The 60,948-nt window shown below is 45.2% G+C and overlaps 1 protein-coding gene across 1 annotated transcript; it reads left to right on the plus strand.

Annotated features, from left to right (window-relative positions):
• Positions 1–6,960: 6,960 nt before the first annotated feature.
• Positions 6,961–59,272, plus strand: EVA1A (eva-1 homolog A, regulator of programmed cell death). Its single transcript, XM_053447876.1, is given in 3 exon segments — positions 6,961–7,148; positions 7,372–7,605; positions 57,985–59,272. Coding segments are annotated over 3 exon segments (762 nt in total). The 5' UTR covers positions 6,961–6,994; the 3' UTR covers positions 58,359–59,272.
• Positions 59,273–60,948: the final 1,676 nt, after the last annotated feature.

Raw genomic sequence — 60,948 nt, forward strand, 5'->3', positions numbered from 1 at the left:
ACAAACGAGCAGGGGAGGGAGAGGGAGAGAGAGACTCAAGCCGACTCCAAGCTGGCCGCAGAGCGTTTTGTCGGGTTCGATCCCATGACCCTGAGACCATGACCTGAGAGGAAACCAAGAGTCCAACACATAACTGACTGAGCCACCCAGGTGCCCCTTTAATCTAAACTTTATACTTTATTCGGGACTCTAGTGTTTCTTATTCCTCTAAAAATGTGACTTTTTATTTGCCACAACTGAAGTATAATTTTTTAATAGGTCATGAAATTAAAATTATAGTAAGATGTCTCCATCACATAATAAGTCCGTGGTATTTTCAATAGAAAAGTAGAAAGATATTTATTTTCTAGATAACTTTTTAGGGTCAAATATAGTGTGGCCAAAAGATCTAACTTGCCTTGTCTTCGAGATTAACTATTAGCAATTTCATTTAGGCATGCTTCATAGTTCCATCTTTTCACATTTTTATAATCAAAACCTCTCACTTTTATAGTGGCTTCCTATTGGTTAGAGAGAGAGAAAGAGTTGGTACAGATGATTTATTAAAGTTCTGTTCATGTTTATTTGACCCTGTTGGCCGAGATGAAGAATGGAAAGGACGTGTCAGCCTGTGCATGAGAATCTCCCTATGGAAAACGGAGGGAGGAAAAAGATGCAAAATTTATACTAGCTAGGTTTATGGTTTAACTGGTGGATATGTTTTGATTCAAGACCCATCATTTATCAGAGGTAAGATTGTATTGGGCAGCAACCACTGGCTAGAGAAATATTTTGATTTCTACTCCAATACTCTGAATAAGATATAGTGGTTGAGCCAAGAGTATTTAGCCTTCAAATCTTCTGACTGGGGCCCAGGAGGAAATAATTCAATGGGAGATAAGCCTCCACTTTGAAACAGAATAGAGACCATGCTTCACTGATGCTCGTTTCTCATCCTCTCATCCCTTCTGAGCACAAAGCACTTGAAGAAAGGTGATCAGCACACTGTGGGCAGGAGTGAGGGGGACCCATGTGTACGGTTTATATTCCCTGGGGTTTTTTTCGTTCTATTAAAATTTCTTTGAAACCATGACTGGTGGGCCCATCATATCCTCATATGCCTGTGTACAGGTCAAACTTCACTTGGGGAAAAGGAAGAGGAAGGCCAGTTATGTGGATTTTTTTTTAAAGATTTTATTTATTTATTTGACAGATAGAGATCACAAGTAGGCAGAGAGGCAGGCAAAGAGAGAGAAGGAAGCAGGCTCCCTGCTGAGAAAGGAGCCCGATGCGGGGCTCGATCCCAGGACCCTGGGATCATGACCTGAGCCGAAGGCAGAGGCTTTAACCCACTGAGCCACCCAGGTGCCCGGGACTGTGGATATTATAATTTAGTTGTCTGCATCTGGAAACTAGAATTTCAGAGGGAACATGACCGTCAACATTGACTGATTTGGTGATTAAAGGCATCCATCAGACCTTGTACAAAGTTGGTGAAAGTTTGGCCTGGGCGTGTTCGGTGTTGCATTCTCCGACATTCGGTGTCTGGGAGGTGTTAGTAGCTAATACTATCAAGGGAGTGGTTTCATCTCGACAGGCTGTTGTGGAATGGAATGAATGAATTGAAATGCCATCTGGTAAAATGACTATCCATGGGCCTGCTCAGATATCCCATTACTTTGTCAGGGAATGTAATGGCAAAAGTGAGACAGTAGGTTCAAAAAAAAAAAAAAAAAAAGAAGAAGAAAGAAAGAAAGAAGAAGAAATCATCCTGCTTCTCCAAACTATTATTTTAAACAAGTACACATTTTCTTTTCATGCTCACTTTTGTAAGACGAGTAAACGTGAAATGACCATAGGGCAGAGCATTAAAAAAAAAAAAGAATCTCGGCCTCCCGATTTTCCCAGAGTGACATCATTAATGGTGACACATTGGTGTCTCTGTCTGCACATCCATTAGCCTCTCATTGGGCCATGAGGCAATTTCCTTTGTCTTTCATTGTTAGGTTTACATGACTGCCTTGCTCTGACGCTCCTGGAGAACATTTACTACTTCTGGAATTCATAAGTGCTGGGCTTCTGAAGGCTTCTTGTAAATAGCAGTGCCACAGGAGAAGGGGCAAGGATTCTGGTTTCAATCATTTGTACTTTCTTGGGACAGAACCAGATTTCCTGCCCTTGACCATGTGGGGATGACCTCACTCACTCAAGGCTGAGATAAATCTAGGGATTTTTGTCAGTTTGGCATTGTCTTAACATGCTTCAGACAAGGGAGTGATTTCAATATTTTCCTTTTCCTGATGACTTTTGGAAACCATCCACTACTCAACTGAGTTTCTTACTGTTTTGTAAACTTCTCATCTGTGAGGACCTAGATTTTGTCTCTGCATTTCCTACAAAAGTGGTTCTTAAAACTGACCGCATATTTTACTTACCCGTAGAAGTTAAAGAAAAAATAAAAACGTCCACCTCTCGAGATTCTGATTCAATTGGTCTGGTCTGAAGTCCAGCTTGTTATTTAAAAAAAAATTTTCTTTTTAAAGATTTTATTTATTTATTTGACAGACAGAGATCACAAGTAAGCAGAGAGGCAGGCAGAGAGAGAGGAGGAAGCAGTCTCCCTGCTGAGCAGAGAGCCCGATGTGTGGCTCGATCCCAGCACCCTGGGATCATGACCTGAGCCGAAGGCAGAGGCTTTAACCCACTGAGCCACCCAGGCACCCCAGCTTGTTATTTTAAAACACTTGCCAAGTGAGTTCTGAGTGTCAAGTGTAGGTTGTCTACAGTGTCTGGGCAATTTCCTGTGAAGGGCCGGTGGTCTCCAGGAACTTGAGTTAACTGAGCTCATGGATAGTAAATGGGCTAGTAAATTTACCATGGATGGCAAATGGGCTACATGGGGACACCGGTTTGGGGTGAGGACATATCTGGACATACCTCATTGCAGCTTGTTTTCAGGTAGAACCATAAGAGCCTGAGGGTCTCACCAGGTCAGCTGGTAGCTCAGCTTCATTAGGTGTCTGCCTTTAGGTGTTGGGCCTCAGTTTCCTTATCAATAAAATGAGGATAATCAAAGTCTGAGGTTGTATTTTTGTTTGAGGCAACACCAGTGGTAAAAATTTGTCACAGTGAACTTTGTGTAAAACGGTCATATTGCTGTTATAGAAACACAGATGGGAGTCTGGGAAGGGGCAGCAGCAGGAATGTGTCTGGACACCTGGCCAAACAGAAAGGAATGAATGGGGCTCAGCGAGGACAGAGACATAGGGATCCTCCTACCCAATCCTGGCATCATGATGTTGTCAAAGGAATGCCACAGCCCCCCTCACTGATGGATGAAATGACCACATCCCCTCTGGGTTAACAGAAGGGACCTGGTCCTGAGTGGGGTGAGCTGTAGCCCACAGCATCAGGGTGTGGGGTGGTGGAGCCCCGCTATGAGCCCAGTGCCTTGGGGGCTGGGGTGTCAGTCAGCCCAGTGCCAGTGTCTCCAGGGAGGACAGGCCTGCTGGCAGCCACACCAGTGAGGCTGCTCACACTGGAGCCCAGCTCACAGCCCAGGGCTGGACCATGCCATGGTTACTTTGGGTTCTGGTTTCCCGGGATGAACCTTTTTCTTTTCCTAACTCCCCACTACTGACTGGAACTAGAGCTGACGCTGTACGTGTGCACGACACCCTCCTGTCTCAGCCTCTGCCCAGCCAGTCCTCTGGATCTCAACCCTGTCTTCTGCTCTCATCCGCTTCCACCCTTCAGGCCAGTCCAGGACTCCTGGACTGCAAGCAGGGCCTCCTGGACTGAAGCAGCTCTGCAAGGCGGCCACTGAGCGTCTGCCCTGGCCTAGCATGGGGGCTTCAGGTCCTTTCCTCATGTCTGACCTAAAGGCTGAAATGCTGCCTAATGCTATTCTCTTCCTCTTCCTCTTCTTCTCTCTCTTTCTCTTTTAAATATTTATTTATTTGGGAGAGAGGGAGAAAGCAGGGGGGAGAGGCAGAGAGAGTTGAAGCAGGTTGCCGAGCAATGCAGGTCTCGATCCCAGGACCCTGGGATCATGACTGAACTGAGGGCTGATGCTTTACCCACCGAGCCCCCCAGGCGCCCGGGTGTAATGCTATTCTTTCATTATGTCCTTCTAGAGATGGAAAATAGATCTCCTCCTTTATGATAGTCGTGCTGTTACTGAAGTTCTGGATCTTCTCATCTTGGGACAGAAGCCCCACTTACTTTCAATTTCTCTTAGTCTACAGGTTATGTCCCCGCACCTGCCCTCAGGCTGTGGGATGTCAAGCCACACACAGGACCTTACTAAAAAGGCAATCACGGACAACTATTTTATAGGTGGGGAAATGAGGCATAGAGGGTTTTGATGATGTGTCACCATACAAATGAATGGGACTTGAAGGACTCTCTTTTCCCTGGGGCAGAGTGGGGGGGATGGCAGGGGTGGTGGGGGATGGGGACAGCAGTAGCGGCAGCAATTGGGGAGCTGCGGGGACCAAAAGAGCTTCCCTTCATGATGCCTCAGTATTCTCGTTTATAAAATAAGAAAACAGGAGCATTTCATCTGTCAAGACGCTGTGAGGATGAAAGGAAATACAGGTGAAGAGGCCGGGTGCGGGGTCTGGCTGCTGAGACACTAGTCCGTGGAAAACGCACGCACACGCAAAGGCGTGAGTGCGGCCATGAAGCCAGCAACTTCCAGAAGTCTCAGGCCTAGCCCGCGGGCTGCCTGGGGTAGCTTCTGGGTGCAACTACTTCTGTAGGACCCTGGGCCAGTCACTCCGAAGCCATTCCTTCAAAGCTTCCCTCTCCGTAAGGACGTATGTTCTGGGAAATCACCCATGGAAGACGCTCAAGAGGGCTCTGGAACCTCCTCTGTTGAGCTGCACAACCGGAGGCGGGGGGTGCCTCGGACAGCAGCTCTCGTCCCTCTATGTCTGTGGTGCCTACGACCAGCTGGGGTGCAGGGGCTCCCCAGTACCTTCCTCATTATCATGAAATGAGGTGATCCCCAAGCAGGGTATTTAGCCCAAGGCCTGGTGTGCACGAAGTAGTCAGCAAATGTTAGCAGTTCTTCATAGCCGTAGTTTTAAATCCAAAGCTAGGTTCATGGGTCTGAGTATTTCCAAAGGTTCTTCCTCCAGTTTAGGGAGACAAATGAATTAGGGACAAATGGATTAGGGCCAAATACGGTAAGTCTATACCATATCTTGGCATCAGTGCACTTATTCATTTAATCGTATATATATATTTGGCACAGGTTACCAATTATGTGTGTGGCCCTGCGCGCAGCACACAGTCCTCGGATCCCTCGTGTTCATGCATGGCTGTGCACGGGGCCGGTGTACATGAGATGAAAACCACGAAAACCCACTTGTCAACATCGCCTTCCATTTGCCTGCTGATAAAGCTGGAGAGTGAGGAGAAGCTCTGATTTGGCCCAGCGCAAGCAGGGGATGGGGCGGGGGTGGAATCTTGAGTTAGTCAAGTGTTTCTTTTACAGATAGGGAGACTGAGGCCTGAGCGGGAGGACACGCCCAAGTACAGAGAGTAATTTAGGGACCATCTGAGGCTAGAATCTGCTTTCCTGATTAAGTTTAGGGAACAAGGGCCCTTTCTAGCACACCAGTCGCCTCTGTGTGAGAGTGAGATAACTAGTCTTATATTTTCTTTTCTTTTCTTTTTTTTAAAACATTTTATTTTATTTATTTGACAGAGATCACAGGTAGGCAGAGAGAGAGAGAGAGGAGGAAGCAGGCTCCCCGCGGAGCAGAGAGCCTGATGCGGGGCTCCATCCCAGGAACCTGAAATCATGACCCGAGCCAAAGGCAGAGGCTATAACCCACTGAGCCACCCAAGCACCCCTTATATTTTCATTTATACATGGGTGTTCTTTTCCTTTCTGAAGAGGTGCATTTCAAGGTTAAATGAAGTAGCTCTTGAATGAGTCTAGAACAGTGGTTCTCAACTCTGACTGTATTAGATCATCTGGGAAAGCATTCCAGAAATATTGATGTTGGAGCCGCACCCCGAACCAGTTAAATAAACATTTGTGGGGGTGCAACAGGGGTCTCATACTGGTTTTTAAAGCTTTGCAGTCTAATATACAGTCATTCCAGTATATGGCCACTGGTATAGAGAGAGGTGCTTCCAAAATTCTGGTGCATATTTGAATCTCTGGAGATCTTGTGAAAATGCAGATTCTGATTCAGTAGGTCAAATGAGACGGGCAAGTTCTGATTTCTAATAAGCTCCCAATCGGTGTTAATACTGCCAGTCTCGGGGACACCCTTGGGTAGTAGCTCCAGAGGGCATCCTGGATTCTGTTCATCCTGGATTCTGGTCATTGTTTACTCCAGCCTGAGGTCTGGAAGTTACCTCTTCCCTTCATCTTCTCCTCATTTGCCCCTGCCAGCTCTTGTCACCAGGTCCTGGCAGTTCCACCCCAGTGCTCCCTGCGGCTCTTACCCAGTCTTGATGGACTGATTCAACATTCTCTTTCCTGCTTCCTCACCACCGCTCCCGCTTTGGCCAAACTCTCTGCCGTACGGCCTCCTCATAGGGCTTTCTCATTCCTTCTTTGCTCTGCCCATGTTGTTTTTATTCCTCAGAACACTCTTTCTGTCCCTGACCTCTCTCGTAAGAGACCACGGCATCCCTGGACCTCGTCTGTGCTTCTACTCGTCACCAACGACGACTGTCTAGGAACAACCTGCCCTTCTGGTTCAATTCTGCGTTTCCAGCGCCCAGCTCAATGTCGATCAGGCTCTCAGTAAATACTTGCTGAATTTAACAAACAAAACCTCAACTTTGAATGAGCAAGGCCAAACAAAGACCTCCGCAGCTTTCCTGATCAAAATGAACATTCCTTTTAGATTATGCATCAGGTTTAAATACCCCACTGGAAAACAAAACAAAACAACAAAAAAAGTCGATCAAATTTAACAAAGTAAGTACTTATATCCTGTCTGGGTTGGGTGGTTTAATAGGGCTCAAAGCAGGCGACGGGACAGGAATGAGAGGATGGATGCTGGCAAGAGCTCGGAGATCTGCTTTCAAATCTGGACTCGTCCCAGCAGGGGGAAAGGCTAGAGCTCCGGGACAGGGTGGAGACGGCCGGCCGACCCGGAACCTTCCGAGGCCCTGAAGAGGGTCTGAAGCGCGCGGAGGCAGGCATGAGTTGAGGAGCATAAACTAACTTGGCGTGGAGGGAGGCGCCGCACGCCGCCGCCGTTCAGGTTTCGCGTCTTTCCAGCGCCCACATGGGCCGCGCGGGCTTGGGGAAGGGGGCGGGGGAGAGGGAGGGCAGGTCCGGAGCCGAGGGGGTGGAGGAGGGGGGAGACCGAAGGAAATGAGACAACCTTTTCCTCCCACTGACTCGCGCTGCTCCACCGTCTGCGGGGCTCGGTGCGACCGCCCGTGAGCGCCGAGGCCAGGACCCCGCGCCCCGCGCCAGCCCAAGCGGCTCCTCCACTGGGATTTCTCTCCGAGGCGTCAGTGCCGGCCCAAGTCCGGGACGCCTCTTTGCTGCTTCCTCCCCTCGGCGATCGGCTCCGGGTCTCCCGGCTTGGCCCGGCGCGCCCCGAGCGCAGCCCCCGGAAGTGCGCGCCGGCGGCCCCGGCGAAGGTAAGCAGCGCGCGAGAGCGCGCCCAGGGCGCAGGGGACTCCAGGCATCCCCAGCCGACCTGGGTTTCCCGGGAGCGCCCCCTCTTCGGAAACACCCAGAGCACTTCTGACCTGAAGCCGCTGCTTTGTTCCTGAGCCCCCAGCCCAGGTGTTGTAGGCTGGGTCCCCCAGGGAACTCTGCTTCCCAGCGCTTTCTTTTTTGCCTCCTCTTCATCCTGTTTTCCTGTTGCTTCTCCACGCTCACCCCCCACCCCCCACCCCCGGGTTTCTTTTTCTCGATCCGCAAACTCTCAGCTCTCTGCCTTTGCAGCCTGGCTTCGGAGAGCGGGTCCTGCGCAAATCTCGGCGCTTCTCTCCTCCCCCGCCGCGGGAGCCTGGGCTAAGCGGGTCGGCCCGTGGCAGTAACTGCCTTTGAGCCCAGGCCTGCCAGGTGCGGACCTGCCCCAAATTTCTGTGGCGCGCGTTTAAATTCACGGATCTCGCTCCTTTTGGAGGCACCCAGCTCCCCGTGCGCTTTTGGCGACCCCCAGGACCCCGAAATCAGAGCGCACTGGGGAGTGGAAAGGCTGTTGGCGCCCCCTAAAGCCTCAGTGGGACGCTCAGCTGTTGGAGAGGGACGCAATCAGCTCCTTGCCGCTCTCTCCCTGTTCCCCAGGATTGGAAAGAGTTGGGGGAGCACTCGATCCCGGGCACGAGTGAGGCCGGGAGGTAATGATGATGCCTCCCTGATAATGGGAGAGGAGGGCCAACCGCGTCGTGCCAGCTTGCCATCTTGCTCTTATTATACCACCTGAGTTCTCACATCTAGCCTCTGAGTAGGGACCCCTCCTGTTCTACAGGGGGGCAAAATGAGACGCAGAGAGGGTAAGTAATGCGTCCAGGGCCACACAGTTGGGAAGGGGCCCAGCCGGGATCTGGGTACCAGCTGGTTTATACCACCCATCCCATGTCCAGCCGTATAGAGGGTTTTCTCTATCCAGAGTGAACAGGAACCGGTCATCTCCCGCTGGCTCGTACCATGGAGAAGCAGGCTTTTTCTTTTTTGAGCAAATGCATCTCTAGCCTATTCGCACCCAGATGATATATTTAGTACCTACTGTCTTCACAGTTCAGCGGCAAGCACCGAGTTTTCACCTTTGAACCTCACTCTTTTATCCTCTTCTCATCAGCCAGTCTCTCAAAAAATACACAATTCTGCCCCAGAATTATTTCCAGACAGGGAGTTCAGCTCAGCGGCTAAAGCCCAGGCCACCAGCCTGGGAGTCTGGCTGAGGCCCTCCTGTACCTTTCTTTCTGCAGCCGGAGTTCCTCATCTGTAAAGTGGGGATGGGAGGATTTAAAGCAGTTGTTCTCAACCAGGGTTTCCATTTTTGCCTCCCAAGTGACATCTGGCAATGTCTGGAAGTATTTTTGGCTGTTGGCATGTAAGTGGGGGAGAATGCTGTTCATCTGGTGGGCAGAGGCCAAGGATGCTGCTGAGTAGCCTATAATGCACGGGACAGCCCCCCACGTTGTCAGTAGTGCTGAGGTGGAGAAACCCTGGTGTCATGTCTCGGTTCGTGAGGGGTGCTCTTGTGCCCAGCTCTCAGCCTCTTCTCTGCTCCAGTTTGGTTGATTATACCAGCCCCGTCCCCAAATCTCCTCTCAGTCCACTGCCAGAATTCTGTTGCTCAAACCACAGCAGGCCCTGCGACTACATTGTCTTAATACTGTTGTTGGCCCCCTGGGGCTAACAGAAGGGATGGGAAGCTGTGCATGTTTTGCAAGCACCAAAGTCAGCTCTCGTAAACACCCAGGCTTGAGAATCTCTGTCTTGCAGGGTCACATCTGACCTGCGACATTGGCTCACACGGCTGTTCATGGTAAGGCCTCACCTTACCTTCCCAGCCTTGCCTTAGTTCACATCTGGGGGTGCCTGCCATACTACCCAACTTAGGATTTTGGTATTCTGGGTCCTGACTTTCTTGAATTCCCTTCCTCCTCCTTGGCAAATTCCTCATCGTTCTTTGAGGCTAGAGCTCCAGTCTCCTCCGAGAGCAGCGTTCTCGCTCCCTGCTGCCCCAGCGCAGGCCCTCCTCTGCCTTTATCTTTCAGTATTTCTTCCCTGTAGGGGTGACTGTATAGGGATCCCTTGCTCATCCCCATACTGGTCTCTGGGTGCCTCGAACCTAGTACAGGGCTGGACTTGCGGTGGTGGTTAAGCTTGTGGGCTGCCAGCGTTCAAATCCCAGCTCTGCCCCTTATTAATTCTGTGACCTTGAGCAAGCTGATTCAGTCTCTCAAAGCCTTCTTTGGTAAAATAGGAAGAAATCATCTGTCACCCCTGCAGACTGGTGTGACGAACTAATGAGATAATACTGACTGCCGCTCCATGTCAGGACAGGGTTCGAGTTTAGCATTTTATGTTTTTACTCATTCAGTCCTCCCAGTGAGCCTTTGAAGTTCGAACTGGTATTGCCCTGTTTTCCCATCAAAGAAACAGAGGCAGAGAGAGGCTCAGCAGTTGACACAAAGTCACACAGCTAATGAGTGGTAGGGCCAGGACTCACACAGACGTGAGGACTGTGGCACACAACACACTTCACGCTCTGTAGGTAGAGGCCTTAGCTTGGTCCTCCCCATAGAGTAAGTGCTCAATAAAGATGGGCTGGGTTTGTGGTGCGTGTTAATTAAGAGCCGAAGTCTGTCAGATTTCCCACCCTTACCATACCTGTGATCTACGACTGCTCCTGTTCTTTTCCTCTCCTGTTCACGGCTCCTGTTCTTTTCCTCTCCTCCTTGCCTGGAGCCCAGCCTCAGAGAGACAGCACATTGGGGTCAGTCCTCTGTCACAGTGCCGGGTTATCACCAATGAACTTGATGCTAAATGCAGCCATAAGTGAGCCGTAGGTTAGGGTCGGAAGAGTACGAAGTCTTGGGGGAGGAGGGTGTGGAGTTCACCTGCCAGGGGGAGAGAGAGATTTAGACTTGGGGTCAGGAACTGACTCCAGCTTTGCCCTTCCCAAGACCGGACCCCTAGCGGTGTGCAGCAAGTACATAAGTACTGGTGAAATCCATCAACGAATGTGTGCATGGGTGGGTCAATGGCGCCCTCTGGGTTCCCCACCTTATCCTGATCAGATGTGGAGTGCGCTTTCTCTCCAAGTTTTATAAGGATCGTTTATATAATAAAGGCAAAACCTGCTAAGAGAATGTAATGCCCCATACGGGGTTTTGGGGAACAGGCTTTGGAACTGGTCACTGACCTCCTATCTGCACGGTGTGTGATACTGGATACCAGGTTTACAGGTGGTCGCTCCACCAACTTGGAATCTTTTATTTCCGTGAATGCAGCACTGCCTTTGAAAGCTGAGCCCCTTCCTCACTGTTCCCTTAGACACTTGCTCTGTGGGCCAGACGGCCTTGCACAGATACCCGCATGTTTGTGTATTCTGGCTTCTTCCACAGTTGACCCATATAGCTACGGCCCCCTGAGTTTGCTTGTTTTGGCAGGTTGCCCCCCAGACTTCAGTGGGATGAGGTTACCTGGTATGTGCAAGGCCTTGCGTTTTGTTAGGGGTCACAGAAATACTCTGATAAAGTTGCTTTTGAGGATAGAGCAGGCTGAGAAGCTTCCTGTCCATCAACCCATTAGAGACCCCTCAGATTCTCCATAGCACTGCCTCCCCTCTTTCAGATACCACACTCTTACTGCCTCCTGGCATTAGCACCTCTCTTGGGCCAGCAGCTGGCTGATCTGAGAAACAGATTCCCCTGGGTGCTAAGGACTGCGGTAAGGTCAGACTCAATATCTTTGGGGCATCCCCTGCATTTTCACTGAGGCCCAGAACACCGCACCTTGGCTGCCGTCTTGAGTAGCCCTTTGTCACTGACCAGCAGGCAGATTCATGAAGCTCATTCCTGCTTGGGTCTGGTTCTGGGGAAAGCTACCTCCCCTGTTTTGGTCTTGGGCTGTGTTCCCTGTGAAATCTACTTCCACTGTTGGCCTCTAGGTGAAAATCTGTTTGGTGCTGTAAGGGGCATTTGGTTTAGACTAAATTAGATGGGATCATAAGTGTCAGGGTGGGTTTGGACTACACGTGGGGTGAGTGGCTGGTGCTGGGTGCCAGAGACACAAACATGAAGAGGACATGGTCCTTATCATCATGGTCATAGTCCACAATGTGTGAGGGACACACGAACAGATCATCAGCGTGTGACAAGTAGAGAAGAGATAAGAGCTGAGAATTGGGGGCCAAAAGGCAACAACCACTATGGAGTGAGGAGAGATTTCTGACAGAAGAGGATATTGGAGTTGGGTCTTAATGGAGAAGTAGGAGCTTGTTGGGTTTGGGGGGACTAGTGAGCATGGGTGTGACAGACAGGAAACTGCATGTACGTGGTACAAAGCCAAGGAAGGTACTGAAAGAGACCAAGGTATGTGAAGATGGGAGGTGGTGATGGGGCCTTGGTCGGGGGGGTAACTAACTTTTCAGCCGGGCAGGAGTCTGTTCCTCTTTGTTGGGAGACAGTGGAGGGGGAATTTTAAGCTCAGGTGTACTGAGCTCTTTGAATGATGGCTCTCCCTCCTGTCTCTACTGGCCTGTTTCCTTCAGGGCAATGGGACCAGAGCCCAGGGGCCGTGGGAGGGACACTGTCTCCAGTAAGCAAAGAAACCTCAGTCACAAACAAAGCTGCATTGGTGGTTGTGGGTTGTTTTGTTTTCTTTTCAAAGCTCTGGCTGATGAACTGTGTGGATGGCCCCTCCTGAGTCTGGGTTTTGAATGTTACCTTTAGAGCATCCAAAAGGCTGAAACAATTGCTGAACTTAGTGGGGGAGGGAGGAGGAAAGGAGAGAGAGAAGGGTGATGGGGGTTGTCGATCAGCTCTGTTTTACATAAAATCCAGCATGTGACCTCCTAGATCAGACTCCAGGGCTGCCATGTTCCCTGGGTGGAAGCTGTCTTCACAGTTGCAGTGCTCTTGGACCCCAGAGCCTTTTGCAAGAGGCTCACCACAGGTGATGGGTACATATGCTTGCTGATGGGACCCTGGATATAAGTGTTTCTGTAGGTCATCCCAAGACTTCCCTCATTTACTCGCCACTCAGTGACCCCCCTGGCATGTAGGAGGTGCTCAGTAAAAGAGAAACAAGCGGATGAATGCCCTAGCATGTAAGACTCATCCTGACCTGCAAGACGCCCTTGCCTGAATGGAGAGACAGACAAGGAACCCAGCCAACACAGCACAGTGTGCTAGTGCCACGACAGAGAAGGCACGGGGGCAGAAACAGGCTCCATCGTAGGGTCAAGGACAGAGCCCAAGGGGCGGTGGTCGCTACTGAGGAGCAGCGTCATCCCAGGGCAAGTGGCTGGTAGGTGATGACAATAGTAGCCTCTGGGGAAGGTGTCAGTACCCTTGATAAGGACTTGACTTGCTTTCCTGGCATTGCCCCTCACGACCACCTTCTGAGATGGGTGTTGGAGGAGGAACCGGGATCCCACCCACAGATGACAGGCAAACCTGGGATCCCATCAGGCCCCCAGACTCCAAGCCCTTCGCCACTGCCCCAGACAGTTTCGGGATGGTCATGTGATCCTTGAAGATGCGGTTAGGAAATCTAGTTTGCAAGAAGGCAAGACAAGGTGTGTGGGTTGTGCGGGGTGGGTTGGGGGTGGGAATGACCATGTCCTCCTTGTTTATCCCCTTTCCTCTCCCCTGCCTGGTGTCTGAGGCCTTACCTTGTTGGGAGACTGAAGCAGTTGTAAGCTCTCTGCTCTAGGGATCAACACGGGTGTCCTCCTCCTCTCGCCTCGTCTTTGATCATCCAGGCAGCTTGCACTTTGTCCTCTAAGGTGAGAGGAGGCGGAAATGCTGCTCAGCAGAAAAGTAAGCGTAAACTTGTATGGGAAAGAAGGCTTTTTACAAAACACCTGCTGTAACATAAGCCTCTTCCCCTTTGCCCTGTGCCCTTCTGCCCATGTCATTCTGACCGTCAGTAGCCTCAGGGAACAGATGTCGGGGGATCTTGTTTCTGCGAAGGGACCCCTGATCAAAAGGGTCTGCCTAAAGCTGTCTTCCTCTGGCACCTCCACAAACACAGCTGACAGGTCCTTTTACTCGCTCACCTTGTCAAGACAGGCCACGGCAGCCCATGGGAAGGGATAGGAGGGGTCTCTTACTGGAAGACACATACATCATTTTCCGGAAGCTCCTATCCTTTGTGCACTTGGGTGAGCACGCTCTGACGGCAGGTCCTTTCCTTGCTCTAGTGAGATGTGCTGGTGAACCTGTGGGTGGACAGAATGAGCACTGGAAGGGGAGTCAGTACTGACACTATTCTACTACGTGGACCTGGTCCCTTCATCTCTCCATGGGTCAGTTACGTGGGGGCAGGGATGGTCAGCCTGGAAGTTCTCCAGCATTAGACCCTGCTGCGTGTCAAAGCAGGGGGCACTGTGAGGGTGTTGCAGAGGTACCGAAAACAGTGACTTGGGCATTTAGAGTCTGGAAAAGATGCCCGTGAAAGTGAAGGTTGTCCCTGGGCATGTAGGCTTGCATGGTCACAGAGACAGCTTTGTGGCTTTGCTCTGTCTGCTCAGCTGAAGCTGTCAGTGTTTGCTGACACCCTTTGCACCAGTGTGAGGTCCTGGGGACACTGAGAAGAACAAGATACTCTTTTTGCTCAAGAGCCTCAGCAGTCCAGCATGGACACAGGACACTCAGAGATAGGAATACAGTATTCTGCTATCCATCTCTCTCATTAAAGCAAGTTCTCTGAATGCAGGACTTATGTCTTGTTGATTCCCAAATCCCTGAAGGCTGCCATGAGCTCTGACATATAGTAGGTGCTCGATCAATGACTGTTGTGCCACTAAAATTCTGTGCTAGACTCACTCACTGAGTGAGATAGCCATCAAGAAGAGGGGCACCTACACAGGGCTTGGATAGCAGCTGAGTCCAAGAGGACATGTGTCCAGGAGGCTGAGGCGGAGGGATCCAGGCTGATGAGAAAAGAAGGACATCATAGTCAGGCCAGGAAGAAGTACCGCCCTGCCAGGTGAGCAGGTAGGGTGTGCTCCAAGAGAGCAAGGGAGTGAGTGTGGATGGAGAGAAGGGAGGCAGATCTATAAATGGGCAAAGGGACCACATCAGGAAGAGTCTTGCTGAAGAATTGAGATTTTATTCTGTATGCACTGGGGAGCTACTATAGAATTTCACACAGAGGAGAGAAGTCAGAGTTTCATTGTAAAAATAGACCCCTCTGGCATAGAGTAGACATTGGAGAGGAATAAGATAGAGGGCAGGAAGACCAGTTAGGACACCATTCAGTTTTCAAGAGTGGGGAAAAGCCCGGGGTATGGAGTCAGACAGACCTCCGTCTGCATCCCCGCCCCACGACGTCTTTGCTTCTTTGTGTAACAGGCTATCTATTAAACCTCTCTGTGCCTCTGTCTTCTCATCTGAAGACAGGGACTCCCAAGTTCTCCATCATGGATGGGTGGTGTTCAGGATTATGTAGATGAAGTAGGTGAAGTGTCTATCTCCGTGACTGAGCCATAATCAGTATGTGATAATACTGGTGAAAGTTACTTTTAACTATTGTTACTTATTGTCATGCAGGTGAGAAAAAATGAGGCTCTAGAGGCATTGGCCATAAGGGTGGGGAATTGGGCACAGGCTCAAGAAATACTTTGGCAATGAAGTTGACAGAGTTTGGTGACTGATTGCGCGGGGGAGTAAGGGAAGGGCGGGAGTCTAGGATGACTCTGGGATTTTGGCCTGGACAGCCAAGAGGAAAGATAGTGGGGCTATTCATTAGGAGACTTCATGGTGAGGAGGCAGGGGGGCAGGGGCAGAGGAGAGGAGGGGGTGGAGCAGAAGGAGGTGGGCAGTGGACAGGGAGAGCAGCATTTGCAGGAAAGATGATGAGCTCAGTTTCAGACAAACTGAACTTGAAGCATTTTAGGGATGTCCAGGGAGACATGTCTAGTAGGCACATGGTTTGTAGGTTTGACGTTCAGGAGAGAAGTCTTTTTTTTTTTTTTTTTTAAGATTTTATTTATTTATTTGACAGGCAGAGATCACCAGTAGGCAGAGAGGCAGGCAGAGAGAGGAAGGGAAGGAAGCAGGCTCCCTGCTGAGCAGAGAGCCCGACCCGGGGCTTGATCCTAGGACCCTGGGATCACGACCCGAGCCGAAGGCAGAGGTTTTAACCCACTGAGCCACCCAGGTGCCCCCAGGAGAGAAGTCTTAAAGAAGGTTCAAGGACAAACTTTTAACAAGAGGTGATGAAGTCATGGTATGGCTCAGTTGCCCAAGGAGAGAGAGAGCAAGGGAAGAGGAATTATGATGGCTAATGCTTATTGAGCCTATACTGTGTGTTCTAAGTACTTCCTGTGCCTTAATCCTCTCAACAGCCATTGCCAGGGAAGGCCATTATTATACCTGCTTTATAAATGAATAAGTGGAGGCACAGGGACAGTACGTCACTTGCCCGAGGTCATACAGCTGTAAGTAATAGACCTGGGATATTAGCCCAGGCAGTCAGATCCGGGCCTGTGCTATCTGTCTGTACCAGACTGCCTCCGAGAGTGGGTGGCCTCTGAGGGAGGGGAAAGGGAGGACCCAGTGCAGGCGACAGGGAGGGGCTGGGCAGAGAGGCAGGAGGAGATGGGAGACTGCCATGTGGAAGAGGAGAGTGTCCGGGAGGGAGGAATCTATAACATCAAGTGACCTGGAAATCCACTAAGAAGTGGAATAGCCATGGATCTGGGAGTTAGGGAGCTATTGGTGATGGTGAGTGGAGTTTGAAAGATGAGGAGGCTTAAGGAACAAATGTGAGGTGAGGAGGTAGTGATACCAAGTACAGGCAATTCTTTCCAGAAGCTTGGCTTTGGAAGTAACAGGAGAGAGGGAGTGTTTCACAGATGGAAAGACCCGTTACTATATACAGGGGGAGGGTCGGAGCCAGAGTGGGCCCCACAGAGTGGCTGTGAATGCACTGTACACACTGGGAGAAGTATCTCTATGTCGTTTTTCTTTTTCACACAGATTTTTAATATTTCTCCCCATGTTCTGGAAAGCTTCCATGTGAATGGCTGGAAATCACTCATGAAGCTCCTGATAGGTGTTTCAGATCTTTAGCTTTTGGTAGGGGCAGTAGAGAAAATGTTTTTCACAGGGCCCAGCGTGAGTCATCACGTGTGGTCAGATCCAGATCATATCAGATGCATGTGTAATACATCATCTACTGAATTTGTCTTTGAAATAGTCTGTGAGAGAGCACAGTGCACTGGGGCCCTACGTCACGTGTCTCTCGTCCATTTCAAAGCCAGTGCCCTTCCCCATTCCCACACTGCGCTGGAAAAGGAGATCAGGGCTGGAGGTGAATCTGCAGAAGGAGACAAAGGGTTGTTTGGGTCTTATAGAAATTGGAAGACACATTATCAGGTGATTTGCTGGGGTGACAACCCTACACTTAGAATGACTGTAGGTGATTTGGCTACTGCCGCCTAAGTTCTTAGTAATAAACAAGACTGACATTTCCTTATAAATGCTTTTTACCAGGCTTAGAGGACACAGGTCCAACAGGCCCTGAGAAGATACATTTATCTAGAGCCAAAGACAATCTCTGTGTTTTAATACATAGGATTCTTTTGTTGTTCAGACCAGAGGTAGATGCCACAGATGGTTAAAAGCTTGACTTAAACAAGAAATTCAGCTCTGCCTTTGTTCACAGTGTTGACATCCCAGAGGCTCAAGGTTAGAATTAGGGTTCAGCTGCCAACTTCATAAATTTGCCTTGGTTGAAATGGCGTCTTTGCTCTTCTTGGATACATCTCAGAGAAATGCACTTACCTTCACAGAAGGCCTTCATGGATGGGGCTTTCAGAGAGACGCTGTCCAGAATAAGAAAGGCCACACAGGAAATGGCCTTGGGATATTTTTTTTCCCCCCACACAGCAGCAACTCAGCTGAATAACTTGCTTGAACTTGAGCTTTGAATGTCAAGAAAAGTGAATAGTGTGTCTTTCAAGAGTCACATTTCAACTTTGACGGTTCCCTTGGTTCTAGAGGACGCGGTATGAGTGATCCAGGGAAGGATCATTCCAGCCTAATCCCCTCCCCATCCTGTCCCACCTGGGTCTCTCACATGTTGGCTGGGTATGAGTGTGAGGGACACATAGATCACTCTCCCTAGAGACAGAGGGAAAAAGCTCCCGGAGTCTTGCTGATCTTTCCTCAATAGACAAGGAGTAGAGGACGTTCTTCAGGAAGGAATGGCCAGGATACCGAATAGTTCAGTGCAAACGTGGACTCAGTCTATATCCTATATATGGCTTTCTTCCAGTTGTGCAGAATCGGAATTTACTGATATGGGAAAGGGCCATGTACACATCGCTTGCTGATTCCAAGAATGAGGGTTTGTATATGATCCAAACTTCCACACAGCTACCAGTGCTGCTGTCACCCATCCACCCTTCTGGGCCACGGGAGACCTGAAGGGTCTAAGAGGCAGGATCCTGCATGTTCAGAAAGTAACAGTTTGATGTCTTCGGTTCTTTCATTTGCATTTGATTTATTAGCAAAATCTTTTTTTTTTAATTTGTCCAGTCATTTGCTTATTCAACAAACTCAACAACCACTGTGTGGCTGGCTCCGGGCCACACAATGGTAATGTGGTGTTGAATCCACCAAGTCCTGGTTGCCGCCTTCTTAGAGCTCACAGTTGTTAGGGCACAGACATTAAAGCGATAAAGACACAAAGAAATGCATGATTACAGACTTTGGTAAATGCGGTGCTGGGAGAGAACAGAGTGCTCCAGGAGGGAGAGAGAGAGAGAAGACAGTTTAGCGTGGGGGTGACCAGTGAGGAAGACAGATAGGAAGACCCATAGTGTATACAACAGGCCATTTATTGGTGGGATATCATTTCCAAAGAAGGAGTGCCTTTGGATAGGGCTGAGGGGGCAACACTAGAAGGCTTCATAAAGGAAGGAATATCGAAAAGTAGTTAGAAGTTTTCTAAATGGAAAGGGAACAGAGTTGTTCTGGGGGAAGGGACCTGGCATGTTTGGAGGGTGCTCATTCAGTGAGGATAGAGATTAGGTTGCAGGGGGGAATAGCGAGAGGTGAGATGGGAGAATAGGGAAGAGTCAACTCACACAACATAGACTTTGTCTTGGAGGCAATTGACTGGAGAGAGTGGTGAGTTACCCAGGGGAGTGTTCTAGAACAAGTTACCAAGGGTCTAGCAAAAATTTTCTGTAGAAGACCAAAGAATAAATATTTTAAACTTTGCAGGTAATACAGTCTGTGCTACAACTACTCAGCTCTGCCAACAGAGTGGCCAAAACAGCCATAGACAGACATAAACGAGTGAGCGTCACTCTGTTCCGGTAAAACTTTAAACACATAAACAGGCAGCGGGCTGGATTTGCCTGCAAGCTGTAGTTTACCAGTCCCTGCTCTGGAATGACATTCTGGTGGCCTGCTGGAGGTTGGACTGGAGGAGGGGGAGAGAATGGAGGTAGGGAGGCCGGTTAGGAGCCATTGCTTGAATTCAGGGTAACTAGACGAGAGATCCTAGGGAGAAATGGTTTGTGACATGCTTCGAGGTAAAAGTAACAGGACTGCATGACCCATTTGATGGGAACATGTCTCATTGTTTCTTTAATGCTCAGTGGACTAATTCTTCCAGTGAAGAAAAAAAAAAAACAACTCAGACATTCTGTGTATGTGACTCAGAACCAGGCGTATGTCCTGGGAGGTCACCTGCTGGTCACAAGACACCATGCTGGGGGCATGACATAGATGACCTCATTGTTAAGCATAATTCTTTAGAATATTAAGTTGTATTTCCTGTTTTCCAAACTGAAGCTTAGAAATCTGAAGTCATTTGCCCAGAGTCACAGAGCTGGTACACGGTGGAGCTGAGATTGAACCCAGGTCTACTGTCAGAGCCTGTGCCCTTCCAAAATGTAGTCTTCTCCCCTCCTTCCGGGGTGTGGCACAAAGCCCTACTCCCTGAGTCTCCCAGCTCCCTCCTCTCCCTCTTTCTGTCCCTGTGAAGATCCATTCTGCCCTTTACGGTTTTCTATTAGCCTCTGGCGCAGTAAGGACTGGATGTATGTTTAAGCTGCAGAAACTTAGGGGTGAGCTTCTGTGTTCGACAAAGGCCATGCAGCAAAACTCAAACCCAGATGTATAGGTCTAGCCAGATGATCTGTGCGTGTTACAGTGTGGAGAAGTCGGTGTAGCCTTAGGTTATGGATGAGGAAATCCCTGAAAGTAAGTGCCTGGATTAAAATACCATCTGGTTCACTGGCTGATGTAGATACCAGGAGACGTTTGTCCCATTGAGGTAATAGTATCAGATAAGGGAAAACTTACAGGTTTAAACCCAAGAGGTCAAGGTTAGCCTCTGAAAAGACAAACCTGATAAGGTGTGGTCAAGGAAATCAATTCAGTTACCAGCTCCATCAGGTTGTCTAGAAACCCCACTGATCATTAATTTAGTATCTGTCCAGATTCGGCTAGAGACCGTTTCTGCCTTGACTATTTTACTTTATTTTATTTTATTTTTTAAAGATTTTATTTGTTTATTTATTTGTGAGAGAGAGAGAGCACACACAAGCAGGCAGAGTGGCAGGCAGATGCAGAGACAGAAGCAAGCTCCCTGCCAAGCAAGGAGCAGAATGTCAGGACTCAATCCCAGGACCCTGGGATCATGACCTGAGCCAAAGGCAGCGGCCTAACAGACTGAGCCACCCCAGCGTCCCATTGCCTTGACTATTTTAAACAGGACCTTGGAGACAGATCCAAGAACAACTGAATTATGTCGTGGATACAGCAATCCTTTTAGTGAGACCTAGTGACCAGAATTGGGTCACATGGTAAGTGGAATGGCAAGAGACCACCATGGTTGACGTGGGTCAATTACATGACCCAGGCCTTGGGCCCCAGTGGATGGACACAAACAAAAGTGGGGCTTCTGTAGCAAGGAGGAGAGGCAGATGCCTTCTGGGGATTAACACAGGTGTCTGCCCCAAGTGTTGATGTGTTTTGACCACCAGCCTGTATTACTTTACTAGGGTGTCCATGACCAAGCACTATAAAGTGAATGGCTTAGAACAACAGAAACGTATTATCTCACAGTTCTAGAGGCCAGAAGGGTATCAGCAGTGCCATGCTCCTTCTGAAACCACAAGGGAAGCATTTGTTCCAGGTGTCTCCCTGGCTTCTTATAGCCAGGTAACTTCCTGTAGCATTTTTGTCTTCAACCTGTGTCTTCACATCATCTTCCTTTGTGTGTGTCCCCTTTTTATGAGGACACCAGTCATACTGGATGAGGGCCCACCCTAATGGCCTCATCTAAACTTGGTTAAACCTGCAAAGACCCTATTTCCAAATAAGGTCCTATTCTGGAGTACTGAGGTTAAGACGTCATCATGTCATTTGTTTATTTATTTTCTGATGGGCACAATTCAACCCCTAACACAGCTCAGGAGTTCAGGACTGCTTCCCGACGCCAAGGTAACCAATCCTACTCCAAGGTGTCTTCACCTGTGGTCCTCTTTCTGTCTGTTTCCTCTGTGTGCTACTGGGGACATACGGATTTCGTCTCTAGTTACTCCTCATTTATCATATTTCAGATGGTTTCCCGTCCTGACGTCTCAGCCTTTGCCCTTGGCAGTGTTCTCAAGGCCATAATCAACTGCACTTGTCCTCTTAGGCTCTGCTTTCTCTACTTTGCCCTTTGCTCATTCGTTTACTGGTTCATATGATGTACATGTTGAGTTCTTGTCATATTCAACTGTTGTTGTTCCAGGCACGACACTAGGTTCCGAGGATGTAAAGATGAAAAAGGTGACAAAGACCAGGTTCTGCTCTCAGGGAGTTCTTGTGGGAGGCCACACAAGCAAATGGGGTGAAACGATTGCGAAGGGCAGTGTGCGTGCAGATTCTGAATACTGTGAAGTCCCCAGCATAGCATCTCCTTTGGCTCCCTAGTGCCTATAGGGAAGAGTCCAAGCTCCCTCTCAGAGCACGCCGGGCCCCTTCAGTAGCATCATCTCTTGCTGTTCCTTTCCTTTCACTTTGTGATCCGCCTCTGTTCCCCAGCTACATAGATTTCCATCTCAAATCCAGTCTTTCTACATGAATGCCCTCTCTGTTGGAATGTTCTCCCCCTTCCCCATCCACACTTATCTGCTTAACTCCTGTTTCTTCTTTGAGGCTCACGTCTGGGGCTGCCTCTTCACTGTGCCCCCCATCCTCTCTCTGCTCCCCTTTGGAAACAATACTCCCCTCCCCGAGAGACACTGACGGAGGCTTGTTTATCTGTGTAACCCCAGCCTCTAGTAACTTGCTTGTGTTACTAGATGCTCAATTAATGAATGAGTGAGTGAATGAACCAGTGAATGACTCCTAGTCTGTGTCTTGCTTCTGCTCACTTCCAGCTGCCCTTTTTCTCTGGACTCCTTCCCCCCCCAAGTCATATGTCTGACCACCTCATCCACCACAAGTCCAGGGCTCCTGATGCTCTTTCCCTTATGCCGACACTTCAGCTCTGCTGGCCCTGTTGGTCAGTGGCCACAGGTGGATACCCATTCACTATCTCATCTCTGATCTGCCCTGCTTCCCACAAAGAAAGGCCTGTTTCCTTGGGAAGATGGGTCTTCGAGAACAAGCAAAACTGCCTCCATGACCTTTTTTGGGTCTCCATTTCCAAAACGCCTCCCTTTCCCAGTATTAGGAGTGAGGGACACGCCATTTCTGCCACACTGATTAATTCAACAATCATCTTTTTGAGCCCCAAGTTTGTACCTGGGTTCTCTGCAAAAGCACACCAACTCACTAGGTTCTGCCTTCTAATGAAGATCTGTTTCTTTAACCCCCTCCTGCTGAATATATTGGGTTTCTCCTACATATGGACTGACATAGTGACTTAAAAAATTTTTTTAGGGGCCCCTGGGTGGCTTAGTTGGTTAAGCGACTGCCTTTGGCTCAGGTCATGATCCCAGGGTCCTGGGGTTGAGCCCTGCATTGGGCTCCTTGCTCAGCGGGGAGCCTGCTTCTCCCTCTCCCTCTGCCTACTACTCCCCCTGCTTGTGTTATCTCACTCTGTCAAATAAATAAATAAAATCTTTAAAAAAATTTTTTAAAAATCTTTAGCATTAAAACTCTTTAGATGAGATCTTACATGGCTTATCAATGAGTGAAACAGAAAAAAAATAATATTTTGTTGTATATGTTATTTTATGTGATAATTCTAGCTTATAATATACAGTTAATTAATGAAAGCAATGAGACTGTTATGATGGATGAACATAAAGATTTGAAATGGAAGGTTTGGGATGACAGTTGCAGCCTCAAAGCGTCCTCGCCATTAATACATCATTGTGTTTTGTATTAGCTGTAAGGCCTTGAGAAAATTGTGACTGCCAGCATTGGAAGTAATAACACTTTTAAATAGGATACTTTGCAGATTCAGGTTATTCTGATTAAGGTGACCCAGAACCTTGAAAGAGGAATATAGGAAAAATTGGTTTTAACATTGACTCAAACACTATGTGACAACTGTTTGCATCCCTTAATTATAAAGGATCTAATTGAAAGGAATAAACAGGTTCTTCAAACAATTTTTATCTTTGTTTGACAGAAAATACTTCCCCAAAACATATTGTATCATTATGAAATATTATGTTATTAAAATTATTTTCAACAGCTTCAGTGCCTGTTTCTCTCTAGTATCATTTAAAGCCTTTAACACAGCCAAAAAGAAAGAAAGAAAGAAAGAAAGAAAGAAAGAAAGAAAGAAAGAAAGAAAGAAAGAAAAAGATGCATTTGCCATGTTGAATCCAAATTTCAATTATCACTTTCACTTTGTCACCTATAGGAGGAATGAATGATAACAGAATGTCCCTGCATTACTGAGTTGGAATTTTTATTTCACTTTATTTTTATTTTTAAGATTTTATTTATTTGAGATAGAGCAAGAAAGAAAGAGCACAAGCAGGGGGAATGGCAGGCAGAGGGAGAAGCAGGCTCCCCACTAAGCAAGGAGCCTGATGTGGAACTCCATCCCAGGACCCTGGAATCATGACCTGAGGCGAAGGCAGCTGCTTAACCGACTGAGCCACCCAGGCGCCCCTGAGTTAGAGCTTTAAAAGCCTGCTAAGCACTCTAAGAATAAAACAAGCCCCAAAGCTACCACCGATCCCCGGTGCAGCGTGTTGTGCGATCACTCATTACTGCACGGTGTACTATCATATCTTTATTGGAGCGTGCACTCTCTGCATACCCCTGAGGCTTGCCTGACATTTAATTGAGCACAGCCCACATGAGCCAGGGTGGTGGGAGCGTCCTTGCACACATGATTTTAAAGCATGAGAAGACTTGCTTGGGTCTGATTGTTAAAAGACATTTTTGGAACTTCTGCTTTCCTGATTAACTACATGTGTTCAAACATAGGCACGGTCTTGGCAGGAGAACCTTGTTTCTGAAGTGGGCATATCAACCTGCAGCTCCTGGGGTCTGTGATCTCTCACATTTGACCTATCACACACTTGATTGTGTTTGCTTATGGTTTAAAAAACGTTTTAAAAAATGTAGTTGGACTCAAACATTTGTAGAACCTTTGGAACTCCTCGGTCGAGCTCTAGCATCTTGGAGTGAGGTGGGAGACCGCTGGGGTATCAGGGAGGCTGCGCAGCTGGGCCTCCTTGTTGCAGTCAGATAGATGTTTGCCCAGCTCAGGAATTTTCACCTTCCAGATGCTCAGCGTTTGTCTGTGTGGAATTGAATTGTCACAGAGCAGGTCACATGTGGCTGTGGGACCAGCTCCCCCTGGCAAAGAGCCATTAGGAGGTTCTCAGGTGGAAGCTGCCCACGTCCCCAAGGATCGACGCAGGTCCTGCCAAGGAAGGCTGGCGTTGCCCCACCTTGGATTTCTCTTTCCCGCAGCTCCCTGAGGGACGGCACTGGACTTCCAGACTCCCTGCCGTCAGGGTGTTTGCTCTGCCCTTCTGACTGATGCTCTGGTTTTAATAATTGTAGTGGACCAAGAACTCAGCTTGGGGCCAGGAGGCCCACAGAGACCAGAGTCGAGTCAGATGATTAGGAATGCCTCTTGTTCCCACTTGTATGCTCCTTGGTGGGGCATGATTTCTGTGAGTCCCCACATTTCTGGATGCCTCAGAGAGACTGGACTTGGGGGACCCTACCGGTGGCAGACCAAAGTCTCTGCTTGAGGAATACTGGTTAGGAATACAATGGCAAGTGGATTGCCTTCTTTCATGGACTTCCTTAAGGAGCCACAAGTCTGCCAGCCTGTCCGGTCCTACTTGCCATTCTGAAGAGAAAGCCACGCAGGATTTGATCAGAATTACTCAAGCACATGCTGGTGTGGCCGACCCCCAGGGTTGGAATTCTTTTCCTGCCCAGTGTGGTATGCAGTGTGATTCTTATGACTTCCTGACAGTCCCCATGACTGTCTCTTCTCTTTCCAGCAGACACTGGCAGACTCCTTTCCTCCAGAGTTGTCAATGAGCCTTCTCCTCTCCATTTGGTCTACTCAGTCAGGGCACATATTAGCTGAGGACTCCCACACACCAGCAGTTAGTGCTCCAGGATCACTGCACGCCTCCAGCCTTCCTTTCCAATGGGATTCCCCCAGATACCTTTGCATTTCATACCTTCTGGCCAAACTTCCTGGGTCTTCCTGTGCCTCCTCCATGAAGGAGAATATGACGTAAGGCCCCTCTTTTCAAAGAGCTTGTAACCTAGTGCAAAATATTAAGAGCTCACACTTCTGCTATATGCAGAAGATTGGCATGCAGGGTTACAGGAGTCCCAAAGAGGGAGCAATTACATATGCAGGGGTGGGTCAGAGAAAGTTCTCATGGGAGGTGATGTGACGTCGATCTTCAAGGATGGGTAGGACTCAGAAATGCAGTAAGTGGAGAAGTACATTCAGCACAGTGAAACCCAGAGGTAGAACCCATGGGGAAGTATATGAGGAAGGGAGTGACTCCCATTCGCTTGGACATTGGGCTGTGTTGGAAGGAATGTGACTGTGTAGGTGGTGATTTTAGCACAGAGGAGCGGCATTACTAGAACACTGCTTCCAGGTGCTCAACCTGGCACCAGTGTATGATGTTGGGGTGGGGAGGGTGGAGGAAAGGGAGGTTTTTCTGAGTCAGGCAAGTGGCAGATGGCATGGAGAGTCAGAAGGGATAGGAGGTAGAATTTCCAGGACAAGGGAGAGGAAGGGCTCATGCTCACAATAACCCCCAACTCTGATCCAGAGTGACTGGGAGGCTCAGGGGATTGTGCAGACTGTAGAGAAAAGAGGAAACGTGTGGGCGGGGAGATGGATTTAGGACGTGCTGGGCTGGAGAGATATCTGGCAAATCCAAGTGGAGACTCCCATTTCCCCTTGTCCAGCCTCAGCTCTGGACTCCCCTTGGAGGTCAGGCTCCTGTCCCCTCTCCTCCTGGTGAGGATGACCAGCCCCACTTTGACACCAAATACTGACCCCCTGATGGACTGACCTCAGGCTGATGATGAGAAACTTGGTGTCCATCCCTAGCCCCTCAAAGGACCAGCCTTTGCCCGTTTCCTTCTCAAATGCCTATCCCCTTTCTTATGTTCTTACTAACTAATGTTCTTACTAACAGAAACCCCTGCTGCCCCCCACCCCCACCCCCCCGGCTGGAGCCAGAGTTCTGGTGTCTGTGGATAGAACCCAAAGGCTGAAAGGCAGTCTCTAAAGATAACTTCCTGGGTTTTCTCTTTGTCCCACCAGCCTAGGGGACACCTTGTGGCTTCTCCTTTTTTGGAATGGTTGGTGACCATTTTTAAGGCCCATATGACTGGCTCTCCTCTGCTGTCTGCAAAGCCCAGTCCTCAGGGCATGTATGGTCCTTAGAGCTGGGTCCTGGCCCTCTCTCCACTCCTCGGTGCTACTTCAAGTCCAACAGCACACCTCAGCAAGTGACTTCCAGGAAAAGGGAGGTGTCCGGCAGGCACACAGCACACTTGGCACCTGGCACCCACCCGCGACCTTTGATGAAAGCATCTTTCATACTGCGCCCTGGGATTTGAAAATTCCTTCTGGATTCTCACCCCTCCCTCTGTTCTACCCTGGTTATCCTCCCACAGCCAGACACCTGGCCTTCATGCTACGGGGAGGTCTCCGCCCTGTGGGTGCTGATGCTTCCTGTCTTGGTGGATTTTGCTGCTGGCTGCATCCGGGTTCTGGCAGAGCCATCATCCGGTTTCTTGGGAGCCTCCCCTGTGTGTATGGTTTGGGGCCTGCAGAAATAAACTGAAGCTGGGGAGGGAGCTGGGAGCGTCCAGGGCCTCTGTGACTGATTTAGTCAAACATCTTCAGTCACTTTCTTCTCATTCTGAAGACTTCACATAATTAAAACCATTCCTGGCCAACACTAAATAAATTTTGCACATGCTGCTTGAATTACTGTGCAGTCTTACCCCAGTGTGGCTTTCTCAGAGATTAATATTTCACTGAAACGATTCCTCTGGGTAGGCTGAAGCCAGCAGCTGTGGAAATTCAACATTTGCTTTATACAATGAAACTTTAGGACAGGGCTGCTTTTCGCATTTCTCAGATATGTAGCTCATTTGGAGGCAAAAAAAAAAAAAAGCATTCTTGGTCGAGTGCATGTGGCATGAGCCAGATAACCCAGCTTGTGTTGCTATGTATTTGGATATAAAGTGATGAGAAAATGTGACTTTAAATGTTTTTCATACAACACTGGTGCATAAAAGTTAGATATAGCATTTATTAAGCACCTACTGTATGCCAGGCATTGACATGCTCTGTATTCTCATGCACACCTCAGGAGTGGACCAGACCTGGGCCTTTTTGCCTTCCGATCCCTGTTCTGCCCTGAATAGCGGGGCCTGACCGGGAGGCTGCCTTTCTCAGAGTCCAGGGTGCTCTGGCTTCCTGCTGGGTTTGGCCTATGGAGGCACCACTGGGAGGTTAGAAGGTAGAAGAATGGAGGAAGCCAGAGTATTTCCTCCCTCTCTCTCTTCCTCAAGCATCTCTTCTAATAATGCCCACATTTCTATGGTTCCAGATTCTTCCTGGCGACCCTGGCTCCTGGGTAACATGCCTCCTCCCTTTGTCCCTTCAACCGTCTGCTGCCCATTGTTGCTGATCTCTTGATTGCTTCATGGTTCCGTCCTTATGCCAACTAATTTCACCTTTTTAAAATGATGTCCATCTGAGAAGTTCTTTAACTCTTGACTTTGTCATCTATCATATCAGGCTTCATCCCTCAGCTTCTCCCTCACCTTCCACCTGTACGTCTGTCTTCATCATTGCAATCCATTCCCTGCACTCGATTCCTCCTGTTGCAAATACTTGGAACAGTTTCTGTTTCTCTGCTTAGATGCTGATTGATTGACTGATTGAGGTAGGAATCAGCCTCATTTTAATGAGGAGGAAACAGAGGGTCAGGGAGGTCAGCTAACTTGCCCAGTCTTAAAGATAGGGGCTGATGGAGCTTGGTTTTAAACTGAGGTCTGATCAGTCCTGAAGCTTGTGTGCCTTCTCTGACATTAGCCTGTGTTCTGTTTATTGGTGCCACATGAACCAAATCTAATTTCTCCTACATAATCCCTTCGTATTCTAGAAGAAAACTCTCACCATCTTCTCTTTCCCTTCAACTGTTGCTCTTAAGAAAGAATTTTGAATTTCCCCTGATGTCCTGTTGAGTCTTTTAGATTAGTTCTTCTTAAACTTTAATGTGAAGATTATGGTTCAGGATGACTCTAGAGACAATTTCAGATTTATATGCTATTGTTGGAAATCACAGGGAGAGCCTGTGTTCCATTTAACCAGTTTCCCTGATGATAACATTTTGCAGGACTGTAGTACAATATCACAGCCGGGATGTTCACTGTGATAGAGTCAAGAAACAGAACATTCCCCTCACCACCAGGATCCCTCTGTTGCCCTTGCATAGCTGCACTCACTTCTCTTCCGGCCCCATCCCCTCCTTAACCCCTGAAACCAATTTGTTCCCCACTTCCGTAATTTGACATTTCAAGAATGTTATAAAAATGAAGTCATACAATACACAACCTCAATCAAAGATTGAGTTTTTTTTTCACTTGGCATAATTTTTTGAAGTTTCTTCCAGGTTGTTGTATGAGTTAAAAGTTGGTTTGTTTTTTTCTTTTTTTTTTTTTAAGGTAAATTTATTCTGTTTATGTGATATATGTATCATATTGCATATAATTATAGCTCAAAAAGATATTTTCACATGTTTTATTCTAGAGATATTCTTGTTTTCACTTTCATTTGGTTTGTTTTTTTCTTATTCTGATTAGTATTCCATGTCATGGATGTACCACAGTTTGTTTAAACATTCACCCATCGAAGGAAATTTGGGTTGTTTCCAATTTGGGGCTATTACAAATAAAGCTGCTATAAATATCTATATGGGTTTTGTGGAAACCTAAGTCTTCATGTCTCTGAGATAAGTGCCCAGGAGCAATGCAATTGCTGGGTTGTATGATAATTGCATGTTTAGTTTTTTAAGAAATCGCCAAATTGTTTTTTTCCATAGTGGCTGTTCCATTTTACATTCCCATGAGCAATGAATGAGTGATCCATTTTTCCACACCCTTGTCAACATTTGGTGCTGTCATTATTTTTGAAGTTTCTTTACATATTCTAGATACTATTCCTTTTGGTAGATAAATGATTTGCAAATATTTCCCCCACCCCCATTTTTTTTTTTTTTTTAGATTTTATTTATTTATTTGAGATGGAGAGAGAGAGAGAAGGGGGAGGGTCCGAGGGAAAAACAGACTTCCTGCCAAGCAGGGAGCCTGATGCGGGACTCGATCCTGGGACTCCAGGATCATGACCTGAGCTGAAGGCAGTCACTTAACCAATTGAGCCACCCAGGTCCCCCCCCACCCCCACTTTTATAGTTTGTTTTTTTCATCCCCTTAACACAGAAGAAATTTTTTTTTTATCTTGATTATATCCAAATTATCAATTTTCCTTGTTTGGGGATGTGATTTTGGTGTCAAGGCTAAAAATTCTTTGCCTAGTCCTAGATCCCAAAGATTTTCTTAATAAGAAGTCTGAGGTCTCAGAGAGGTTCCTTTGATTCCAGGGCTGAGAGAAGTAGAAGATAGAAGGTTCTGGTTGGAGAGTGGGATTTCTGAGTGTGAGTCAGTCATCCACAGTCTCTCAACACTGGCTCTGTGATTTTAACTGTGGGAGGCCCTGGGAACAGAGAGCAGAAGGAAGACATGGTCCCTGCCCTTAAGGAGCTCGCCCCCCCTAGTCGATGTCAGAGGTCCAGGATGTGTCCCTGGAAATGGTTTGCTACATTGGAGGGGAAGTTTGAGGCAGCAAAGGAAGCAAAGTGGCTGGCAGGCTAGTATGTTGGATGTGTCACTCACCGGTGTTTATCAGTCCTGTGGAGAAAAGCAGGTTTCTTTCTACCACGTGTATCCTCTTCCCATCCCGTGGTCTGGAAGCTCTTTTTCCATTCAAGCCTTTGCCTCTCAGATGCCATGTGGCCACACTGGGGACAGTTCTTGTGTGGTTTTCGCTAGTGTAGAGGGGAGGGTGAGTGGGTCTCAAAGACCTGTTTCCACACTTTGGTGCTCGAGTCTCTAAAGAACTATCGATCCTGTGCTTTAAGTTTCCTTTTCGTTCTTGCCCTTAATCTCGTCGCCAGGAAAATGGAGATAGCAAGGTGCCACAATTCCTTTGTGAGGCTGAGGCAGCTGAGTTACGTATCTGTAAGACACAGAGAAACAAGCAGAAGTCAGATGCTGCAGGAAGTCAGCAGGAAGTGTGTGCAAATGACCGCATGTGTATACGGGGAGCAGGGGGACTGCTCAGCGCCCCTGGAGCTCCGGGATGGATTTCATTCCTCCTATACAGTTTTGGGTGAAGCTGGCAACATCAAGAAGTTGTGCAGCTCTAGTCGTCCAGAAGCCTCTGCTGGCCTCCCCAGCTGGGTTGAACATAGCTTGAGGCCTTGCGACTCTGGCTGTGGGATTCCATGCATCAGCACTTCTGGGTTTTTTGTGCCTACACAGAGCTGCGTGAGGCTTCATTTCATGGCCATCCAGGCACTGCTATCTGGGGGCCAAATTCCCTCCCTTCCTGTTCCAAAGAGACTGGCCTGAAAACTTCACGGATGAGGGGCCACGTGGACACATCCCACTATAGCTGTGGTTGTGGGCTTTGGCTGCAGGAGGGAAGAGGAAGCCTGCACCACTGGTCTTTTACCCCTTGCTTCCCATTCTGCTATGAACTTGGGAGTTTGGTGTCTCTGGCTGTCTGGTTCAAACTCCGTATGAAACTCTGGCAGTGGGCTTTATCCTCTCAGGAGATGCTACTGCATCTTTTCAGAGGTCCAGGTAAACCTTGCCTGGGCTTCTCTGCTGGGTTCATGACGATGCTAGGTCTAAGGCATGATATGATCGTCTGAGCGTGTGATGGCTTTCTGATTTTTTTTTTTTTTTTTTTTTTTTGGTGCCATTTCTCTTTTCTTTCAGAGCCTGAGAAGCCAACTAGGGCCAACCAAGTTTCAGAACCTCTACTGCTTGGCACCAGAATCACCAGGGATGAACTGTATTTGCCAGATGATCCTCTGTTCCTGACAGCACATCCATCCCCAGGTAGCTAAGGGGATAATGAGTTTTAACCCCCCTCTGCACGCTGCGTAATGAGATAGTCACTTGCACAGCGGCTTATGCACTAGGGCCTACTCACTGCTGCTACTGAAGTAGAAGATGAAATCTGTCAACCTTGGGCACATTTCATTTTATAAACTCAGTGATTACATGCAAGATAAATGAGTGGACTCAGAGTTCCAGAGAATATGATTTTGCAGCACTTGGGAGTGAGGTTACCTCTAAAATGGAAGCCGGTGAAAATAACGTCCAATGCATATAATTAGCCATGCCGTCTAAGAGATGGTGCTCATAGGCTGTCATCTTCATCAAGAGACCAGTGTGTGTTTAGGGACACAAAATTATGGGATGTCAGTGATGGACCAAAGCTGTGTTTTTTCAGTTGTGTTGCAGTTTGTCGGTAATTAGTTGAAGGAGCTTTGAGTCAGGAGTGAGAGAAGGCCACCGGAGAGCAAGATTTGTAAGAATTGGTGGGTTCTGTCCAAAGAGAGTGTGCTGTGATGTTGGTTGCCTGGCCCTGGAGTGTCCTCTAAGCACGACTTCCCCTAAGTAGTGTGGGGTTAATCCCATGGGTCATCACCAGGAGAAAGCCCCAGCTTTGAAACTACGCAGCTCCATAGTTGTAATTTTGTCCTTGCCAAGATAATCCCCAGGATCCGGTTGTCTACAAGAGGACCTGCTTTAGCTCTGGTGCTAGCTGACTCCCCAGTTATGAATTAACAAACTGCTACTGGTAGATGTATTCTCTTGAGGGCTTCGTTACTGTGAGCTTTTCTTCTGGTCACTGGGAATATTGAGTTACTGGCCTAGAGCTTGGACTCCTGTCCTGATCAAGGCCTGCCAGCCCTCTCTCTGACACCGTCCCAACAGTACTGGTGATGCATACGCGCTTCACAAACACTGAGAATCACTTAGACCAGTAAATGAAGTAATGATGTTTGTTTTATTTTTTTTAATTTTTTAAGTATTTTGTTTATTTATTTGACAGAGATCACAAGTAGGCAGAGAGGCAGGCAGAAAGAGAGAGAGAGAGAGGGAAACAGGCTCCCCGCCAAGCAGAGAGCCCGATGCAGGGCTCTATCCCAGGACCCTGAGATCATGACCTGAGCCGAAGGCAGAGGCTTTAACCCACTGAGCCACCCAGGCGCCCTATGATGTTTTTTAGAATAAGGTTTCTCCACCTTGATACATTCACATTTTGGACAAGATAGTTCTTTGTTGTGAGGGACTAGCCTGTATGCTGTAGGATGTTTCGTCTGTCCTTCCCTCCTACCCACTAGATGCCAGTATTAACGCCCACTGCAGTTGTGAGAACCAAAAATGTTACTGCACATAGCCAAATGTCCCCTGTGGGGGGCTAACTGCCCGAAGTTGAGAATCACTGATTCTAGGAGCTAGGCAGTGTTAAGGACTTCCCTGAGGAACAGACCACAAAATTGTACTTGGGGGTGGATGAGTGCTTCATGCCCCTTACCTTCATATTGGTAGGTGAATTGGTGATTGTTCTCTAGAGAAACAGAAGCAGTAGGGAATATATATCCTACCACTAGGAGATACATAAGAAGTCCCAGGGTCTGCCGTCTGCAAGCTGGAGACCCAGAAGAGCCTGTGGTATCATTCAGTTCGAGTGTGAAGGCCTGGGAATGAGGGGAGACGATGGTGACAGTCCATACTGAGGCTGGAGAAGAAGAGATGAGCTGTCTCAGCTTAAGCAGTAAGATAGGAAAAAGGGGGCAAATTCCTCCTCCCTCCAGCTTTCTTTCCATTGGGCCCTGAGCGGCCTGGATAATGCCCACCCACGTTGGGGAAGGTGGTCTACTTTTGTGAGTCCACAGTTTCAAGTGCTAACCTCATCTGGAAACACCCTCACAGACACACCTGGAAATAAAGTTTAATCTGGGCACCCCATGGCCTGTCAGATTGACTCATAAAATTCATCACCACAGTAAGAGATGCAGAAAGGTTTTAATGATAGGGCAGATCACCTGGGGGAGGTGTCCAGAGCTACTTGGACTGCTCATCTCTATTAAGGGAGAGTCAGGGAGAAGGTTTGGATTTAGAGTTTGGCTCTGGCATTGATCACTTTTCTAACTTCTGAAGACCATGCTGTCCTGAGCAGAATCTCTTCTGCCGAGCCCTGCCCTCTGTCTTGGTCTCCTCACTAAGGTGTCCTGTAACCACCCGGAGAACCACCTGTGTGGCAGGGCCGGTGAAGACTCACCCTCGTACTCTAGGTCAGCTTTATAAAGGAGGCACTAAGTGCCTCCTGGGCTTGTGCTGTTACAGTATCTTCGTGCTCAGGCTGAAGGGGATCACAGAGGTCATGTAGAGCACTTTGCAAACTTTACTGGGCATTTTATAAAACGGGAATTTGATTCTAAAAGTCTCAGGTGGTGTCCAAGATTATGTAGGTCCAACAAGCTCCCGAGTGATGTCAATGATGCTGGTCCTTGAACCATACTTTAAGTAGTAAGACTTTAGACCAGAGGTCTGGGAACGATGGCCCATGGACCAAACTGGATCCACTACCTATTTTTGCAAATAAAGTTCTGTTGGAACATAGCCACACTTGTTCATGGACGTGTTGTCATACCACAATGGCCAAGCTGAGGAGTTGAGACAGAGACTCCATGGCCCATGAAGCCTGAAATAGGTACTCCCTGGCCCTTACAGTAGAGATGCTCTGACCTCTGCTCTAGGCTGACTTGTGCCACATGGACCGACCATGGAGGAGCTTCCTGGTCGTTCCTTTGGATGGACCATCCAGAGGTTACCTTTCCTTACCCTTGGCCTGTCTTCTTCATCCCTCTTCTTCTTACCTCTAGCTCCTGCAGCCCTCTCCATTAGTGCCTGGCGCATGACTCAGAAGAATTTCTGTGCCACAGTGAACTTTCCATCTGGTATGTGATCTTCTCATTGTCCTGACAAAGTGTTCTGCTTGGCACCCCACTCAGAGCCAGTCAGCCCTGGTATTCTTTGGTCGTCGAGGTAAATCACACTCAGACCTGTTTAGAAACACCCTCAGAGACTTATGCATATAAAACTCATGCCTGAATGCTCTATTTGTTTCTCAGCCAACCAGCATTTCATCAGGCACCATGCTAGATTTTCAAGTGACAAGGATACATCAGATGCCTCTTCAGTCTAGGAGAAAACCTGTAAACTGATCATTCAATTACAATATCGTGGGTGCTGTATTAGAAGAGCATTTGGATACTTTGATCACCAAAGAAAAGGGTCTGAGTGATGTAAAGCTTCGCTGCAGTGGACCTTTCTTTTTTTCCCTCTCAATCATGAATTTTTATCAAATTTTAGACAAACACATTTTTGCATCTGATGGTGTGATATGTTTTTCCTCTTAATCTCTAAATGTGGTAGATTACAATTATTTACTCTCCAATTTTAAAAGTGAAATAACTTTTTAAACTTAAAATTAAACTACATTTATATGTAGATATACATTGGAATTTTATGTGCTTCAATTTTAATATCAGTATAAAATAATTCTACCGCCATTTCTGTTAAAACCAAAATTTGTTTGCAGGATTCCCTAAATGGAGCAACGCTTTCAAAATTCACTGTTGTACCACATTAACACCTTATTTTTATTATTATTTTAAAATTGTGCTGAAATACACATAACACAAATTTACTAGCTTAACCATTTTAAACTTACAGTTCAGTGGCATTAAGTGAATTTACACTGTTGTGCAACCATCCATTTCCAGAATACTTTTCATCTTGCAAAACTGGAACTTTGTACCCTGTACCCACTAAACAATAACTTCTAATGCCTCCTTTCCCCAGCCGGTGACAACCACCATTCTGCTGTCTCTGAATATGACTACTGTAGGTATTTCACATACGTGGAATCATACAGTGTTTCTGTTCATTACAGTTCTCTTTTGTGACTGGCTTATTTCACTTAGCTTAATGTCCTTGAGGTTCATCTATGTTGTAGCATGTACCACAAATTCCTTTCTTTTAAGGCTGTGAATAATACTCAATTGTGTGTGTGTGTGTGTGTGTATACATATACATATATATACCACATTTTGTTTATCCATTCATCTGTGGATGGAATGTCAATTTCTTCTACCATTAGGCTACTGTGAATAATACTTCATAATAATTGGTGTACAAATATCTGTTTGAGTCCCTGCTTTCCATTCTTTTGAATATGTACCAAGATATAGAATTGCTTGATCTTATGGTAATTTTAGGTTTCATTTTTTGAGGAACTGCCACCCTGTTTTCCATCGTGCCTCGACCATTTTACTCTCCCATCAAAAATAGGAGGGTTCCAATTCCTCTCAATCTTCTCCAACACTTGTTATTTCCTTTCCTTTTCTTTCTCTCCTTCCTTCCTTCTTTCCTTTTTTTTTTTTTTTTTTTTTTTTTGGTACTGGCTATCCTAATGGGTGTGAGGAGGTATCTTGTGGTTTTGATTTGCAGTTCCTTAGTGATTAGTAATGTTGGACATAAGCTTATTGGATCATTTGTGTATCTTTTTTGGAGAAATGTCTTTTCAGGTCCGTTGCTTTTTTTTTTTTTTAAGATTTATTTATTTGACAGACAGATCACAAGTAGGCAGAGATGCAGGCAGAGAGAGAGGAGGAAGCAGGCTCCCTGCTAAGCAGAGAGCCGGATGTGGGGCTCAATCCCAGGACCCTGGGATTATGACCTGAGCTGAAGGCAGAGGCTTTAACCCACTGAGCCACCCAGGCACCCCGCGTTGCTTATTTTTTTAATCAGGTTGTTTTTTGTTGTTGAAATTCTAGGAGCTCTTTATATATAATCTGGATATTAACCCCCAATCAGATATTTGCAATATGATTTGCAAATATTTTCTTGCATTTTGTGGGTTGCCTTTTCACTTTGTTAATTGTGTCCTTTGATGCATAGAAGTTTTAGGTTTTGATGTAGTCCAGTTTATTTTAACATTTGTTGCCTGTGCTTTTGGTGTCATATCTAAGGAATCATTGTCAAATCCAATGTCATAAAGCTTTCCCCTTGTGTTTTCTTCTAAAAGTTTTATAATTTTGGCTCTTGCATTTAGAACTTTGATCCATTTCTAGTTAAGATTTTTTTTTAAGATTTTACTTATTTGACAGAGAGAGAGATTACAAGTAGGCAGAGAGGAAGGCGGAAAGAGAGGGGGAGGCAGGCTCCCCGCTGAGCAGAGAGCCTGATGCAGGCCTCCATCCCAGGAACCTGAGACCATGACCTGAGCTGAAGGCAGAGGCTTAACCCACTGAGCCACCCAGGCGCCCCTGTAGTTAAATTTTAATATGATATAAGGTAAGGGTTCAACTTCATTCTTTTGCATGTGGAAGCTCAGTTTTCTCAACACCATTTGTTGAAGGGACTGGTCTTTTCTCACTGAATGGTCTTGGCTCCCTTGTTGAAAATCATTTGACAAGGGGTAAGGGCTTATTTCTGAGCTCTCTGGTCTATTCCATTGGTCCATATGCCGTCTTTATGCCAGTACCACCCTGTTTTGCTTATTGGAGCTTTGTAATAAATTTTGAATTCAAAGTGTGAGACTTCCAACTTAGTTCTTTTTCAAGATTCTCCTGGGTATTTGAGATTCCTTGAGATTCCATATGAACTTTAGTGTGGATTTTTCTATTTCTGAAAAAAAAAAAGTCATTGGGATTTGAGATTGCTATAGGACTTTTGAATTCCTTTTAAAGGAAATGTTGCCAAACCGATAAGGGGAGGAGGGGGCATTTTAAGCAAAAGGAAAAGCGTGATCAAATGCATGAAAAGATAAAAGAACTTGGTGTGTTTGGGGAACTAAAAGTAAGCTGGTAATGTTGGAGCACTAGGTGTGCCTACATTTCTGTGCATATGTGTATGGGTGTAGAATCGATTAGGAGATGAATTAGGAGCTAAGGTAGGGGTCAGATATTATGGAGGTGGCTGTGTTTTGTGCTAAAAAGTATAATGGGGATTAGTTGAACGGTTGGGCTGTGGAGTGAAGTAATTAGGTTTGTACTTTATGGAGATGACCCTGTTGGTGAAAGTGTGTGCTAGATTGAGCAGGAAGGAGGCATTAACAGAAGGATTTGGTGTGCATTGTTGCAGACCTCAGAGAAATGGAATGGTGAGACTTATGCTATAGAAGTAGTGGGGAATAATAGAAGGGAATGGATCTGAAGTAGCTTTGCACCACCACATCCTCAGACATTTTCCAGTGACTTCACTCTCTTCCTTGGTCCTGAAGTCCTCACATCTGCAGAATAGTGTCTGAACTCAGAGTGACGGTTCCAACTTTTCACCTGCATCACAGAGTTGTGACCTTTTAAGAACTCATATGCTTGTTGAAGAAGGCCCGAGGCTCTGGCCCAGAGAAGCAGAGTCCCTCAGCAGCAGCGGGCCCCTTTTTAGAGCCCCTGAAGCTCCAGCTCTTCATCCTGCTACTCTCTCTCTCTCTCTCTCTCTCTCTCTTTTTTTTTTTTTAAAGATTTTATTTATCTATTTGACAGACAGAGACCAGAAGTGGGCAGAGAGGCAGGCAGGGAGAGAGTGGGGGGGAAGCAGGCTCCCCGCGAGCAGAGAGCCCAATGCGGGGCTCGATCCCAGGACCCTGAGACCACGACCTGAGCTGAAGGCAGAAGCTTCAACCCACTGAGCCACCCAGGCACCCCCATCCTGCTACTCTTGGGCCTCTAGCCGCTCCAAGGACCTTGCCGTCATTCTTCTCTTACCTGTGGGTTGGGCTTTCTTTCCTTGCTGTGGTTTTCCCTGAGCCCATTGGAATCCACCAGAATGTGAGTTGTCTTCTCTGTTGTGACCCAGTCCCTTCACTTGCAGAATTGCAGTTCCCCAGGCCCTCTTGTGTGGTCCATGTTATTGAGACCGTGTCCCACCTGAGAACCTGTTTCTTCTCCAAGGACTGGAGCCTTCTGCTTCTTTAGCTTTCCGCATCCTGACATCCATCCACTCACTGTGACTCAGTTCCCTGTCCTCAGCTTAGAGCAGCACTGAATAGGAGTTCTCGGGGTCTTTGCTGCTTCTTCCCGCCTCCATCTCAGCGAGAGCCTCACTGGGTGAACTGGATAATGACAGTGCTGGGTCTGAGCTGCTGCAGCAGCAGCTGGGGAGAGGATGTGCTCCATCAAGTACAGGCTGAGCCGCTTAACATGGAGCTCCCAAGTCCCTATTCTGAACCCTGGTGGGATGGTTCTGCTGAGCGGCAGGCTCTGTGTGTGTGTGTGTGTGTGTGTGTGTGTGTGTGTGTGTGTGTGATTGGCCCATCATGGTCACAGGTGGAGTCATGGAACTGGGGGCAGAGAGTGGGCTCAAGCTCCCAAGTTCCTGTGGGCATTTAAGAACCGGAACCACTTTGGTAGTGGAACAGCCAGCTCTGACCCACTGCCAAAGATACACATTTGGTGATCTGTGGGATGAGGCAAAGTGATCAAAGTACACCAGTGCTGTCAGGGCTGGAGAAAGCAGAGCCAGGAAAGGATTGTGCTGCCACTTGGGGTTACAGTGAGTGATTGAAGTGAATGATGGGCTGTGCCTAAGAGGCAAGCCAGACAGAATGCTGTAAGAAGTTCCAGGGAAGGTGAGGGGAAAGTGTTAAAGGGGAACTGGGGAGGAGATGGGGAAGAGAAAAGGGAAAGTCCGGGAAGAACATAAATGGAAGGAATTGCTCCTTCCTTGAAAGTCAAGAAGCGGGCTAGAACAAAAGGGACAAGCGCCCGGATCCCTGGCTGGAAAGGCTGGCTGGCATTTAGGAGACTGGTTCTTTGTTCTCGAGTCCAGAGTACCTGGAACACGGACTCAGGAAAGCAGAATGTGTTCTCATCACTCACTTTGTGTTCCAAACAGAAGAGAAGAGAGGGAGGTGCCGCCTTGATCCGGCTCAAGCATTTCCAGGAGACTTCCTCTGGATGCCACGTCGAGGCCGCCCTTCTGCCGCCGTAGCACGGAGCTGCTGATTACCGAGTGCGTGGACATGGCTTTGCTCAGCAACATCCTAGCAGCCTATTCCTTTGTCTCAGGTAGTTGTCCAGTCTTGGCTGGGCCAGGGCTGAGGGCCGAGGCTATCTCCTGGGTGGCCATCAGTGGCCTTGTTCTCAGGAAAGAAATGCTACGTGGTTGTAGCAGAGGGATTCTGCTGTGCCCAGTTTTGAGATGAAAGATCTTCTGGTCTGAAAGTTAAGCTTGGCATTCTCTAATTTGGCAGTGGGTGGTGGTTTGGAGTGTGGGGGGACTCTAAAAACTTTATCTTGCTAAAGATGTTTGGTTTCCTTTGGGCTCAAGTGAGTGAATGAGGTAGCCTGGGGCTGGCTTTTCTGTGTTTGTCATGCATTTGCCTCCCTGTGAGAGAGGCTCTTGGGAGTAGCCTCCCTCTGCTCCTTTCCATGAAGTGATTCTCTGTCCCACCCAGTGCGCACGCGCGTGCGCGCTCCCTTGCATGTGCGTGTGCGTGTGTGTGGTCTGTGTGTGTGGGGCTGTATGAGATGTGTGATAACCTCCTGGGAGACATGAAGACACAAAAACATGTGAGTCTGAGAGAGCCTGCTATTTGTCCCTTCCTTAATGCAGAATTATAGATGCTCTTAGGAAGATGACTGATTGTCTCCTCAAGATCCTTTCTTGAGAACAGATGCTGTTTATATAAGAGGAGCCATTTAAAAATACCTGAAAATATCCCTCAATCAAGCTGAAATTAAAAAAATACATGAAAATGCTCAATGGTTTCAATGACCAAACTGATCTTCTGCTGCTTGAATGAGGTTTTTTAAAATTTTTTTATTTTTTTAGTTTTTTATAAACATATAATATATTTTTATCCCCAGGGGTACAAGTCTGTGAATCGCCAGGCTTACACATTTCACAGCACTCACCATAGCACATACCCTCCCCAATGTCCATAACCCCACCCCCCCTTCTCCCAACCCCCCTCCCCCCATCAACCCTCAGTTTGTTTTGTGAGATTAAGAGTCACTTATGGTTTGTCTCCCTCCCAATCCCATCTTGTTTCATTTACTCTTCTCCTACCCCCTTAACCCCCCCATGTTGCATCTCCACTTCCTCATATCAGGGAGATCATATGACAGTTGTCTTTCTCCGATTGACTTATTTCACTAAGCATGATACCCTCTAGTTCCGTCCACGTCGTCGCAAATGGCAAGATTTCATTTCTTTTGATGGCTGCATAGTATTCCATTGTGTATATATACCACATCTTCTTTATCGATTCGTCTGTTGATGGACATCTAGGTTCTTTCCATAGTTTGGCTATTGTAGACATTGCTGCTATAAACATTCGGGTGCATGTGCCCCTTCATTCTTCAAGTTTTATCATTTATTTAAATGATATTCCTCAAAGATTGAGTTTTTGAATACATAGAAAATCAGAGTATAATGCAAATATACATTCAGATGACAGATTGACATATATTTTTAAAAATGGGTTTAGTTTTTGGGTCCCCACAGTATAAATCCATCTCCTGCAATCTTGATGTTAGGGGCCGGTTTATGACAAAACTGGGTGGAAATGTGGTGCTTATGTGGAAAATCCACGTATAATTCTATGATGTCTTTTGGAGCCTATTACTTTTTTTTTAAATAATTTTTTATATTTTTATTAACATATAATGTATATTAGTCCCAGGGGTACAGGTCTGTGAATTGCCAGGTTTACACATTTGCTTGAATGACTTTTACAATTTTTTTTTTTATAGTTTGCTTTCACTGTGTTTTGATTTTCCTATTGTCTCAGGATGTTGTATAAAAAGGAAGAGGCTAAGGTTCTGATTAGAATTCCTCTAATCAGAGGACTGATTTTCTTTTCTGGTTCTCTAGCCAGGGTTGGTATGTAGTGACCTCAGAGTTCAGATATAAAACCTGACATTTCTTTTTTTTTTTTTTTTAAACATTTTATTTATTTATTTGAGAGAGAGAGAGACAGTGAGAGAGAGCATGAGCGAGGAGAAGGTCAGAGGGAGAAGCAGACTCCCTGTGGAGCTGGGAGCCTGATGCGGGACTCGATCCCAGGACTCCAGGATCATGACCTGAGCCGAAGGCAGTCGCTCAACCAACTGAGCCACCCAGGCGCCCAAAACCTGACATTTCTATTTACAGTGGCAAATCTGAGCCAGGGTTGAGGATAAACGAAGCTAATGGCTTCTTTTTGAGAGAGGATCTTAGATGACATGCAACCTGATTTTAGAAAGGTCTTCTCGGGGGTGGCAAGATGCAGCATGTCGTCTGCACAGACCTCAAGGCCCAGGGTTCACCCTTCCTGGGTCATCAAAGCCCTGGCCATCAGTCAACTCCTCACCTCCCTAGGAAGTCTGGTCTCCAGGGCCTCCTTCCCTGGGCACCACACATCAGAGGAATCTCAGCTTTGCTCCTTCTTCAAGGCTGTACTGGTATCATGTTTCACAAACAATTGAATGATGATGATCCTCTCAACTCCTTAGTGAACACATCCCTGAAATGAAGTGGTGGCAGGGAGGGCCTGGAGGTTCCAAAGCCTCCAAGGACACTTGCAAACCAGCTGTTGCAAGAACATATCTGGGTGAGAGCATACAGGCTCCTGGACTTTGGAGTTCTGCTTGGCACAGGAAGTACCTGGCAGTTTTCCATTTCAGCCGGCATGACCCTGAGTTGTGACCATTGAATGTGGTAATTCATTGAATGGTCTGGTGTTTACTGTGTGTCCTGTGATCTTGCTAGGGCTGAAAGAGTGCATGGCCCTGTTTCTCTGCCCCCTCCTCCAATCTTTCTCCTTCCCACCTCATATTCTAGAATTAAATAGTAGTTGGGACACAGGGAGATAATGCTCCTTTGAAATAAATATGGGATGAAATAAAAAGAGAATTCAAGGAAATGGAAATGGAAAATAAAATGGATTAGATCCAGTAAATAGACTTGCTGGCTGAAAATGAACTCTGAGTGTGATGGGCAACAATCCCTAGCTGTAAAGAAAATGAGTTAAGAGAATTTAAAATGTGAAGGTGAATATAACAGATAGAAAAATAATTGTTTTAAAAGAAGAAGATAGAACAAATGGATTGAAGGCAATAATAAAAAATATGTTCGAAGAAAATTGTAAAAAATGTCCTGATCTTGTGGGTCTCTCATATTCTCACTTAGCTGAATCTGGTCTTCAACTACACTGGGGCCCCTGATTCCTCCTAATTTCTTCCAGAGCATCAGTTGCCTCTTATTTTGTCCACGTGGTCCATCAATTCAGCAGCATGTTTTTAATAAATGCATATTAATGCTTTATTATAGAACATTTAAAACATAAACAAAGTAGGTAGAAAGCATAATGAACCCCATGGACTCATTGACCCCTCAATAGCCTCTCTTCCCTACTCGTGTTTGTTTTTTTTTTTTTTGAAGATTTTATTTATTTATTTGACAGAGAGAGATCACAAGTAGACAGAGAGGCAGGCACAGAGAGAGAGAGAGAGGGAAGCAGGCTCCCTGCTGAGCAGAGAGCCTGATGCGGGACTCGATCCCAGGACCCTGAGATCATGACCTGAGCCGAAGGCAGAGGCTTAACCCACTGAGCCACCCAGGCGCCCCCCCCAACTAGTTTTATTTTAAAGCAAATATCAGAAATTATATCATCTTTTTTGTTTGTGTTTGGTTTTTTTTTTTTAAGACTTATTTATTTATTTTAGTGGGGAGGGGCCGAGGGAGGGAGAGAGAGAATCTCAAGCAGTCTTCTGGAGTCTGCAGGGTGTTTGCTAGTGCACACAACTCCCTTCTTTGTCCAGTTCCTGATTAAAACAACAGGCAAAACACAACTCTCCCCTTTTGCCCTCTGAGCTGAAGTAACCAAATGCTGCTACAGCTTTGCAGATTGAAGCCATTAGAAATTCATGGCATCAAACCTCAGCTGAGCCTTTCAAGTATACTTCAGTCTCTGATTGCCTTTGGAAACATCTCGTTCCCACTCTTCACAACAGCCATTTCAAACCTTGACAATTCTAATAATTTTACATACCTGTTTATCCAAATGTACCTTATAATTAAATGGTGAATGCAAACTAAGAGAAAAATGCAGCATTCATGAAGAAGGGTTAACGTTTATAACATATAAAAAGCCTTTACCAATCAATAAAAGATTGGTGTCCCAAAGAATAGTAGAAAAGGCACAAGAATCAGCAGTTTGCCAAGGAGAAATTACAAATTGCTGATAAAACATACACCGCCCGAGTTCTAGCAATTAAATAAATGCCAAATAAAAGCAACAGCGAGGTTAACATTTTTATTTTATAAATTTTTTTAAGACTTGAGTGCTTATGTATCTAATTCCAGTTTTACAGAAAGTGTGGGGAAATGAGTACTTGCACACAGTATTATGGGATTGCAAATTGCTACAGCCTCTCTAGAGAGTGATTTGGGAACATCTCTCAAAAACCTTAAAAACATGTATACCATTTAGCCGAAGTTCCACATTTAGGAATTTATCCTAAGGAAATAACTGGGGATATGGACAGAAATTTTACTATGAGGACAATTGATTTCAGAACTGTTTATATAATAAAAAATCAGAAAAATAGGTGAATATGAATTGAAGTAGAAAAATAGGTGAATATTAATTGAAGTAGAAAGATGTTTATGGTGTGTTTTTAAGTGAATAAAACCATATAGCCTGTGCAGTATAGGGCTATTTATGTTTGTATATTCACATGTATATGTAAGTACATTTTATTGCAAATTATATCTGGATGCTGGGATTTTATGAATGTGTCTGTGTATTTTTAAATTTCTTTTGCTTAGTTCTATGTTTAAATATTCTATACTTCATTGATACCACTTTTGTAATAAATAACGTTAATTTACTGAAATTTAAAATTTAGAATTAGGGCGCCTGGATGGTTCAGTCAGTTACGTGTCTGCCTTCGGCTCAGGCCATGATCCTGGGGTCCTGGATCAAGCCCTGCATTGGGATCCCTGCTCAGCGGGAAATCTGCTTCTCCCTCTCTTCTACCCCTCCCCCCGCTTATTCTCTCAAATAAATAAGATCTTTAAAAAAATAAAATTTAGAATTGTATCCTACATATATTTTACAAATTACCACTCCCTTATTCTTTCCTGACTTCTAGACCTGTGTATCTAAACACCCTGAATGTTACCACTTGTGTGTGCCATAAGCATTTCAGATTCAACCTGGCCTGCAATGGAATATGTCCTTCTCTGTCAGTTGCTCTTTCTCTTACGTACCATGTAGGGCATCACCCACGCCAGAAATATGATGTATCGTACTCACTGCGTATATCTAGTTGCTTAGGGTCAGTCCGTTTTGCCTCTCAGTGTCTCTCAATGTGACCCCTCCATTTTATTCCCACCATCATTGAATTAATTGATCTGATCCAAGCCCCATTCTGCTTTTGCTTATTTTGCAAAATAGCATTTTCTTTTTTTTTTTTTTTTAAGATTTTATTTATTTACTTGACAGATAGAGATCACAAGTAGGCAGAGAGGCAGGCAGAGAGAGAGGAGAAAGCAGGCTCCCTGCGGAGCAGAGAGCCTGATGTGGGGCTCGATCCCAGGACCCTGGGATCATGACCTGAGCCGAAGGCAGAGGCTTTAACCCACTGAGCCACCCAGGTGCCCCATAATAGCATTTTCCATGATCTATCTGCCTTCCATCTTGCTTCATAGCAAAGATTGTGTTTTGTGGCAAAATGATCTTTGCAAACTGTAGGTCTGGTGATTTGATTCTTTTTTATTTTTTAGAATACTTTAGTGGATCCTCATTATCTCTGGGATGAAATCCAAATACTTTCGTATGGTTTAATAGTTAGGATTGCTTTCAGCTGCAAATAACAGAAAACCTCATCTTGGAGGCCTAAACACATAGGAGTTATCTTACCTTCATAACAAGAAGTCTGGAGGTACGTGGTGTGTTGGCTCAAAGATGTAGGGACCACCATCTCTGTGATTCTCATGTCCTTTCTGTTATGCTTATCATCTCATGGCTGCAAAGTGGCTGCTGTTGCTCTTGCTATTCAAGATGGTTGGAAAAAGGAAGGATAATCCAGTAGATCTCATATTTCATTGACCAAAACTGTGTTACATGACCATCTAGCTGAAAAAAAAAAAAAAATGACAAAGCTTGTTCAACCTTTAGACCGGTGCTTTGTAACCAGGGATGATTTTGCCCTATGGGTGATTGCAGGAAGTATCTGGAAAAACCTTTGGTTGTCACAACTGGGGTGGGGGGTGGGGTGCTGCTATTGGCATCTAGTGGTAGAGATACATCCTACAATGCACAAGACAACTCCCTACAACAAAGAATTAACTGGTCCAAGAGGTCAATAGTGCTGAGGTTGGAAAACACGCTGTAGAAGCAAGTAAGGGAGAAGAGATGTGGGGATTATGTGAGTTCTCCAATCTGCAGTTTCTTATGCAGCTTCTCAGGGCTTTTAGTGTCTGAACTTGACTTCTTGGTGCTCTTATTTAGTTGTAGAGCTCCCTGATCAAGACCTCACTCCAATTATTTTAAACCACTTGCTGCGTCTTTTCTCATCTCTGCTTTGTGCAGCCATTTCCTTTTTTTTTTTAATTTTAATTTTAATTTTTTTTAATTTTATTTTTTATAAACATATAATATATTTTTATCCCCAGGGGTACAGGTCTGTGAATCGCCAGGTTTACACACTTCACAGCACTCACCATAGCACATACCCTCCCCAATGTCCATAACCCCACTCACCCTCTCCCAACCCCCCCCCCCCCCATCAACCCTCAGTTTGTTTTGTGAGATTAAGAGTCACTTATGGTTTTTCTCCCTCCCAATCCCATCTTGTTTCATTTACTCTTCTCCTACCCCCCAAACCCCCATGTTGCATCTCCACTTCCTCATATCAGGGAGATCATATGATAGTTGTCTTTCTCCGATTGATTTATTTCGCTAAGCATGATACCCTCTAGTTCCATCCACGTCGTCACAAATGGCAAGATTTCATTTCTTTTGATGGCTGCATAGTATTCCATTGTGTATATATACCACATCTTCTTTATCGATTCGTCTGTTGATGGACATCTAGGTTCTTTCCATAGTTTGGCTATTGTAGACATTGCTGCTATAAACATTCGGGTGCACGTGCCCCTTCGGATCACTACGTTCGTATCTTTAGGGTAAATACCCAGCAGTGCAATTGCTGGGTCATAGGGTAGTTCTATTTTCAACATTTTGAGGAACCTCCATGCTGTTTTCCAGAGTGGTTGCACCAGCTTGCATTCCCACCAACAGTGTAGGAGGATTCCCCTTTCTCCACATCCTCGCCAGCATCTGTCATTTCTGTTTGCAGCCATTTTCTTTTCCAAGTATTCTTCCCTTCGGTCCTGGGCTGGCTATTACCCTCACAGTCTTCGGGGTCTGCCATCCTCTCTCCTCACTCCCCCACCTTGGCTTAGGTGCCACCCACGTACTCCTCACACACGTTTTGTTTCCCTGTATCTCAGTACTGGGATTGGAGGGGTTAACATTTCTTGTTTCAACTCTGTGCAAGCAACCCCTTGGGATCATAATATAATAATTTATGATGAGGATAATAATATCATTTATAGTAATAACCTCATAAATAACTTCTAATAGGGTTGTTAGATTAAATGGAATGATTGCTCTTTTATTTAATGTTTTGAATTGATAATACATTCTCCTGGTCACTTTTCCATTTCCTTTCATTTCTTCCTTAAAAGTCACCTTCTTGGTTAGATTCCCTTTGGTCACTCCACCTGCCTGCTCCCCTCCAGAACACATCTGACACTTCGTATCCTCCTTCCTATTTTTACTGTTTTCTTCTCCTTATCACCTTATTGCCATTTAACATACACCCTGTTTTATTTGTTTATCTTGTTTATTTACTGTCTCTTCTACTAGAATATAAGCTTCCAGGAACACTTAGGTTTTTCTTTCTTTCCTCAGCCTCTAGAATAGTTTCTGGCACCTATTAGGTGCTCAATTAATCAGTGAATTAACATGGCTCAATGATCAAACAATATAAAGGGATATATAGTAAGGAGTCATAGTGCTGCCCCCTCCATCCAGTCCCCACGTTTGAGCCATCATCAGGCCTTTCTGCATCCTTCCAGAGTTCTTTGTGCACAGATAAGAAAGATGAACATCTAATCTCATCCTCACCCCCTTTTAATCACAGCTAGCATTTTGTACTTTGTACTCTTTTGTACTTTGTTTTCTTCACTGAAAACATTATCATAAAGATGTGTTATAGATGGTATTCAGTGTATAGAGGACTTCCTCCTTTTAGATGACTATATTATAATATATTATACTATTCCTTTGTACAGATGAACCATAATTTTAACCAGTCCTCTGTTGGCCAGAGGTAGTGGTTCAAATCTTTTCCAACAGGGCAACAGAGTTGGAATAAATCCTGTGGGCATACATATGTGTTCATGTGCATTTTCAGAGTAAGTTCCCAAAAGTGAAACTGTTGGATCAAAGAGTGTATAAATTATGAGTTAAGGTCAATATCACCAAAGTGCCACTTAAGGAATTTTACCCATTTACTCTTTTTAAGATGCATCAGAAGGTCCTGCAACATTATTTTCAAACTGTTGGATTTTTGACAATCTGATAAATGAAAAATAACATCCAAATGCCATTTAATTTCTGTTCCTCTAGGTCACAGGTCAGCAAATGTTTTCTGTAAAGGGTCAGATAATAAATATTTTTGGCTTTGTGAGCCATATAGTCTCTGTTCTATTGAACTCCTGTGCTGTTAGCATGAAAGAAGACACAGAGTGTATATGAATGGGCGCAGCTGTGTGCCAACAACAAAACACATGGTGGTCAGGTTTGGCCCCTGAGCCATAGTGTGCCAAGTCCTACTTTGGGTGAGCAGCTTTTCATACATTGAAGGGCCATTCGTATTTCTTTTTCTATGAACTGTCCATATCTTTTGTCCATTTTCTTTATTGGTTGTTGGCCTTTTTTCTTAATGCTCTTTCTGGGTGTTCTTTATATACTAGCTTTGTCTCTGTGGCATATTTCAAATATTTTTCATAATTTTGGCAAATGCCAAGAACTTTAACTTTGTTTACAGTAATTTTTTCCAGTGCAGATATGCTGGGGGATCGTTTATTTTTTTTTCCATTTAACCAATATTCCTTTTTTAAAAAATTTAAATTCAATTAGCCAACATAGAATACATCATTAATTTCAGATGTAGTGTTCAATAATTCATAAGTTGCATATAACACCCAGTGCTAATCATGTCATGCACTCTCCTTAATGCCCATCACCCAATATTTCTTTGAATGTGTAACAGTAAGTACAGCAGTGGGAACTCTGTAGTAGTCAGCTAGAATTTGAATCACTTTTCCTATGAGATTGGCTTGAGAGAGGTGGTCTCTTAGTAGTGAGGGAGCCTAACCCAGCATAACTCTATTGATAGTCACAAATTTGGGGTTTGGAGAAAGTACTGTAGTTTCTGTTTCATGTTATTCCCCTTTATACTGGTAATCCTGTGAAAGTTGAGAACTTTTGTGTTTTTAGCCCCAGAGGCACTGTAGACAGTGGAATAATGAAACCATTTATTGACCTATCATATTAGAACACATTTTAGCAGTTGAACTATACTGTCCTGGAGAGGGTTTGTTAAGAGTAGTACTTTCACACGCAGCTGATGGCAAGAAAGTATAATGTATGACTTTTGAAAAGCCACTGGCAGTATGTTTCAAGAGGTATAAAAATATGTATGCCCTCTAACACAAAGATTCCTTTTCTGAGAATGCACTACAAGGCAACCCATGAAACAAACAAGCAGAAAAGGAAGTAGCATTATACACAAAAGTACTCTGACTCTGCATTTGTCCAAACCCATACAATGTGCAACACCTAGAGTGAACCCTAATGTAAACTATGGATGTTGTGTGATTATGATGTGTCAGTGTAGTTTCCTGAGTTATAACAAATGTGTTGCTCTGGTGGGGGATGTTAATAAGGGGAGAGGCTATGGGTATGTGGGGGTGAGGGTTATGGGGAATCTCTGTACTTTCCTCTTAATATTGTTGTGAACCTAATACTGCTTTTAACCATAGTCTTTTTTTTTTTTTTTTTTTTTTTGACAGAGAGAGAGATCACAAGTAGGCAGAGCAGCAGGTAGAGGGAGAGGAAGGGAAGCAGGCTCCCTGCTAAGCAGAGAGCCTAATGCGGGGCTCAATCCCAGGACCCTGAGACTATGACCTGAGCTGAAGGCTGAGGCCTAACACATGGGGCCACCCAGGCGCCCCATGCTTTTAAACATAGTCTTACAAACAAACAAAAAAGTATGCAGATGAAAACATAAAATGCAACCAAGTAAATATAAATAAATATGTACATATTTATATGATAGGAAGAAAGAATAGAGGAAAATTCACTTCACTACACTACATAGTGTGTAGTTATATTCAGGTTGTGGGCTTAAGGTGATTTTATAAATTTTTTTCATCCCTTACTCTTTTAATATTGTATCATTACACATACACACACACACACACATACATTTATATGTATACACACATATATACATCTATATACATATTTATCCATATATGATAAGTTTATTAACTAGACTTTGAGAAATTGTATATTCATGATTTAATTCAGTAAATATTTGTGAGATACACACAATGAGCAAGGCAATGTGCTGGATGTTCTGGAAATCCAAAGTGAATCAGGTGGATTCTGCCCCCAAATTTCTCACTGTTGTGTGGGAAAGAGAGTCATTACATAACTAATTATCATGCAACTACATAAAGTGCTGCCTGGGTGAGAGGGGCTAATTAATCATATTCTTCCTCCCTTCCAGACTCAAGGAACCAGAAAAGCATCAGAATAGGGTATCAAGTGCAGCATTGGTTACACCAGGGCAGAGAATGTTCAGGGCCTTCTACAAGCTTCTAAGCTCGCCTTAGTCCTAGGGTCATAGGACCATAGGTCTTTCCTGCTGTAGATGAAGGAAGGTGAGCAGGGTGGTTTAGGATGATAGGTAAGGTAAAGGAAGCCCTCTTTTGGGGGTGCTTATGGCCTGGACAGGTGGTAAGGGAAGATGAAAGAGGCAGAAACGAAAGAGTATACTCCAGAGCCAGCCTAGTGGGGGAGCGATGCTCCCACAGCCCCTCTTCCCGAGGAAGAACAAGCCAGGAATGGAAGAAGGAGGGCAGCTTTCTCCAGCATTTCTGTAGAGGACAGAAGTGTTCGTGGGGGGTTTTGCTTCTTTATGGGGAGGGGCAGAATCCCGTAAAGAGGAATTCTAACAATGCTTTAAGAGTTAAGAGAAGAGATTATGCTGAATGCTCCCTGATTCTACAAAAGCCCCAGTACTCTCTTTAAAACCTATTTGCAAAACATTTTTCTTTCCAATCAAGAGATTGCAAGTTTGGGGCACCTGGGTGGCTCAGTTGGTTAAGTGTCTGCCTTTAGCTCAAGTCATGATCCCAGGGTCCTGGGATGGAGTCCCAAGTCAGGTTTCCTGCCCAGTGGGGAACTGAGCAGGGAACCTGACTTCTCCCTCTCCTTCTGCCTCTGCCTTGCCACCTGCTCTTGCTCTCTCTTAAAATAAAATAAAAACAAATAGATAAATACAATCTTAAAAAAAGTGGGGGGGGGGATTGCAAGCTTTGAGGTCAAGAGTCTAGGCAGGGGAACCAGTTACTCATGCCCGGAGACCAGCTGATCTGGCCTAGACTGATGCTGCTGGGCATGATCTGACCTCCGAGGGTGCAAATGAAATTAGCTCAGGACCTCCACATAGAGCCTCTTCCTGCCCATGAAAACAATGACCCTGCAGGAAGCTAGATACAGCAATACATTTATTTTTATTTACTGAGGGAAAACAACGGACAATAGCCCTCCCCACTCTACTTCCTGGGCAATTAACAGCTGTCTGGATCTGGCCAAGACCAGGGTGGATCATTGGCCAAAAGGAAGTGACCTGGAGCAGAGACTAGAAAAAACAACCATGATAGAGCTACAGTTTCGATTTTTGCAGAAGCATGATGAAGAAAAACAAAATAAATTATATCAGCTGTGAAAATCAGCCCTGAGTCATCTCCTCAGGAACCAGTGAGGCCCAGTCAACTTCCTTGCCCTCTCTCATTGCTTTTACTGGGCGTTTCTGGGGATCCTTGTCTGAAAGCTGTAGGTAAAAGAGTATGTTTTCTGGTTGGAGTAGCAGGATGGGATGCACTAGTTAAGCTAGAGGGAGAATAGTGATTCCCGGGATAAAGTTCAGTAACCATCTTCAAAGTTAACCTATGTAATAGGGGTCGGTGAGGGCAGGGTGCAGAAAACATGGAGACACACTCACAGGCAAGAAAGGGTGGGATGAGAAGAGAAGGAAGTGAAGATGAGGAAAACAGATAGATTAGATGGATGGAGGGATGGATGGAAGGGAGGCAGAGAAGTGGAAGGAAGGAAGAAAGGGAGAAAGGGAGGAAGGAAGAAAAAAAATAAATAGAGTTATTTTTTATTGAATGCCTATCTTTGCCAAGATCTTGGATAATCTCTTTATGCTGATCATCTGTAATACCTTTAACCTTTACCACAATTGAGCAGGGTAGGTAAGTAGTGTTTAAAAGATGACTGAGATGAGGCTTCAAATTAATGCTGGTCTGCCTGGTGGTTTTCCATCCTGGTAAAAGCATGGATTGGGTTATCCTTTGGGGAAAGCCTTCTCAAATCCACATATCTGAACTTTAGCTTTTCCACTCACCTTTGTGTTTCTGGAGATCCCTCTTCAGGCTTCTATAGAAACTCTTCCTTTTAGTCTGGGAATGGGTGGGTCTTCTTCCCTGCTGGGCTGTTAAGTTCCTCAAGGCAAGAGCTCCCTCAATCCTCTTCCTTTGCTGGGCATCAACTAGACAGAATTCAGTTTTATTCTCCTTCACTGCTTGCTTGCTTATTTATTTATTTATTTATATCAAGCAATCAATTTTTATTGAGATATAATTGGCATATAACATTGCGTAGATTTAAGGTGACAAAGTGTTGACTTGAAACCTTTATATATTGCTGTATGGTTACCATCGTATTAACTACTTTCATATCACCTAATTATCTTTCTTTTCATGGTGAGAACAATTAAGATCTAATGTCTTAGCAACTTGAGAGTCTATAATACAATATTGTTTTCTATATTCAGTAGGCTGTGCATTAAACCTCCAGGACTTATTTATCTACTGGTTGCAAATTTGTAGGCTTAAACAACACATACCCAATTCTCTCTCTCTCCAGACTTTATTAACCATCACTACACCTTGGTTTTAGGAGAAGGTCTTTTTTAGATCCCATGTGTTAGTGATATCATACAGTATTTGTCTTACTTTGACTTAATCTCAATTAGCATAATGTACTTAAGGGCATAACACATTTTCTTTATCCATTCATCTGTTAATGGACACTTACTCTGTTTCCATGTCTTGGTTATTGTGAATAATGCTGCTGTGAATACGGGAGTGCAGCTATCTCTTAAAGACAGTGATTTCATCTCCCTATGTTTCCTTGATGATCTTAATAGATGAAAGAAAAGCATTTGACAAAATACAACATCCTTTCATGATTAAATTCCTCATCAAATTGGGTATAAAATGAGCATATACCTCAATATAATAAAGACCATATATGACAAACCACAGCTAACATCATGCTCATTAGTAGAACATTGAAAGCTTCTCAACTGCATACAAAAGCTCCACACTTTTATTCCCCTCTTTAGTTCTGATGTCACCATTTACCTATTTTTATACATTGTGTCATTAACAGATTGTAGCAGTTAGTTACTTTTAGTACTATTTTCCTTTAACCTTTATTCTATAGTTTAGTGGTTAACATACCATTCTATTACACATTTAGAGTTTTCTAAATCTGACTGCATACTTAACTACAATGTACACTTTACAGTTGTACACTTTCAGATGTTTTCACGGCACTAATTAGCATCTTTTCACTTTAGCTTGATGAACTCTTTTCAGCATTTCTTGTAAGGCAGGATACCTTCAGCTTTTGTTTCATGGAGAAAGTCTTTATTTCTCCTTCATATCTGAAGAATAACTGCCATATAGAGTGTTCTTGGCTGGTAATTTTTTCTTTTCATTTTTCTTTTCACATTTTCACTATGTCATTCCACTCTCTCCTGGCCTGTAGGGTTTCTGCTGAGAAATCCACTGATAGCCTAGTGGGGGCTCCTTTATAAGTTATAATTTTTTTTTTTCTCTAGATACATTTAGGACTGTTTTTCTTTGATGGTTGACAGTTTCATTATAATGTGGCTTTGAGGTCTTTTTGCATTACGGTAACAGGGTGATCTATTAGCTTTGTCAACTTTGATGTCAAAGTGTCTCCTCAGTTTGGGAATGTTCTCTGCTATTATATGTTAAACAAACTTTCTGGACCCTTCCTCCTCTCTTCTCCTTCTGGAACCCTGATTATGCTAGTATTTGTACATTTGAATGAATCCCACTGCACTGGGTTATTTGAAAAGCATTCTCTTCTAGGTAACTTATTTTGTCTTCCATTTGTCCTACTCTGCTGCAGATTCTCTCTCTTGCATTTTTCATTTCAGTCATTGAATTCTTCAGCTCTAGAATTCTGTCTGGTTCTTTTTTATGGTTTCTATCTCATTGTTAAATTTCTCATTTTGTTCATGTATTTTTTTTTCCTGATTTCATTGAATTGTCTCCTATGTTTCTTTGTAGCTCATTGTTTCTTCAAAACAGTTACTTTGAATTCTTTATCTGCTAAATCATAAGATTTCATGTCTTTGAAATTTTTATTCAAGGATTTTCTTTTGATGATGACACTTTTTCTTTTTTTTTTCTAATCAGAATTTTTTTTATTAACATATAATATATTATTTGTCTCAGGGGTACAGGTCTGTGAATCGTCAGGCTTACACACTTCACAGCACTCACCATAGCACATACCCTCCCCAATGTCATAACCCAGATACCCTCTCCATACCCACCTCCCCCTGGCAACCCTCAGGTTTTTTTTTTGTGAGGTTAAGAGTCTCTTATAGTTTGTCTCCCTCCCAATCCAATCTTGCTTTATTTTTTCCTTCCCTACCCTCCAAGCCCCCATTTTGCCTCTCAAATTCCTCATATCAGGGAGATCATATGATAGTTGTCTTTCTCTGATTGACTTATTTCTCTCAGCATAATACCCTCTAGTTCCATCCACATCATTGCAAATGGCAAGATTTCATTTATTTTGGTGGCTGCATAGTATTCCATTTTATACATACACCACATCTTCTTATCCATTCATCTGTTGATGGACATCTAGGTTCTTTTCCTAGTTTGGCTATTGTGCGCATTTGGCTATTGTGCTATGAACAGTTGGGTGCATGTACCCCTTCGGATCACTACATTTGTATCTTTAGGGTAAATACCCATTGGTGTGATTGCTGGGTTGTAGGGCAGCTCTATTTTCAACTTTTTGAGGAACCTCCATGCTGTTTTCCAGAGTGGCTGCACCAGCTCGCATTCCTACCAATAGGAGGGTTCCCCTTTCTCTGCATCCTCACCAGCATCTGTTGTTTCCTGACTTGTTAATTTTAGCCATTCTGACTGGTGTGAGGTGATATCTCATTGTGGTTTTGATTTGTATTTCCCTGATGCCGAGTGATGTGGAGCACTTTTTCATGTGTCTGTTGGCCATCTGGATGTCTTCTTTGCAGAAATGTCTGTTCATGGATGACACATTTTCTTAATTCTTCATGTTCTTCGTAATTTTGTGTTGCTGCTTTGCTTTTGAAGTAAAAGATACCTCCCTAACTCTTCACTAGTTGCTTTCGGATGGGGTATATTGTTTGTTGGTCCTATTGTATATGGGGTTCTCTCAGACCTTGTTTTTATACACCTGCTCCACATTTCTTGCTCCCTCTTGTGGCAGAATTCTTAAGCTTTTATGTCTTCTCTGGATCTTACAGCTCACCTGGCTGGCTCCTGGAAACCTCTCTTTTGTTTTTCCAGAAGGTGGTGCTACAGTTCAAGTTTGTGGTTTCTCTCTTGCCCACAGAGCCAGGTCTGTTTTTCTGATAGCATTCCAGTTTACCGGACTTTTGAGGCCAATCTTGGAGATGGAGTAAGGGAAGTGAGGGAAGGTATGGGTTTAGCACTTGGGGTATTAAGGATGTCGGCCTGGTAGGAAGATCCTTGGCTGAGGTTCTCCCAGAGGCTTGTGGGACTTTCTCCAGACATCTTGAGCTCAGTCAGCACGAACCATCTCCCTTTATAATCCTCTGATATTCTTACTTATCACTTTCCCAATTTCTTCCCTCCCCTCAGTCATGGAGGTCCCGCTTTAGTACTCTGTGTGTTGCTGGAGAGAAATGGGTTTCCCATGCAGCATCCAGCAGAGCTAGGGTAGCCAGGCACTCACATACTGCTCTCCTTTCCCCCCACAGAGTGGTGCCATGGGATAGTTCAGTTCTGTGCTATGTCAATTTGGCGGGGAGGGACACTGTTGGAAAAGTTCCTTCAAACTTGTTTTGTTTGTTTGATTCCTTCAGTGATGTGCTGGAATTCTGTTTCATCCATGGGTATTTGCCCAGGTCAACACTTACCAAGATTTTCCCCAAACACAGCTGGGAAGGATCAGAGTTGTGGTTGCTAGTTTTACAGTCCTAACTGAAGTCTGTCTGCGGTCTGTCTATTACTGGATGACCTGGTAGGCGGTTGGGTGAGACTCTTCCTGAGCGTCTTGGCTTATGCTTTTGGATTAGAAGACTCCCACAGAGACACTCTTTTTTGGTAGATGGATGCTTAATTAGCTGTTAAAAAAAGGGACACCAAAAGTTGGGATATCTTACACCACCATGATATTGCCGTCACCCCGCTTTCACCACATTTACATTGTTTATTGACTACTCATATCTGCTATTAGTGTCTTCTATTTTCTTCTCGCCTCTCCCCTTTCTACCTATAATTTATGTCTATTGTATTCATATCACTGTCATTTTGGCAGGAGTTTCAGAGGGAAGGAGGTATCATAAACACATGCATTCAATATGCTGTGTTTAGACTGATAGAACCTTTTTGGGGTACAATTTAGAATGCATAAAACTTCAAAATGCCTATGCTCTTTGATGCAGTTGCCCTATTTCTAGATAACTAATCGGAAGAAATAATTCTACATGTATATAAAGAGATGTGTACAAGGATACAATCATCTTGACGTTAGCATTGCTCATCATATTGAAAAATTATAAACCATTTATGTGATAGTAATAAGGAAATAGTTAAGTAAACTTTGATAGGTCTATACTACAGAAGTCTATGCAACAGTCAAAAAGAGTGCTGTTGGCATATCTGGAAATCTTTCTAAGAAATATTCTTACATTTTAAAAAAGGTTATTATATATAATCCCACTTATATTCTTTAAAAACCCACAAAACAATATATGTTTTGAGTCATACTAACCAGTGAATAGAGATTATGGAAAACTAATTTGCTGAAAAACTAATTTGAGTCCTGTCAGATTGACCATGCGCTGGGACCCACGGCCAGGCATGCCCCTATATTCTTATACTTACCCACAAAGGGAAGGCTGTTCACCCAAAGGCTCTCATCCTGTGGAGCACATCAGAGAGGGATCCTCACTGGGCCCACGAAGCATACTGCACATTAATAGAATGATTATTTTCTTTTCTTACCAAAGAAAACCGCAGATTTCTCCCCCACAAAGTCACCGGATGAGGCCATCACAAAATACCAACACTGGTTTTCCAACTGTGATCGTATAAGTTATCAATTGCTGCATAGCAGATTACCTCAAAACGTAGTGACTCAAAACAACACACATTTCTTATCTTGTTTGTGTGGGTCAGGCCAGGCCTGCACCAGGAGGGCACGCTTCCCTGCCAAACTCCTGCACATGGCTGTTGGCATGGTCCGTTTCTTTGCAGGTAGTTAGCCAGAGGCTACTTTTTGTTCCTTGCCATGTGGGCCCCTCTGTAGAACAGCTCAGAACATGGCAGCTGGCCTCATCAGAGCAAGGGAGTGAGAAAAAGCCAGAGAGAACGCATAAGCAAGTTGAAAGTCGGTCTTATGTAACCTAATCTTAGACTCATCCATCAATTTTGTCATATTCTGTTTTTTTAGAAATAGATCGTGGGGCCCAGCCCAGTAGGTCCAGCCTTCAAAGGAAGGGCTTGGGTAAGAGTTGGAATACTAAGAAGTGGGGGGCATCTCACATCTCACATCTCATCATCATCTTGATCCTTGATTTTACCCATAAATTTTTTGCTCCCCCCCCCCTCAAAGCTTCTTACATCTGTGATTAAAAGTTTCTTCAGGGGTTGCAGGAGCAAATTCAGAAGCCAAGGATCTTTCCCTATAGGCAAAAATAGGTTTTAAACACATACACACCTCCTAAGGAAATGACATCTAAGGACTGTTGCTTACTTATACTACATCCTAAATAATACTTTTCTTTCTTTTATCTTTTCATTCTGAAATTATTTCAAATTTAAAGTTGCAAGAATATAGGAGAATGATTTCACACGCCCTATACCATTTGTTGATAATTATGTTTTGAATCCATTATATAGTTTGTCCCATGGGAAGGCAGTATTTGTAACCATCCGAGGTCTGAGGTGTGATGAGAGCTGTGCAAGGCGGCCGGGAGCCCTGGGTGCTCTCCGCATCTAGAGTCGTCATCTCTCAAATGCCTCTTCTTCCTCTTTCTGCAGAAAATCCCGAGCGAGCAGCTCTGTACTTTGTCTCGGGCGTCTGCATCGGGCTGGTGCTCACCCTGGCCGCCTTGGTGATGAGGATCTCTTGCCACACGGACTGCCGGCAGCGTCCCCGGAAGAAGTTCCTGCAGGACCGAGAGAGCAGCAGCGACAGCAGCGACAGCGAGGATGGCAGCTCGGACACGGCGTCTGACATCTCGGTCAGGAGACACCGCCGCTTCGAAAGGACTTTGAACAAGAACGTGTTCACCTCGGCGGAGGAGCTGGAGCGCGCGCAGCGGTTGGAGGAGCGGGAGCGCATCATCAGGGAGATCTGGATGAATGGCCAGCCCGAGGTTCCGGGGACCAGGAGCTTGAACCGCTACTATTAGTGGTGGGAGCCGAAGTCCGCGCGGGGCAGGAAGCCGCCGGCGAGGACCAGAGTCCGCAGGGAGGGTGGGCACAGAGCCGAACGCAGTTCTGCTGAAGTCCTGGGAGCAGATAAGCAGGACATGCCCGTTTTCTAGCCAGGAGACCTGAGCTTTCCTTTTCGACTAAATTAACGGAGAAGTAGAAAAACCGAGTCAGTTTATCAACCTTTCCAGGTCGTGGAATGGTGCTGAAAAACCCTCTCCAGAAATGTGGATGGAGATTAGAGAAACGGGACTGTGGTTTCTCTTGATTTCTGAGGATCTCAGAAGTTTCTGCAGACTTCAGTGCTATGTGTTATTCCTTTACAAAAGGAAGATTATCGTGGCATGAAGGCTAGGAAAAGCAGGGTGAACTTAACCCAGCAAATGCAATTTTTAAAATGACCCCATGCTATGGAGGTGGTACTCATCCAGATAGCGTGATTTATGATTATTATTTAAGGCTGATTTTTAAATCTCGTGTTGCAATGGCAACCTTGTCCATTTTAACTGGCACCTCAGGGATCAAAATCCTATTTTTTAGTATAGTTCCCACCTCATTCATGAAAATGGGTAGATTTAATGTATTATGGGAGATGTGTCAGTGTGCTAGAAAATATCAATAACCTCAAAGGATGAAGGGTTTTATTATAAATAGTTTATAAAATATATATTAACGTGCATATTTGAAGATGCAACATAAGAATACGAGCTGTGTTTTCCCCCATTTGGAGAGAAGAAATTTTGTTATGACTCTAGATGATGATGATTTTAAACATTTTGTTAAGAAAACAAACAAACAAGTTTGGATTTCCAAGAAAAGAATGAGAGTGGGAGATGAGGAATAAAGCCAAAATTAGGATGAGATTAAAAAAATAAATGTTACATAAAGTCTTTTTTGTTGGTTTATTTCATGTCCATCTCTGTGTTATACTTACTTTAAGTGGCAGCCCTTTTTCATAGGTGGCTATGGTCTTTTGCCAGGCCCTTTCAACAACTGGAGAACTGGGAGAAATGGAAAAACTGGAGAATAAAGAAATGGCCCCTGTGTGACTAACTAGGGACCTGTCGTTTGCTGTGTGTTGCGTGTTATAGTTACAATGTGGCTGAGTGGTTGTTAAGCACGGGATAGACGTGCCCAAGGCTAGAAATAAGATGGTGGCCTCTTTGTGACTTACTTCACTAAGCATAACCTCCTTCGGAGGAAGTCAATTAGCATATGGTTTCACTTATTTGTGGAACAAAAGGAATAGCGTGGAGGACATTAGGAGAACGGAAAAGTGAAGGGAGAGAAGTCGGAGTGGGAGAAAAACCATAAGAGACTATGGACTCTGCGAGACTAATAGAGGGTTTTAGAAGGGAGTGGAGGGGGTATGGGTTAGCCTGGTGATGGGTATTAAGGAGAGTACGGATTGCATGGAGCACTGGGCATTATATGCAAGCAATGAATCATGAAACACTACATCAAAAACTAATGATGTACTGTATGGTGACTAACATAACACAATTAAAAATAAATAATAAATGTGACAAACTTAAATAAATGATGATCACCTCTTATGGAGAAGGGAGGTCAGTAGGGAAAAAAGAGAGCGAGGCTGAACCACTTAGAAATGGGTTACAGAGAAGGAAGCAGCATCCTCCAGCCTTCTATCTCTGTCAGCTCCCTTCTCTTGACATGCAGTGGGTTACTTATTCAGCCTGTCTGGATGCTCCTGAGCCTTCTTACTGGGAGTATTTCCATTGGTGTCCATCGGTGTCATCATGGTACCTGAAATGTTGGTCAGGAGACTTCAACTGATGGGGTCTCTATTGCTTTAGCAACCCACTGTCTGCCCTAAGGGCTTGGAAGGCTGTCTTAAGAAATGAACAATCACAAATCTGTGTGCCCAGGGGGCAATACACTTGGCTTGAAACCTTGGTGGCTGGTCTGATTATATCAATTTGGGTTGCCTCATTGGGTAGTAACAACGGCCAAAAATCTTGTTAAATCAGTATCTTTGAATTTGGGTTCCCACCCTTGTGATTTCCGTCCTAGGCAATAATTGCCTGGGCTTCAGATTAACATCATCTTGGTCTCTGTCTCTTAGAAAAGTGAAAGAATGAGGTGTTGCCTTCATCCCCAGGATTCATCCAAAGCTGGTAACAGGGAAGGATATGACCCTTGTTAGGATGGAGGTGTTTGGGAAGGTTCTGGGTCATCTGGCTTTCTCACCCCAATATCCTGATGCCTTTACCAAGTCTATGAAGTTCCTATTTTTAGGGTGGTGCGGATTTCCCTAAGTCACAAAATACTAGATAACAGTTTGGCCTACTGCTTCACTTCCATATAGCAAGGATTTCAGCTTTTCAGCCAAAGATAGGGAGACTTCCACTGTTACCTTCCTTATCTTGACCCAAGCAGTTCTACATTTAGGTCTGTCCCTCCTGGTTCCAGTTTCTGCATTGGGTCACTTTCATTTGAAACAGAATAATATCCAACTTAAGAGCATTTATTGGTTCATATAACTGGGGAAAGTAGGGTTGGACCAGGCGTCATGGATGACAGGGTCCAGATGCTGAAATGCTACCA

The sequence above is a fragment of the Lutra lutra genome, chromosome 9 (genome assembly GCF_902655055.1).
Source record: "Lutra lutra chromosome 9, mLutLut1.2, whole genome shotgun sequence".
Lineage (NCBI taxonomy): Eukaryota > Metazoa > Chordata > Mammalia > Carnivora > Mustelidae > Lutra > Lutra lutra.